We start from the raw sequence: 72,089 nt of genomic DNA, 5'->3' as shown, positions 1-72,089 counted from the left end.
ATCAGAGTCCTTGCATTGCCCTGCCTGCAGTGATGCTCAGGTGCATTACAAGTGGGAACGCAGAGGAGACTTCTAAGAAACCTAAGTCTTTCAGTGAGGTGTGTTTCCTCTGTGCTGAGGTGGAGCAGCACTCTGTTGGCCCCTTCTGTTCTCCCCTCCTACCAGAGCTTATTGTGCACCCCGATGGAGCACTGCTTGGCCCTCCGCTGCAACCCTTAACTCTCCATCTCCAAAATATTTTATTAATGCGCAGGGAAAAGGAGGCTAATAGCTAAAATATGTGGGGATGTACTTGGGAGAGCGATCCCTCTAGCTCTGCTGGCTACGATTTTGCACACTGCTACCAACTAGGCCATAGCAACAGCTAACAACAGGGACTTCTCTCCTTCCCCTCCTGCCTGAATGCTACGTACTAAAAACAGATGCTAATTGCATGCTTCCAAAGAAAAAGAGAAAGAACGAGCTGGGGTGACTCAGGACATATTCCCACTGTTGTGCAAGGAAAAACGGTATTTAGATATGTGGAGATACGCCTGTGGTCGACTGTGGCTTGTTGGGGGCAGGGGACGAGTGTGCATGTGCACACAAAAACTCACAGGCACCACCCTGAACTATTTTAACTCTTGGAGACAAAAGTGGTGATTATCTACTGTCTAAGTTGTTAGCAAATGACTATTCAATGCCACGGGGGGACAAGCTGAACTCAGTTGACAAATAAAGAATGGGATAATAAACAGAATTTTATGTGTTTCTTTTGAAGCATAAAACTTACTACAAATTACATGTCATTAAACAAAGGCATAAAAACTTATTGAAAAACAGAGGGTGGCAACACTAAGACAAAAATGTAAATGTGACTCTGGTGCATATATTTTTACCTGAGGGAAATCAATGCCTGTGAAAACACTCAAGACAAGAATGCCTATGAAAATGAAAACATTCAAGGCAAGAATTTATTACCCTACAATTATTTTTTTTTTATTCTGTTCTCCAACATCCAGTCAAGTGGTAGGAATGCAGTGTTTTGAAAGCAGTCGCTCTTCTTCCAGTGACTGTAAGCATTGACAAGGAACTTGGGGCAGCATTTCGAAACTTACACCTCAAGTCAGACACTTAAGTTTATCATGAGGCATCTAAATAGTTAGCATCATCATCTTAATTAGTAAGAACTGAAAAAATGAATGGGAAACTTCTTTAGAAATGCTAGCTGAAGTTGTTTATACACGATTTCCAAGCACCAAAGCTTGACCTCCTGTCTATAACCTTCTCATGCCGTCAGTTACTTTAGTGGGAGGGATTGTGAAACTTGACTTGTTACATGACATCACATGCCACAGCTATGGTTTTTGTCACCGGGAAACTCTGTATGCTGTAGTCAGGTTATTAATTAAGAAATAGTTTTTCTGCCCTCTGCTGTGACTTACATCCATACTGGGCTTTTAGCAAACATTGTTCCAAGCAGTTAGTTTCTCCAACCTCTCTTATAAGTATTTCCTTGATAGTCTGAGTAACAAAAACCATCATGGAAGGACAAGTCTGGTTTCTTTGGTATGTTCATTCCTTGCCTCATGTGATCTAAGTTCTCTCTTTAGGGCATCCCCTTCACCTTTTAGACAGACATAATTCGTCTTCATTAAGCAGCTAATAAGCTTGTTTATGCGGACTGTAGGTGGCTAGCAAGAAGGAGAGCTATTTTTACAGCCACCAAAAAATGAAAATTATGGCTCTTGACACCCCTTAGTGACAAAAGCCTTCCAGTATGCCCAGAGAAATTGTGGATGCCCCATCCCTGGAGGTGTTCAAGGCCAGGCTGGACAAAGCTATGGGCAACCTGATCTAGTGGGTGGCATCCCTGCCCATGGCAGGGGGGTTGGAATGAGATGATCTTCAAGGCCCTTTCCAACCCAAGCTGTTAAATGATTCTGTGATTCTGTGAGGTCTCATTTGTTGCAGTGGACTGTCAGATTCATTGCTAGATGTTATATTACCCTACAGCTCCAGCCTCCGGGTTACAATATCCTCCAGTAAATCCTCTAGACCATACAGGACTCTACCGCCAGGAAGAAGCCAGGAGGGAAGTAGGAGCAGGAGCTGTAGATTGGAGGCAGCTCTCCGGGCTCTGCAGCTGCAGGAAGAAGCCTGTGGTAGTCAGGGCCAGAAGAGCAGTAGCCAGAAGAGCAGTAGCAAGCAGCTACTTGCCAGTGGTCACCAAAGAGCCCCTGATGAGACTGCAGTTGTGAGACCACAGCTTACTGCTCTGTGGCTCTGCATCACAGGGTGCAACTGTCTGTGGAAGGAAGGAATGACCTTCATGTTGGGCAAAAAAAACCACGCTTATTTTCCTATAATTCACTGTCCTGTTGGGGCTGGGTATGAAGGTGTAATCTGTACAATTACGATAATTGTTATGACAACTGTGCCCTGAATATTTCTAGGCAATGTCTCTGTCAGGCCTAATGAAGGCCTCCAGTTTGTCTGCACGTGTACTTTTGGGGAATGCTGGTGCAGATGGCACATGTGGAGCCTGATGAAGAAACCAGGATAACTTGCTTCCAAACTGCTAGCAAATTCAGGGCAATTGCAGGCACAGTCAACAGGCAAAGAGCTCTCTCTGCTGGTAGGGCTTTGTGGTATTTTGGAGTGTTGTCTGTATTGTCCTGTCTTTTTAAAGCTCTAGATGCTGTTGTCAGGATGTTACCTGTGAATGTGAGCTTTTGTCAAAAAGGAAAACAGTAATTTAAAAGCAACGATCTTCCATATGGTAAAGAGAAGCTTGAAAAAGTAAACCCTACATGTCCCCAAATCATGAAGAAGCAAAAGCAACACATTTATTAATTTATTTATTGAGGTTTACAATTCTAAATCCAGTTTTTGGTGGACACCCAGCAATGGGCTCAGTTTCACTCATTTGTTTGGCTTGCCCTGCGCACGTCCTATCACAGGAGAGCCAAGTCCAACTTTGTTTCTCTTACCAGTACTGCTGGAGCAAGATGGTTTGCCTCTGTGAAGCTCATGTTTACACTGGCTGCATTGTGGCCCCTTTTTGTGGTTCCTTCCCTCCTTCTGGCCAAATACTTAAGTTTCCAGTGCCTGAATGGGTGAGTGAAAGGTGAGATGGCAAAGAGAGGAGTGTTGGGAAAGAGGAGAGAAAATGGAGAGGAAGATGAAGCAGAGAGATCAGGAAGGGGTACAGAAGTCAAACACTTTGTCTGATTGAACCTCCAGCACTTCCAGACAGAGGTCTCTCAGAGCTCTAAACAATTTTATTTTTGTCTGGTTACTATAAACTGATAAACAGGAAATGTGCTAGAGCAATAAACAAAGGACAGGAAAGAGGAAGCACCACTAATCAAACAGGAACACAGCCTGTGAACGCAAAGGAACAAACAACAGTTATGTTTTGCCCCATTATCTCTCAGGATTGAGAATAATAGCAAAGTACACTTTCGGTTACTGTGATAAAACAAAAAGAGACACAGTTCTCGTAAGACAGATGCAAAGATCAATATATCAGAGACATTATAGGGCCTTGTTTATTGCCAGGAAAGAGGATGGAGGCTCTTGGCCTTGTGCAAATTCTAGCTGCTGTTCTGTTTCTTACACAGGAGAGCTTTACAAGCCTGTCTGTGTATGAATCTATAACTTCCCTACCTTATATCTGTCTCCCATCTTTTGCACACGTTTGCATCAAGAGATTGAACCTATATTGGCATGAAAATATATACTGCACTATGCTGTTGTCAAAGCTGGGTGTTGTCAATGCTTGTGCTGGCTGGAAAGCAAAAATACAACTTCTCTCATGTTTATGTACATATATTTTTATATACATACACATATATTTATATACGCTTTATGCATTTTTAAATTCTTCTTCTTATTTTTTTCTGGGAACATCCTATTTCCAGTGTTTTAGTTTTACTCCAGGGCTAGGGAGTATCTTTTAATGTCTCATTTGTTCTTTTTTAGTTTGTGTGTTCTGTGTTGTAGCCACAAAACCCACTTTAGAAAACAGACTGTTTTCAGTACATAATCTTTAGTAAAAAAATAAGTCTTAGTGTTCCTCTAATTGTTGTTGCATGACGTTCATCCTGAAAAACAAAACTGCTTTCTTGGAAATACTCTGTTACAGTTTTCATCAGATTAAGACTCACTTAATAATCCCCTGGCTTTATGTTGCACCTAAAACACAAAGGTGAATAATGGAGAATTGTTTGTCTTTACTATCCACAAACAGGATATTCATAAATAAAATGAGCAAATGAGCAAATGCGCTACTAGTGGATAAAAGCTAGCAGCACCTGAAGTATCTGATTGTTCTGCAGTTAGGTAACTTTGACATTAATGACCTAGATACTGAGGCAGATTGCATCCTCAGCAAGTTTGCAGATGGTACGATACGAGGAGGAATGGTTCATACACCAGATGGGTTTGGTGCCATTCAGAGGGACTTTGACAGGCTGAAGAAATGAGCCAACAGGAACCGTACAAAATTCAAAAAGTGCAATGCACAGTCCTGCCCTGGAGGAAGAATAACCCCACGCGCCAGCGCATGCTGAAGGCTGGCTGGCTGGAAAGCAGGCCCTGAGGACCCCAGCAGACTACAAGTGAGCCAGCAGTGTGGTGGTGCCCACTGAAAGGCCAAGAGGCAATGGGCACACACTGAAACACAAGAAATTCCATTTAAACATAGGAAAAAACTTTTTTAGTGTAAAGGTGATCAAACACTGGCACAGGTTGCCCAGAGAGGTTGTGGAGTCTCCACCTTTGGATATATTCCAAAACTGAGCTGGACAATGTCCTGAGCAACCTGCTTTAGCTGGCACTGTTTGAGCATGGAGGGTTGGACTAGGTGATCTTGAGAGGTCCCATCCAACCTCAGCATTTCTGCGATCGTGTAAAAAAAATCCAAACAAGTAATAATAATAAAAACCAAACAACAAAGAGGCTGAAGATTAAAATCATCGGCAACTCACAGTGAAGGACAAAAAGGGGAATATTCTACAGAGCACCTCTGACTTCCTTGTTTCTGAAGGTACCCAAAAAGCCAGTAGATGCTGCTGAGTGGAGGTGACTGGAGAGCTGACATGACCAAGGACCAAGCAGCTGAGGGAGTGCTCTGAGGTTTCCACCTCCAGACACTGCAGATGGCTGTGCCAGCAGAACCGGGAGGCACTTGGTGAGGAAACCTGTGGGTTCTGGAATGAGAGAAAAGAAGTGCAGGTGGAGTCTCAGCAGGATGTTTGGAGAGGGATTACATGCTGGCACAGTTGCACGTAGGGATGTGGCTGGCTCCCACTGTGTGCCTCAGTCCTCTTAGTGCTCTGACTGAGTACAGGTTTGTGTCCAGCCCACATGGACGCTGAGCTTGGACCTGAGAAGCGGCATGGATCCAGCATGAGTACTTTCTCTTTGAACTCTACTCATCGCCTGCTTCTCTGACTTCTCCCAAATGGCCTTAGATGGTGATCCAGTTCCTACCAATCCTGACAAATTCACTTTGATACTCCTCAAGGAGCCCAGCAAGGATAGCTTTGGAAAGCTCCTACCCGACATAAGGATGGCAGAAGGATGGGCTGAAACAGATCCGTCTCCCTTGCCTGTTTTGTGTCTCCTTGCCAGTAAATAGCCCTGCAGAGGACTGCAGAAAAGGATCTAAACAGGGTTAACACCTGCCACCCACATCACCTTCCCATGCTGCAGCAAAAAGAAAGGTGTCAGATACGGTTTCAGCCAAGACGTAGGTATCTGCAGCTTCCAGCCTAGCCAGCAGTGGACTGTGCCTGAGCTATATTCCTCCAGCTCTGATGGGCTGTGAGCACATTCTCTAGACCTGCATCTTCCCTGCAGATGCCCCAGCTTCTGTCAATAGACGTGCCTGTAACCAGCATCAGGTGACTTCAGGTGTTGGCTGGCTTCAGCACATTTAAGCTGTCAAACACAGACTTTGTTCGTTAGTGTCTCTCCCCACTGCACATTCTGATTGTCATCCTGTTTTGTGTTCCCAGCAAAAGCTGTGGCAGAGTGGCGTGTGTGGAGGAATAACAGGCTCAGAGCGGACAGCTAGTTCCTACGTTACAGATCTTTTCATTAGGCATAGGGCCCAGTCAGTGCAGGCAAATACAAAGTAATTAAGCTAATTAATTTGTGTATTAAAGGACCCGTAATTGCATAATAACCCATCCCTAGTAAAATGACAGCAACGAGGCAAACATCAACTTTTGCCTATATGAAATAACACTGAGGTCATGAACAGCAACATGAAGTGTGGTAAGAAGGGCAGATCTCTCACCCTGGGCATACAAAATGATACACGTGAATAATCTAAATAGCACAAAACAGAATTGGCATGTATAAAAACACCAAATTTGGCTGTGTTTTAGAAAGCTGCTAATTGTCTATGATTGTCAGGCACATAAGCCGGTTCTGCAGCTTTAGTAAAGTGGCACATTTTCCCTCACAGCATGGGTTGAACCCTTGCCTTATCTGCTAAAGCTTCTGATACTTTATTCTTTTTCACACACTAAGTGCGGAACACAAGTATGAATAATTTTGGTAATAATGGTATAGCGTTCACACAGGCCAAGCACACAGCAAGCAAATCCTTTATGCAGCCCATTTCTCCTCACTGTTATGAGTAAAACTATTTAAAGTTTAATCAGTCTTGGCTAGGCTCTTGTTCTGATGTCTAAGTGAAAATAAAATGAGAAATCTTTAATGAAAAATTCCCTAAAGATGTTTTGTGCCACTAAGCTGATACAGGTGCAATGCACCAGCTTGCTAAAGCAAATTGCTCTGGCTTTGAAAACCTGAGACATTTATTCCCAAGTCCAGATTTTAAAACCTTTAAAAATCAAATGTTTGAAGTAAAAACCTGGGAATAAAGCAAACCAAATTCTGCAGAAGTTAGTTTTGGCAAAATTAGTAAAGAAAGCAGAACAAAATAAAATGTGATCAAGGGAAGGGGAAATCCACAAACATAAAGGCACTCACAGTGTGATTTTTTCAAAGTGGGATTTTCACCAAAATCTTTGCATCAACTGAAAACTTGATTAAAACATACATCTTGAAAGGGTTTAGTGGACAGGACTCTTGTTTATTATGTGAGACTGTGATGTCAGTCCAGGTGGAGGCTGTAATGAAAATAGTTATATGATTTCAGTCCAGTTTCTTTGAAGGTTAACCCAACATCACAAAACTGTCACGTAATGTAACACCCATTGGCACTGCCAGGGTTGCTTCCATCTCTAAAGCCCAAAGACTGCATGGAGGGTATGTAAGCTGACCTGCAAATTGTGGGATAGTGGCTCAGTAAATGCAGGTTAAAATCTTTTGATGCTTATTATGGCTACTTTGGAGAAGATGAAAGGCCAGGTTTTCCAGAAACAGCCGTGTGTCTGTCCTGAGCATGAAAAATATTCTCCGGGTGAGAATGGGTTCAGTGTGAGCACAAGCAAATACCTGGGTGCTCCTGGCATTCAGGCCAGTCCTGAGCGCTGTGCATGCTCATATCACACATGAAAAAGGAAAAAGGAAAGCAAACAGCATCTCTTTAGGAAATATGCTAACCCCAGAATGCAGAAGAGGACAGAGGGGAATTCAGGTGAGATTGGAAACTGGCCCACATACCCTCTCAGCTTGGCAAGATCTTTTATGACAAGCTGATGAGAATCTCTGGAAATCCTCTCAGGAGGTCCCAAGATAGATCTGAAGCAGCCTTCAGAATCCAAACACCTCAAAAACTTTCTTCACTTGAGTCTGTTCCTGAAGAAGATATGGGAGGAAGAAAGAAAATCCTAATTTTGCCTTGAAATAGAGTAAAGAGGGTAATTTTTTTTCATGACAGAAGAGCTGTGATATGCTGCCTCTGCCTGTTGCTGCCTGGAAAAACAAGTCTGTTAAACTGTGTTAACGCTGGCTGTTGCAGCTTCACCCAGGCTAGGGGAATTGCAGCAAATGACCTTCCCTGTGGATTTGCCCCTGGTGCTTAGGGAACAGTCACACACGCAGACAGCTGCCTTTACAAGTGCTGGGGTATGCACTACGGCCGTAGCACAGAACTTGCATTAAATGCAGCCCTGCGCTAGGTCTTCATTCCAGTGTCTTCAGGAAGGAAACGTCTCTTGCAAAGCAGGCGTCTCAGATTTCCAGCTCAAGCTGCCAAATGGGCTGGGTGGGTGCGGTGTGCTCTCTCAGCTCTCCCTGTCCGTGTTCCCTCCCGTGTCCTGCAATAACAGCTAGCGGCACAAAGGGGATCGCCCCTCCCAGTTAGTACCTGGGTACCTCATCAGACATGACGTGAGGAGAGCTGTGAGTCTCCTGAAGCTGAAATGCTGATTGCAAGGCCAGTGGATGGTGCTAAGGGGAAGAGCAAAGCTCAGGGGCAGGCGAGGACCTACCTCCATCCAATGCTGGATGGAAGCATTCGCATCCACTATTCACCGCCGCGTGCTTTTGCTGCGGCACCAAAAGCAAGTCAGTCAGTCCCTTTTCACATGAAGAGGGTGCCGTCTTGCTTTTCCCGTCATGAGAAGGGTGTTGGTTATTCTACAGACATTAAATGTCCCTTTTTTGGGGGCAGACTCTCCTGTCTGCAGCAGTAGGCTGCAGTAGTCATGTGGCCGTCGGGTATCAGGAGGAAACACCTTTGCAGGGAGCACTGTGTGCCTGACCCTGTGACAGCAATATGGAAAATGCCTGAAGCAGCGGACCTGCAGGCACCATAGGTCAGCTAAGAGCTTGTTTAAGGACTCAGAGGTATAACAGCACAGGCACACCAGCACTGCAGCAGTTACGGCGTGCTGAGAGGCAGAAGAGCAGGCAGCGGGCAGCTCCAGTGCCTCCTCAGGTGGGTGCATGCCGACAGCAGCCTGGGGGTTTGAGGTCTGAGTTCAGGTAGAGAACAGGGCAGGCCGGGGCCTGAGTCCCTCCAGGGGCTCGATGAGGATTTTCTGGATGAGTGAAAGAGAAATCGTGCTTTTAGTGAAAAAAAAAAAAATAAATAGTTACAAGTCTCTGTGAGTTCTGCAAAGCAGACACAGTCACAGGCCCAGGTAGCATCTCCCGGCTCAGCCCTCAGAGGCAGCTGTACGCACTTCTGCCGCTGCACTCGCCTGTGCCTGAGCTTGCTGGGTGCTCACAGAGCAGCGTTCAGCACATTCAGACCTCAACCAGCCCCAAAATGCACAGCTCTGGATGTGTTTTCCTGCTCCAGTTTTCCCATCACTGGGGCAGTCTGTGGCTCTGGTTTGTAAAACCTTGCATCAGAAGAAACCGTGCATTAGTTCCTTCCTTCTGCTTATGTTTGTTTTTCTCCTTCTGCCAACATGAGCACCCAGCCAGAAAGAACTCCCCTGAATGACCATCTAAACCTGCCTCCACCTAAGTAAGTTACCGCTAAATTCCGCTGAGCGAGCATTTTTGCGTGGCACACAAGGGACACAGGTTTGCCCAAGTGGCTGGAACAATCCAGGACTACAGGCGATTGCTGGTGGCCTTGCCGGTGGCCTGGGGCACAGCATGCTCCAGAGGATCGGGTCAGCCCGAGGCTGACGCAGTCACGAGGCTGCACAAAGGTGCAATGCTTGGTCTTGGGTCCCAACAGACTCTGCAAGTCCAGGGACACACAGCACATGCCCTGCTAACAGACACAGAATAGCGCAAATATCGAGGCTTTCCTTAATTCAGCAGCCTTGTAAATGTATGACTGCTGATACAGATATTCCACAAATGTTATTTATAACTAGAAATTTTCACGGAAGTATAGAAAGGGTTAGATTGGAAGGGACCTTCAAAGACCACCTACTCCAACTTTGAATCATGAATAAAAGGGTTCCCATGTGAAGCCCAAATGCTGTAGACCATATGCTCACTAACCCCCAGATCATCATCTCTATAGAAAAGGTGAAACCAATGTCTTTTTTTTTTTTTTTTTTTTTTTTCTGATGGTGATTTATTAACAGGAACAATGGCAGCGTACCACTTGTGCTATGCCCAGGCCAGGGTGCAAGTAGCAAAGAGAGAGCGCTGGGCACAGGGTATCTCTATCTCAGGAGTTCTCTGAGTCTTCTAGGGCCTCTAAGTTCTCCTTCCCCACAAACATTACTTTGTTGTTGCTTTCATATACTTATTTTTCTTAGCATCTAATAGCGGGTATCCATTTGCTTGACTTCTTGGAACGTGAATAGTTGCTGTCCTTAGAATGAACTATTGCTTTGTTAATCTATGCCAAATAAATTACTTTAAAAATTGAAATCTTTTTTCTCAAGGTAATTCTTTTTTTTATAAAAAATACATTTTTTTAAAATGTTCCTGATGTTTCTAACCTCATTTTTATGTTTCCTTTCCTTGAACTAATTGCTCATTCCTGACCAATTCTGTTTCCCAGCATGCTGCCTGAACATCATTACACTGTGGATGCATTCAGTTTTTGGAGAGTTACGCTATTCCCTTTTTATCGCTGCAGAAGGAGCAGCTAGTAACATACTGCTTTCTCTAACACTCTTATTCATAGAAAAACAGTATATTACTTTGGGGACCAACTCTCCTTTATTCTGGTTATTGATAGTATAGTCTGATATCCATCAACGAAGCATTTTATTCTGCATATCTCCATTTATAAGACAATAGAGTGGAGAATCAATGTGAACTTTAAAAAAGAATTGTTAAAATGTACAACCTCCTTTATATGTGATAGCAAGTAAAAGCCTCATGCAATTAAAGTACCAGTATTGGTTTGGTTTAGTTCCCAGATGTGCGTGTTTCATTTCTCTCTCTGAAGACCTCAGTCTGGCTCCGTATAGCAAGTCTGCTAAACACCTCCCCTGTGACATCCATGTTTCAGCAGAACTGCTTGGCTGCTGGAAGGATTCTGGAGTTTGTATGTTTTGCTGTCTGCATACTAAAAATGCTGCATGCTAGGCACTGACATCACCTTGTCCCAAATCCTATCTCTATGGTTTCAACTCTTCTACTTTCCCATGCTTATCTGAACCCCTCCAGCAGCTTGTTGGTTCAGCGGAGACATTTTTGACTCGTTTATTCTCAGTCTAACAAGCAAACACTGGCAATGTAGCGTGAGTGGATGGCTTTATTTGCTGAAGTCTGCCTTGCAGGGGAAGTTTATTGGCATATTTGAAGAGCTGAGGATGTTTTTGTAGTATAGAAGCCAAGCTGACCGAGATAAGACCCTGTGGGGTGGAACACCAGGGTATTTTCTATGTTTAGTTAAACTCTTGTATCTGTGAGTAATTTAACTGCTGATTATATTTTATTGAATACTTGTGATTCAGTTTTCTCAAGATGCTTATGAACATGGGGTTCTTCTTAGTCTAAGAGCAACCTACAGTCCAATGACAGGGTTTAAACCAAACAAAAAAACTCAAAAATCTCTCCTAAGACAATAGTTGAGATTCAAAAAGCCTATAAATGAATAGGTGTCCCAAAAGGAAGAGAGGGTGAAGTCTAGGAGAGTCACTGGCTTCTCCCAGAAATGGGCTAAGCAAGACAGAGACTGATCCAAAGCTTGTTGAAGACAGTGAAAGGACTCCCTTGCTCCAACAGGAGACTAAGGACTCTGTTACCCCCAATAACACCATGAAATACAGGGAATTGTGACCGAAATATTATGACATATCATGGTCATTTGGGGACAGGACATTTGGAAGGAGTTTCTTCTTTATGGAGAAGAGAGCTGGAATTTTATGTATGTGAGACTGTTTTTGCATAAACCTGTGGAACAGTAGAAGTTACCCACGGCAATCATTAGCTGAATACTAAGAGGATTCCTTGCTTTATTTTGTCTAGTCAAGGAAATGGAAAGAAACCACAAACATACAGTGCAAAATTACTTCCAAATTCCTGTCGTTGCTTGCGGAGCTGATGTTTATACAGTATGTGCAGTAGGCACGGTAGCATGTTGTGCATACAAACCATTGTGCTGTGACTGCTGCTCTGGTAGGACTCACTGCTCGGTTTGTAGCGAGCAGACAGCTAAGAAACATTCGCACTAAGCATTACTTCTGCTAGAAACAACCTTCAGTGTTTATGATGGTTACGAAAAGAATTATAAATACACCACAATTTCGTACAGTCTGAATATGAAATACTCCACAATTTACAAAAATATCAGTTCCATCATTTCCAGGAAATCTGCCCTGCATTTTCCTATTGACTGACACGACTGACTGTCACGACCCAGCTAACCCAGACTGTTTTCTTGTGGCACAGCAACACAGGCAAGCACAGAAACCTCTCCACTTTCTGTAGCAGACATTGTAACCATCCACATATGTGAATTGTGAAAACACAAATTAAATAACCTCCATAATACTGTGCTAGTTGTACACAGGATCTTTTCCTGTTCTAAGCTCTTCTCTTTTCCTAGGACCACAATTTCACGCTTTTTGTGTGCCAGCTTTAAAGTGCTACCTAAATAGAGATCCACTGGGGAAAGGAAGAGGGGAGCATTGCAATTGATGGGATTTTGACCAAGCCATCCACAGAGAACAAACTGAGAGTGGTTATGATGTAACAGGATACATTTGTGTTTGTAGATTGTAGTGTTAGTCTAAAGAACCTTTTCTAACTAAGATTGCTTTAAAAGGCAATCTATTCAAACTCTCAATTTTGCAATATCTCACTCAAAATTTGAAAAACTAAGTGTCTACAGATGCACTTCTGACTTTCATATATCTGCATGTAAATTCATGAGCACCCTTCTGCTACTTTAGAGTATTAACTAGAAGTATGCTACACAATGGTATTAAGAACATACAATTATTTCTCATGTTTTGCCTTTCTTTTCAGAAAATGGAAGTTTTATAATATTTTGGGGTATTTTTTGCCATATGTGCTATGTAAAGAATTGTGAAGAATATAATTCCAAGCACCAATTTTTTAAAAATTTTTTTTTCAGTTCTAGATCTAAGGTGTTTTTTTTTTTGTTTTTTTTTTTTTTTCTTTCAGATCTAAGGGATCGAGCAGCCAGCCAAGAAACACCACAAAGGAATGTGTTGAGGGAACAGTTCAGGTAGATGTTTTGGCGTGTTTCCTTCTTCTGCACCATTAAATTCTGAAGGACTGGGCTTGCCAGGACTCAGTGCAGCCTTCTATGTAAGTTACAGTCCAATGGGGCTCCCAGACTCGCTAGGTCCACACACCAGAAACCTGCCAGCAACACTGCTAAAACGTAACTCTGAAAACCAGGTGCAGTGGCAGAAGGCTGGTGTTCATGTGCTCACAGTATGCCCAGAAAATCCCACCCCAGCAGCCTCTTGGCGTTCACATTTTATCAGACCATTTTGAAGTCCCTTACAAATTAATACGTTCAATAAAAATATGCCTTTCATGGAGGTTCATGAATTTTGTTCTAGAAACATGGACTGCAGAAAGTTTTAATCTTCTTTTAAAATGCTTGAGAAATTCTGTAGTAATTTGTTCATTTTTTGATAGCTCTCTTGGCTTTTTCCCTACTCAGTTTTGCAAAATGCTTTCATAAAGGAAATAATTCATTACTGGTGGTAGCCCTTAGCACAGGCGTAAATGAGGGAGGGAAGTCTGACTTCCCCCTTGCTGGCAATGGCAGCACATAGGAAATCCTTGCCCAGTCCTCCCTCCCAGCAGTTGGCACAGGACACAGATGCAGAGCAAAAGGTCAGCGCCTGGGGAAGCGCTATATCTAAGGTGATTCCTATTTATTAGGGCTATACAAAAACATATCCCCTGAACTAATTAGGGAGACTGGCAGAGAAGGGAGTAAATTGCAGTTGAAAGGGAAGACAGGAAGGTGAGCTGATAGCGAGATCTCCCTGGCCAGAAGCCTGTGGGTGCTGCTGTCAGTGCTGCCTGCTTTCAGTCCCGCAGTGGACTGCAGGCTGAGTTAAAGTCTGTCCTGCCCATTGAGGGCCATGATCTGCACAGGGCCATGATTTCAACTTTAAGAAACTTTATTCAAAAGGAATGATCTTGAGCAAGAGAAAGGGAGAGGAATAACAAAGCGCTCTCCTTAGAGCTATCGAAAAGGTCGTCCAGGGAAGCAAATATAGACCAGGGGGCTCTGAAGTACTTACGGGTTCTCTGTTAAGTCTGCTACAGGGAAGAGCAAATACTTTTCAAAAGAGAAAAAAAAGATCCTTTCTTATAACTCTTTCCTTGACATCTAAGCATGACTTCGTCTTATGTTTGGAGTGACAGAATGAGGTTTTTCCTATTTTCACTGAACCTCCAAATTCTTAGTGATAGAAAACTGTCATGTTTAAGCTTTTCCCAGTGGCTTGTTTGGTCTTTAGCTTTACTGGTTCAGTCCTGATTCTATAGTCTCTGTATGTAAAGCACACGCAGCACAGAGCTGTCTTAAATTTTGCCTGCTGTTCTTGCCATTAGGAGCGTGATTTCAGTGATGAATGTTTATAACACAGCGTGAGGAATTTCATCCTCCCCTGGTAAACTGTGTAGGAGATTGCCTTAATGGACAAAGAAAAACGTCTGTTGGACTGTAGCCAGAAGCTTGAACTTGCTTACAAAGAAGAAAACGCATGTTTAACTTTCTGATATTGTGTACAGAAGACACCTTTAAAAAAAAATATTCACCTCTCTTCTCACAACCTAAAATGGAACCAGTGAAAGATGAATGTGTTTTTCACTGTTTTATGGCAGATCACTTAGTTGTGACAAGTTCAATGCTGCCTCTTGACCAGATGTCTTACAAGGCTGTCCTGCTTCTACAAATACCTCTAGCTGGGAAAATAAATTACAGATGACTGAAAACTTAATGAGAACTAAAAGGTATGAAAAGGGAAAGTGATAATAGGCCTTATTTGCAGGTGTAAGGCTTCTGATATGAATGACAGATCAAAAGCTGCAGCCCGGTTTTAACTTCCTTGAATCCTTTGCTTGAGTTAGCCTTGGGACCTAAATTCAGCGAGCCATGATGTTAGTTAGACTTATGCTTGTGCAGCTTGTTTAAACAGGGCCTGAGTAAAGACTTCAGGATCTGCGCTGTTCTGAAGTCTGCGTGACACAGTGTTCTGGGCTTGAGTTAAATTCACTGTCAAGCAGTTTCTCCTCTACAGGGAAAAGAAGCAGAATTGCCATGTGTTGTCTGGGTAATCTATTATGTTGCATTTACTGCAAAGGAAATACACGGGCTCAGAGCTATATTGAAGTACAGCTGCTTGCAGGTAGGAAGCCTAAAAATATTCAGGTTGAACAGTTGCTTAGCTTTTCACTACTTGCTTAAAAACTGTAGATGCCCAGTGAAGGAGAGTTTCAAACAGGATCCAAGCATCACTGATGGAGCAGGGTGTGCTAGCGTCTTTATCAGTCTGAAAACTGGAGTTGAGAACAACTAATTGCCCTGTGTTTACTGCCCTCACTCACTGATCTGTGCTAAATATCCAGCACCTGTATCTCCATGGAAGACAGTATGTGCCAGGAATAGAAAAGCCCAGCAGCCACAGCCCCCTGGAGCTGATGGGTCCCTTCCACCTCTGTATCTCGAAAAGGGAAGAGGGGATGCCTCTGTTTCCTTGGATCACCTTACCCCTGCTGCTGCTTCTGGGCTAGAGAAGGATGGTTGCTCCTTCTGCTGTTGGCATTGCCTCTGGTGCTCTGGGAAAGGAGACCATCTGCTTGGTCATCAGAGTGCTGGAGAACCAGATTTTATCCTCCACATTTCTGGAAAAGACTATCTGTCCAAAGTTGGATCATACTGGAAATGTGGGCTTGATCCTGGTTCCACCCCGCAGGTTTGCAGGCCACTTGACCAATGGTAGTTTCCTTATAGCACTGTCAAGGAGCCCAGAAAGCACGCAAGCTGCTGACATAGGAAGCCAAGTATGCCTTGCAGGGGAAGCAGGCAGCTTGGGATCCTGCCTGGCTTCTGTCAGAGCCAACGCACTACTCAGAAATCTGTCAATTACAATTTGTTTTTGCTTTTTTCCCCAATGGAGAAATGTACTGTCAGAATTTTCCAGCGAGCTCTGCCCTGTGTTGTCACCGTCTTTCCAGAAGAAAATGGCAAAAAGGCCAGAGAGCCTTGCAGAGTGAAGGCACAGGGCCCTGGGAAACCTAGCATTACAACTGGTCTGTAATGCTGGCTTCTGCAACGCAGCTACGAATACACTTCTGAAATGTCAGATATTCCCTCCAGAATTAAATATGTCTGTTCACTCACGTGTGACCGCCAAAACAATGCAGGTGCCTTGCCCAGGACTTTAAATAATGGCTTTATTGCAACACTGTAATCATCTGATAGAAAGTTCTGCTTCTTAGAATTCTAGAATTAGTTGATGTTCTTTGAGCTGAAAAGGAAAGTAAATTCTCCCGATATTTTTTTCCCAGGAAGAAGAATATGCCTCTTTTATTAAACATCCAGTTGTTTAATAACTCACGCTTGTTACCTCCTCTGACTGAGACGCATTTATAGCTTACATGAACAATGGCATCTATCTGAAGTATGCAAAGCTACCAAAATTACTGGGCCCAAGAGTACTAGCACTGAAGCTGAGCTTTTGAAATGAATCCGAATGTTGCTCCTGATAAGTAGTATTGTTAAAGTGTAATTGTGACTTAAGCTTTCTCAGCTTAAGCAACAAATCAATTCTCATGCTATTTCTTTACATGGCAACCCTCCATGTACTACTCTTTTCCATGTATTAGAAAGTGAAACACAATGGAAATAGGAAGCTCGTGCTTAGTGCACGTTTTTCAGCTCCTTGTGGTACTTAGAAGTAGATATTACAAAGAATACCAACTAGGACCTAAGTACCAACTTGACTTTTTAAACGTAAGTGTCTAAAACCATGCTGTTTTGCAGCTTGTCTTGAGCTTACTTCTATGCTTTACCGTTAAACACTGATTATGGTCTTAGTGCCATCACAGATAAAGACTTCCATTGCCTCAAAGGGATTAAAGTATAAAAAGAGACATAGATAAGAAAAAATGCACAGAGAAATCCATGTTTGTTTAGAAATAATGGTCAAGTTTCTTTGCTGCACCAAACTGCTGTTCGGCACAACTTTTTGGGAGAAGGCAGCCAAGATAAGCAGGGAAGCTGTCACAGCGTTGTGATTTTCTGCTCATCCTCCTGTTTCAGTTCAAAATAGATTGCAGGACATCTTGCCAAAGGTTGAAACTAAAGTCACCTTTTTTAAGACCAAAGAGAAAATGATGGCCACATGGGCTAACCTCAAATATATTACAATCCAAATATCTTTCTCCAGTAATTTCCATGACAAGGATTGTCTTGCAATAGGCAGAGGTCAGTATAGACTAGGTATATAAGAGCAAGCGTCAGAGTCACCTAGAGCCTGAAGCAGATGGATGCTGCTGTCCTACTTAAGGATCTGTTGCCCTTTGAAGGTGCCTTTCTCTACGCAGAAGTTAGAGAAAGCCCATACCTATGTACCCTAGTTACACACTTAAATTCAGGAGGAAGGAATCCAGGTCACGGTCACCTTTGATGCAGAGACAAGCTCTCCAAGCCTTTAAAATTTTACAGACTTTTTCTACCTTCCTTTATTTCTTGCTTCTTTGGTTTTACCTTAGGTTTTTACTTTTGATGATTCTGCTTTTATTTGGTGCTTCTGTTCTACTGTTTCCCTTTCTCTTTGATATTTTTTTCTAAGACTCGAAGGACAAAATACTCAGAGCTGAATCTTTGTCAAGGGCCAGCCTACACAGAGCCACACCATGAGAATTAACTCGTTTCAGATCTGCGCTTGAAACAAGAGCAAACGCCACTGAGAGCTCTGCTGCTCTTTTAACTAATGTATGAGATACCAGTTACTCTCCTGATGCAGGTGTTTTCAGGATACAAGCAGTTTAGTGCTGTTGTTCCTTTGTCCATGTGTATGGTACCCTTTTCCCACTACAAGAGTCCCAATCAGTGGTGTACCCTCAAGGTGCACTTCCACGAGATGGGTCAAGTCAGTCCAACTGCTTTTTCCTTCAGCTCTTGGTCATGTGCTCCTGCTTTCACCACCAATCTGGCAGAAAAGTAACTCAGCAAAAAACGGTTTTCAGACAAGTTGGTGAGTTGAGAGTCCCAGTGAACACTGATTTCAGGGCAGGGTAAGGTGGAAAATCAGTGGAAAAACAGGACTTCTGCTTGGCGTAGCAGCAAGCTGTTGTCCAAGCAGCTTTGTTTTCCACCATTCTTCTTTCCACCCTCATCCTTTTTTTTCCTCTTTTCCACACCTGAGATCCCCTGTCTCCTGTTGCCTTACCTCTCATCCCTTATCTAGAGTTTTATCTCTTTACCAAAGATAAAACTAGTGAAAACCAAATACTGACATCTCTGTTTGTTCAGTGCCTCGCCAAACCACCCGAATCTCTTGAGGTCGACCTTTGTGAGGGCATGCCTGAGGCGCCCACCTAGCAGCACCCACCCCTTAGCGGGATGCTTATGCGTGGAGAGACTTCGCAGCCCGCTGTCCCGGCCCAGCTCCGTTTCCCCGAGGATTTCACACAAAGGGACTCTGGCACGAGGTTTCCTGTTTATTGCCGGGCTGGAAATCCCACACCAGCCTTACACCGCTGAACCGGGTGCCGGCGAAAGCCTCCAGGCAGCGCCCAGGCCTCAGGGCCCCGCCGGAGCCATCGGGCGGCGGCCCTCGGGCGCCCCCGCGCGGGCCCCTCGGGGCGCCATGTCAGGGCGGGCCGCGGCCGTGGCAGGGCGGGCCGGGGGGGCGGCGTGCGTTGCTTCTGGTAAAAAATGCTGCAAAATCCTCCGTGGTCAGAGAGACCAGGTCTCTGCGCCACGCTGGAGACCGGTTCCCTGCGTGACCCGCTGTTTTAGTCACAGTCGTACGTCTTGGCTGCAATATTTCTAAATTTGGAGCAAAACTATAGCGACGGAAACACGCAGACACAATGCTCCCGTTGACAGCTATCTTAATGCGCTCTTTGCACATTTTTTTCCCCCACAAGGTGGCAGCAGGAGAACGACGAATGAGGAGGCAGTCCCAGTTACTTGCTGTTCGGCCTCCAGGGGGCTCTAGCTCAGATCCAGGTAGAAAAAGCTCCTTAAACGCCACGACCAGGTGCAAACTGCAATTAAAATACATTCTGCACTTAGGTTTTATTTTAACAGACCTGCTGAAAATGCAAAACAAGGGACTTGAAACAATCTGCAAAGTCGAATGCTCTGTGTGTGTATGTACTCATGTGAGTGTAAATATGTGCGTGCATTGACTGTAGAAGAAATCCTTTTCTTCATGTTGTGTATAGCATAATTTTTATATATACAAGTACTTATATAGCGATAACTTTAACATTTTCTGGTACTGCTGAAAGGGAAATGCAAATGCTAAATGGTGAAATGATTTTCCGAAGGACACATACATGTCTGCAATAGAGCCAGGAACAGGTAGCAAGCTCTGTGTTACCAGTCTCTCATCAACAACATAAAAGGCGGTCAAAGAGTGGTGAATGTTGACAAGTTTCATGTTTACTGAAATTATTAGTAGTAAAATATTCACTATTTTCAACTTCATTTCAATGAAAGGAAGAGAAGTCTGTCATTTATTAAAATACTCAAAAGTAGTCAAAGGTTGGACCTGATGCTTAGGGACATGGTTTAGTGGGTGACATTGGTAGCAGGGGGATGGTTGGACCAGATGATCTTGAAGGTCTTTTCCAACCTTAATGATTCTATGATTCTATTCTAGTCTTTGCAATGGTATCAGCTGAAAACTTTGATATGTAAATGATTCACTCTTTAGAGATAAAGAAAAATGTCCACTGAGCAGCTTTTAGTTAGGCAGGGATTTGACTTCATGGGTTTGTCTTGTCGTGTCTGAGTTTTATGATGTCTTCCTTTCATACTACAAGCCACAGCTAATTCTGGGGCTTATGGGAGATGCAGTTATGCTTGGCAGTGTAAATGTGTATTTACAGAGTAATGATTTGGGTTGGGTTAGGTGTGCACTGCTGAGGCAAATCTCCCAGTTGTCCCAGCTTGGCAAGCTTTGCTTCATCCCGTGGAACAGGCCTGGGACACTGGAACCACACTTTGGGAAGATCCATTGCAGAAGCATTGGGTATGCACGGAGCCCCTGAGAGCAGGCCACAGCTTATCAAAAGTTAACCTGGGGCATGGCAAGGATGTCATGGCCTTAGCACAGCTTCTTTGCCTCCAGATGCACGCCTGTAGGTCCCAACCACTTGATGATGTACACATAGCTGTGCTGGCCTAGACGAAAACTTGAAATCAGAAGGGAAATTTTTGACAAACTCAGAAAGGCTGGTACAAAAATGAGGCAGAAATGATGGAGGAACACACCACATCCCCTGAACAAAGTTAGTGTGTTTATGTGAAACTGCAGACATCGTACGGACATATATTAGCCATACTGGAGGGACAGGTCTGTGGAGTTCAGTAAGGGGCACTACCATTTGCAGGTAGAAACTGTAAAACTCTTTAAAATACTTTTTAATGCTCTGAAATAGTATAGGGAAGCAGAAGAAAAGGACATTTCTTATTAAATAGAAGAAAATAGATTGGGTGATGTGGCATACACCTACACATACGCATGTGTATTTGTAAAGTTTTGATGGACTGCTGAGGAAAATATAGATGTAAAATATATGTTTGTACACACAGTTTTCTTATGTTTTCATGACTATTCATATCTTTTTTTCTCTTTGATGTATACTCTGGCATTCCCATGACAACTTCTCTTTGTGACGGCATCAGGCAGCCCTGTGGAGTTACAGCTAATGTAACCTTGCATATGTATTCCTATTGATGTCTCCACAACATACACAAATTGTTTTGGGCTGCCAATTCTCATTTCTTGTACCAAGGAAGTTGAATAATGTACCTCAGCCTAAAAAATTAACATAGCTTTCATAAATACATCTTGATAACGTCCTTGAGCTTTCTAGTGAGATGAAGACGAACACAAAGAAGCAGGAGCAGCACTTTTTTTTTTTTTTTTTTAACGACATGGCATTAGTAACTGTTTTTGCTTAGCTGAAATTGCAGCACTGGATCACATCAACACAATAAATAAATGAACAGATGGTTCTGTTGAACTAATTCATTGAACTAATGAAGCCAGGTTTCCTATCAGGTTGTATTTTGTAATTCGGTTCCCCCTGCAAAATGCATTTCTCCTGTGTGAATTCTCAGTTGTGTAACAAAGAGTGAGCAATATTCCTCAAAGTTGGGGAACAAGTTCAGAGTTTTCCCCTTTAAAACACCAAGTAATTCAAAGAAACTTTTCATTACTTAATTTCTCTGTTAATTCTGACTGTGATCAGTGAGAGATTGAAAAGTACTGGAGAGGAGGCAGAGGTACAGTTACATCTGCACACACAGAGGCATAAAATCAGTGCAGTTATAGTAATTCATCTCCTCTGAGAACTATGCTAAGCAGTATACCTTTATTTGAAAAAAATATATATATCAGTGCGCTATTATTGATCCCCTGTTACTCCAATTTATTATTTTTTCATTAAGGGCACTGGACAATTGTCCAGGGCAAGAGCAACAGAGAATATTGATAAGATTGATCAAGATATATTTATGCAAGTCTGACAGTGAATGCTTTCCTTCCTTTTGAGATAAGTTATAATTTTATTTTATTTTATTTTATAGCATATGACTTGGGAGAATTCAATAAAACTTGACAAAACAGTAGGATTTCTGACAGGCTGGTAGCAAGTCTGGTCAAAGGTACTTAAACTTTCGCAATATTTGGTGATTTATTAACAGGGTTTGATTATATGCTTACAACTGCTGAAATAATAAGTATGAAGTGTTACTAACAGATGAAAAAGTTTCAGTATTTGTTACAAACAGCAGATTAATATCTAGGTGGGGGCCATTTCCAGAAAGAAAAAAAGGAAAAAAAAATTACAGCTAAAGAATTTTATGTCGATTGTAAAATGCGAATGGCTTTCATACAGAAATTAGAACACCAGTAAGTTAATATACATCTTGGCTGGAAATAGCATACATTGGTTACTTATAATGCAATGGTGCTTTCATCCTTTGAACACAATTGCTCAATAATAAGCTAACTTTTCTAGTCTGACACTAAGCTACTGTCCAAGCTCAAAATATCCCAATAGACCAGTTAAACGACATGGCCTGGTTTTACACGAACAGTGCTGTGAGCAGGCAGGTGTGTCTGCGGTGCAGCTCGGGTGTGCTGAGCTCATCTGGCAACATCTGCCTGGGGCAGGTGCAGAGGAAGGCAGGACGTTAACAGGGTCTCATCACATCAGAGCTGCTGACCGTCATGAAAACTGCTGGAAATTCAGTATATTGACTTCTTTCTTTTTCTGTCAAAATTGGCTGAAGTTAATTTACAGATGCAGGACCTCCTGGGTGAAGCAAGTTTTATGGTATTAGGGGACAGAAGGACAGTGCACAGACAAGCTGGGAGCATAAGCTCTGTCTCCTTAGGAAGTAAAGCTAAAAGTACACTGTCTAGCAATGGGCCTGACGTTTTCTAAGAGATGGTGGTCTGGACTTGGACGTTTATTAGGACTTCAGGTACAGAGTCTGGTTTGAACTAGAAAAAAAATCCACATGCAGAACAGCACTTTTCTAAAAACAGTTCCTCTCAGTTTGCTTAGAATAGTTATCAGATTTAGGCCATTTTAATGTGCCAAATCTAGGTAAATCAGTGTTTAGGTCCCAGCACAGGGAGCTGTTGTCCTCTGGCAGGTGACATGCATGCAGTGACTTCGACACTTCTGCATTGCAATGCCTGTGTAAGGTGGCTGCAGGTGCAAAGCAAGTTAGGAGTTTGGATCCAGACCTGTGACCTGATTTTCAGAGTTGCAATGTATCCACAGAAACTAATGGCAGATTTAGAAAGCAGTTCTCACAGACCATTATATCTGAAAGCAAGTCGCCTAGTCTAAGGCTGCAGGCCTGTTTCAAAGTGTTTGTCCTCAGATTAATTATATTTTTAATAACCTTTCCTGTTTTATTTGGCTTATAGAAAGATTTTTGGCAAATGGTGTTAGAAAGAGAAAATACAAATAAAGATTATCCAACAAAAATTTATTGCCACTCCTAAACATTCGAAATGTGATCAGCATGAGGGTTCATGTAATCCAGTTTCGTTTTTAAACACTAATGGATTATGTAATTTAAAATAACTATTTCTACTATAGTAAAAATTATTCTTTGGAAATTATTTTAGTAAAGTTTCTATAAAATTGAAGGGCTTACAAATTTCAGATTGTGAACTTAAGAACAGGCCATACTTTTTTTTTTTTTTTTTTTTTTTTTTTATCTCGGAGAAATGTAGAATATTGAAACAGGATTAATTTTTCTATCTTAATAGACTACCCTTCCTCTCAGGTTGTAATTTAGGCTCCTTTCGTCTTCAGGTTCTTAATGGAGAATTAGTTAGCAGTTACTGTTATTATAAAGGAAATCTTTGTTTAAAGATAAAGAGATATTAGTCTATTAGACTAAAAGATAGATTTACATTTGCTTATTTGTATTAAGACTGAAATTCTGTTTGGGAACACAATTTATGTTCTTGGTACCTGTTTAAGGTACCTTTTTTTTTTTTTTACAGTAGTTTGTTTTATGAGCTTTTTTGAAGGTATTATGGTATTACTTTCACTTTTATGAAGGTATTATGGTATTAATTTTATTATTATTATTATTATTATTTTTAAGAACTACTTGCATTTCTTTGTTCCTGAGTGATATGGCTGGGGAAAGCTCCAACTGTTGAAGAACAATCTCTTTTGTCCTGCAGTCGTAATAATTTCCTTAAATGTCTTTTGTGTGGGCCCTCACGCAGGAGAACATGAGTTTGTTTTGCAATTCTGGCAGGGCATGTTGTGCACGGGCACCCACCAGAAGCCTTCAGGATGATGACTGGGCACAGCAGGTTGCCTCTGATGGTCCTTTTTCCTAAGCCAGAAACAGGAGGAAATACTGCCGTAACGGAGAAAGTATGGTCTTGTGCCACGGGTACAAGTTTGGGGCTGTCGGAGCAACGCACCCCACACCCTGTCAGACTCAAGTCCCTCTTTGACTTTGGGCAGACTGCAAGAGACTTTGGAGAAACAGGGTCAGCTTCGGGCTGTCAGATGGCTGAGGTACTATTAAGCTTTCGTGCCGTGCCTGGCAGCCGGTCAGGGCTTCTCGGTGATTTTGCAGCACCAGGCCTCCTCCGATGCAACGTACACACACCCTCTGACTCCTACAAGTAGCAGCAAAGGTCAAGCTAGTAGAAACGAGCAGCCAGCAGCCCGAAGGCAGAGCCATAAACAGGAAAACTCGCCCCTGAACCGCCAAGCCGCGCGCTGTCTGCGGCAGGTGCGGCTCTCGGGGAGCCGAGGCCCCCTCGCAGCGGGACCCCCGGGCCGGACCCGCACCCACAGCCGGACCCGGGCAGGCCGGAGGGCTGCCTCCCGCCCCGGGGCTGCCGCAGGGCGGGCCCCGGCAGCCGTGCCCCGGAGGCCCGGCCGGCCGCCGCCTCGCAGGCCCGGCCCCCTGGATCCGGGTCTCGCCGCCCCCTGCGCCGCGGCGGGGCCGGGAGTGGCGGCGGGCCCCGGGCCGGGCCCGGTAGGTAGCGGGGCGGCGGCGGCGGGCCCGGGGTGGGCGCCCTGTGGGGAGGCGGCCGCGGGGCTCCGGGGCAGCGGTGGGACCCCCCTGCTGGGCTGCGGCCTGACAGCCGGGCGCTGCGGCAAGCCGAGGACAGCAGGTTTGGGCGTTTAAAAAAAGAAAAATATCAGCTAAAGCAGCTGGAAGGTCAGAAGTGAAGGCTGCGGTGCTGTGCGGATAGGGCAGCGTGCTCCCCTGCTGCCCCCCCTCCAGCCAAACAAGCCACTGCTGTCTCGGTTTTGCTGTCATTGCACATAGGCTGTTGTTGCAGAATCTGCTGGAGTTGCACTGTGGCTTCCTATCTGCAGCACGCACCGGTTATCCTAGCCTTCAGCTTTTGCGATTGAAAAGCAAAGTCAGTCGTTCGGGTAGAGCGTCTTTAACTCTGTTACTGTTGTCTCCCAATTTTAGGAGGGTGCAGAAATGTCTCGCTTTGAAAATAAAGGACTAATACTGGGCATAATGGCAGGGACTGCTGGAATAAGCTTGGTTGTGATTTGGTACCGCAAGGTCCGAAAACCTGGTGCAGCTGTGCGTATACCTGACTTTGCAGATGTAGGTAACAAGCTTAATTCTGTAGGCATGCAACTTGAAACTCATAACGAGCAAGGGGCGGTAATGGTTTTACACAGGAGGCAACTGCAGATACTAGAAAAACTGAATGACTTGCTAGTAAGTGTGGATGAACTGAAGAGAGAGGTGAAATTTCTGAAAGAAGCTATTCCAAAGCTTGAAGAGCTTGTTCGAGACGAGCTCCAAGGGAAGGGGGATGCTCAGAGAGTTAGCCCATCACACAGAGCAGCAAGGCGGAGAAAAGCTGAGACAACTCCTGCAAAAGAAACTACCAGCTCTGAGGAGGCAGAAAGTGAAGGAGGGTGAGTTGATAATATTTTGTTTATGCTACATACGCATTGCAAATTGCATCAATATGTATGTGAAACTTTGTATTATAAACAGTAGCCCTTTAAAAGTTTTAAGTATATTTTAAATTTCTCTCTAATCAGGGAAAAAAAATCAGATTAGTTGTTTTTAAATCAGAGAGAACTCTGGATGACCATCTGTAAGTCTGCACTACATGTGAAGTTGGTTTAATACGAAGCACATTACAGATTTCTACCAGCGTGTTTGGCAACCATCTGATGCAGTATTGCTACATAGCTAGGTAATGAGAGGCAAAGTTCATGATAATGCTGTGATTTTTAAGAGTGCTTTCAGTAAGACAGTAGTCTTGCCTGAAGTCTCTGACAGAACTTGTTCAAACTGTAGGAGTGCTCTTGTGCTTTTCATGATAATTGTTTCCTTTGGGCCTTAAAGATGAGTTATTACAGTGTTCCGCGAAAAGGTATTACACGCTATGGAAGTTATGTCTGAATGCAAAGCTTGTACAAATGGCAGTTTGTTTATATACATTTGCTATTGTGTATGTTTCCGGCTGGCTTAAAATTAAGCATGAGGGATTTCAGGTACTGACTAAGGTATAAAGTTCCTGGTTTTGATCATGGCGTTTAGTCCCATTGTGGTTATTAGGGCTTCAGTAGAGGAACATGCTGAAGGATGAGATGTACCAGGAGTTCAGGAGAGGGACTATATTTTTCTATTTTCATATGTTGCCTAATACACCCTACAGTAGTAATGTGAAAATGGTGATGACATTACTTTCTTGTAATTACATCTTTCTTTTGATATAATCAGATTAGATACTTGCATGCAATTTAATCAGGGCATGTTTATAGCAAACGTGTTTTTTTTTGGTACCACCTCCTCAATGTGGTATACAGACATAATGCTGCCTACGCTAGTATGTAAATTGTCCATTTTAAGTCACTTTTTTTCTTTTCTTTAAGGAGGCTTTAATGAACTATAATATTATGAAGAGAGCAGAATACTGCACATAATAATTAATGAAATTCTACTTTTGAAGAGTTTCTTCATATTCATTTTAAGTTCCTGTGGGCCGAATTTCTTGTGTTATATCCCAGCTCACATGCTTTGTGAGTCTTTTATTTTGAGACCATATTTTGAGATTTTGCAATTATGTTGCACATTAGTTGTTCATTTTTTCTTTACTTTAAATATTCAGTACTGGCAACGGTCATCAGAAACATTTCCCCTTCATGTGGTATATAAATGTTTCAGTTCTATAGTTCCTCAAATTATTTCATTTTTTGGGGGTAGGTTTGCAGAGGCCTTTGTACTGAACGTAAAATACTTGGAGATGTAGGTAAGGCTAAAGCATGGGTTTACAAATAATCAGGTTCCCAAACACAGAATAGTTGTTATCCCACACCTAGCAATTGGGATCGCCACCTTTTCTCATCAGGAGAGATGCACTGCTGTTTGAGAACTAACCAAGGAAACTTGTCTGTTCAGGTTCTTCTCTGTGATGAAGAAACTGATGAGGTGATCCGACACAAGTGATTATAGTGTGCAAGAGCTTTGAATGTGTCCTTAAGAGAGGTCTTCTCTGACGAATATTTGCGTAGAGTTGGAAGGAAGGACGATAATTCAAGGTTATAGATACCCAAGTGACTAATGCCATGTGCTTTATCAATGCTATTTTTTAATCTCCTTTGAAAAGAGTTTTTTTTGCGTGCGTTTTTTTCATAACGCCTTGTACTTGATTTGTTTGTTTTGTATATCTTCTCTTTTTAAGATAGTTTTATTTCATTTATGTAATTTTCTTTTTGTATTTTTTCTTCATCTTCTAAACGACATAGGTTATTAAGCCTAGTGTGCATACATTTAAGTTTTATATAGGTTTTTTTGAGGTCATATGTAACGTCGGTGGCAGTTGTGCTTATTCTTTGAGAGGCTATAGCAACGCATTTTTTTTCTGGTTAACACGCATCACAAATTCATGTGTTCTAAGTATAAACACCATGTGCCCTGCTTTTACTGTTCAGTGGTGAATCCAAACACGGTAATGCAGTCAGTTTACTGGCTTGTGAATGAGAGAAGTAATTTTGTTCTTTGTTACAGATTAAACTTTTAAACGTTGTTTTTTTCAGTTTTTGTACTCTATCTGAGATAAAGTACCTGCAAGGTGTTTCGCTGCCCCAGCAATATTTTCATGATCCAGATTGTATTTGTGTTAAGCAATTCTGGTTTTAAATGACACACGGATAGATGCTGGGAATTGGAAGATGAAGTAATCATAAGAGTCTTATGTGGTTGTGCTGAATGACTACATCAGTTCCAGATTTGCAGAATTCTCCCAGCTTTTAATACTACCTTTTTTTTTTTTTTTTTATATAAACTATTTGATTCTGGCAGTCCTTGTTATGGACCTCACTGCTTTGGTCTGTGTTGGTCATATTCCCAATGCCACTGTTGATATTTAACGCCTTGGAGAGAGAAGCTTTGTATTTTGCCTTTCAAAAGTTATGTGAGAATTCTAAGTGGAAAAATATCCCTCCTTCCCCTTTGAAAAATAAATTTAGATATATCTTTACGTAATAAAAGCTATCTTGTAGGAAGGTATGCTGGATGCATGAGACACTGACTGAATGCTGAAGAGTTCTGGTTTCCATCATTCACTTCCATTGTTTACTCAGTCTTTTTAAGATTTGAGGATATGTAACAATCACACATTCATTTACAGATAGAATAAATGGTGTCTGGATGATCACCTGGCTTGCAGAGTTTCACCTAATTCTGCCCTACTTGTCATTTTAAAGCTGCTTCCTCCCTGGTGCAGCAGTGATGAACCGTTGACATCAGTGTCATGTTTGGCCTCAGTCTTCACCCAGGCTTTTCAAAATGCTTTTGGCATCAGTCACCAGAAAGGTTCACAGCAGTAAATAGTTTTCCTTCCGATGTTTTATTTATAATTTTTTCTTAACATTTCCCTTCCCTGTTTCTAAGAACTTATTTGCTTACCATTTCTTCATTTATTTTTGCTGCCCATTTGTTTTCAGTGCAATCTTCGGCTGACCTGACTCTGGTTTGGCAAACTTTTCCTCAAAGGCTGTTTATCATTACTGTTGGATGTGTCTGCTTTATTGGGTCATCCATGCCAATTTGATCCAGATCAGTCTGTGACATATAATCTTGTTTCTACTGAATTAGCTGGAGCAGATGAGACAGTGTTTGTGTCAGCTTACGATTTTTTAAGTCGCCGGGAAAACAACAGATGATGTTTGATTTGTCTCAATGTTGGAGTGTTATGAGCGGCCAATACCTGGTTAGGCCCCGTGCCTGCCAGTTAAAAGGCAGTCCAACAATTTTTGAACCAGCAGAGCAAGTTTACACCCCAGCAGTGTTTTATACCAGGTAGCTCAGCTGTTTTTTGTTTGTTTGTTGTGGTTTTTTGTTTGCTTTTGTTTTTAATGCAGTACTACGTGTCTGGATTTTGGAACAGCTTAACCACAGTGTGGCGAGTCACTAGGGTGGTTTCCATTTGTTCTTTGGACTTTGAACGGTCCGTTGTGATCCAACAGAGTCATGTTGGTTGATCATTGCTCCTCATGTTCTTATCACTGTTTTCTCTTTTAAATAAAATCTATTGGTAATAAAGGTGAAAACAGTTCACACTGAGTATAGACGGTTTTCAAGTTCTTTGAATTTCTCAGTTATTGGTTTGTCACATATAAATATTCACTTTTCATAGAATCATCTAGGTTGGAAAAGACCTTCAAGATCGTACAACCATGGAATCGTAGAATGGTTTGGGTTGGAAGGGACCTTAAAGACCACCTGGTTCCACCCCCCTGCCATGGGCAGGGACACCTCCCACGAGACCAGGTTGCCCAAAGCCCCATCCAGCCTGGCCTTGGGCACTTCCAGGGATGGGGCATCCACAGCTTCTCTGGGCAGCCTGTGCCAGTGCCTCACCACCCTCACAGTGAAGGATTTCTTCCTTATATCCAGTTTAAACCTGCCTTCTTTTAGTTTAAAGCCATTCACCCTTGTCCTATCACAACACTCCCTGTAGGCCCCCTTAGGCACTGGAAGGCCGCTGTAAGGTCTCCCTGGAGCTTTCTCTTCTCAGGGCTAACAACCCCAACTCCCTCAGCCTGTCCTCACAGGAGAGGTGCTCCTCTGGACTTGTTCTGATAGGTCCTTCTTGTGCTGGGGCCCCAGAGCTGAATGCAGTACCCCAGGTGGGGTCTCACAAATCCCCTCCCTTGCCCTGCTGGCTGCTCCGCTGGTGATGCAGCCCAGGGTAAGGTTGGCTTTCTGGGCTGCAAGCGCACCTTGCCAGATCATGTTGAGTTTCTCACCAACCATCACACCCAGGTTCTTCTCTTCAGGGCTGCTCTTGATCCAATCACATTCAAACATTTTCTATTTATCATCTGATTAAACTTCTTGCAGGAAAACACCAGGTGAAATAGCAGATATCAGTGTTATTATGTCTTGCTTTACAAATGTTCTACGTAATGACTCTTCATCCTTTTTTTTGTTGATTTCCATTTTGGATTACTTCCATCATCTGTTGGACTAGCAGTTTTTGGACTGTGTTGAAACGCTTCACTTTGCTTCAGTTTAGTACTGATATATATATATATATATATATTATAGCTCTTTGTAACATGTAGCTTACAATTCTATAATGAGCAGATACGTAAGCCTGCTAGCAGGTTTGTTGAAATCAGTTATCAAGCTCTTTGGATTGTAGTTTTATATCGATAGTGTCTGTTATGCTCTTATTTTGTCTATAAGTAGCTGGAAAGTCTTCCTGTCTTGAAATAAAACTTGCTTCAGTTCAAATTGGCAAAGTACAGCTTACCCCATTGTTAGGAAAAATCCTAGCTATTTATTTTTTTAAAGTCTGTGTTGCCTTCTTAACATGTTATGTTTTCACGCTTAAAAAGTTTCAACCACGATATGGAATGAACAGACAGCTAGTAAGAAAATTAATGTCATCAGAAAGAAAACAGAAAAAAGTCCGTTATGCCTCATTTGCCAAAATGGTTGAAGTGGTATTTAATGTTTGATACTTGATTAAATTACCTTGCTGTTATTTTACCCCCGTGACTCCTGAGCAATGTGGGAGTTTGCCTGGGTTGCCTGACTAGTGAGGTGGGAACTCATCACGAGTAAGTCACGGAGGCCAGGTCTGTCACCTTTCTGGTCTCCCTAGAAGAAATGCCAGGAGGCAGCAATGCCAGCTCTGGAACTGTAGGAGTAGAGACGAGGAAGGAAGGGCTCTCTGAAAGCACTGTTTTTATTTTTCTTAGGAATTAAGGGAGAAACTTAGAGGAATGCTGATGCATCTCAGGTGGTAACCAGCATGCCCAAGCTTAACCACTTGGTGTTATTTACACTCCCTTGAACGTTTTGGTATCTGGACAATTAATTTCTGTCCTTCTCTTGAAAAAACTCTGTTCACTTCAAACCAAGCTTAGAGAGGATTTTAAACATTTTGATTCTTTCATTTGCAAATGGAAATGAACGTTGCTTAGAAGTGCAACATAGAAGCTCCAGTGCCTTAGCTTAGCTCAGTGTCTGACTGACGTGAGCAGGCACAGGGCAGTACAGTCTGTTGTAGTTCCTAGAAATTACTGGCACTGTCTTACACTGAAAAAAAAAATATATTTACTGTTGTGTTTTTCATTCCCCACAGGTTGTTTGATAGGTATTGGTTTGCCACCATTGAAACATGCAAATAAACAAGCGAATTGAAATTGTTCCCTCTGCTGTTTCTCAGCACAGCCATGGCCCAGAGGTCATGTTTCTCTAGGAGAGGTGGAATGAGAAGGGTTGTTGCAGTATGGTCTGATCTGAGGACCTCATTCTTCCATGGTTAGCTCCTTAGTGCTCCTACAAATTCACCTTGAATATTTTGGGATTCTGCATCCACTTCAATATAACTATGGAAGAACAATATGCTCTGGTTTTAAAGGTGTTTCAGAAAAGCAAAATAAATGTTCACTGACTTATGAATACAGACTCTGAGGCTGTAATATAGGTTTTATTACCAACTTCAGCATTATCAAGATTTGGTGTTATATAAAGCAAAAATCTATAAAGCGAAATCTATGTTGTGGTTTTTTTTTTTTGGTTTATTTGTTTGAACATGTATGTACATTTTAAATATATTTTTTAGTAGACTCCTCTTTCCCATAGTACTTTGTTAATTTGGCAGAGAAATCATCATGCCACATCTTGCAGTTCTGTGACTTCGTAAGTAGTTGTAAATGGTCATTTACAAGTTGCAAGTGGATCTGCTGATGTTTTAGGTCTGGTCACTTCCTAAAGCAACTTGTTAAATAGAAGATTTAAAAAGCCATAATTATTAACCTTCATTCATATTGCTAACATTCTGTACTGGTTATATATATGCAAAAAAACACTTTTTATATATTTTGGCTGTCCCGCTCTAGTCAGATTATTCAGTTGCTTAATGTATATAGCGTGTTGCAAGCTTTTTCTGCTAGTAGTTACCGTTTAAAAATCTCTGATCTTAGCAGCTAATACTTCTAAATTATTATTTTTCATTAGAACAAGATTATCAAAAGTTAGATGCAAAAGATTAGGCTTTTCTGCCCATATTAGGACATAAGCAAATGGTTACTTTTTAAAAGTAAATGCTGTTCAGCTGCTCTAATGCGAAATTGGAGGGCTCTAATATGTGCTCAGCACTTCGGACAGTAAGGCCACCTACTTATCTCTGTGTGGTATTTATGGCTTTTGTAAACATTTCTTTGTCCTTGCCTGCCTTGTGCTGAGTACTTCTGCGCTGAGCACAATGAATTAATATAAGCTCTTTCCCAATTTCAGATATTCTGACCTTCAGAATGTACAAAAGCTAGGTAAACAAATTGATAACAATGATATTATCACTTATATTTAGATCTTTAAAGTGTTTAACAGAACGTTGTGTAAGTGATTCTTATAGCACTTCTGGTTTGGTTAGTAAGCTCATTCTCACTTCAAAAAATACAGAAACTGGGGCCAAGAGTTCAAGAGGCCTATTCAGGGTTGCAAAGCATGTCATAATACACACTAATGATTTAAAGTGTTCTGCATTTGAAACACAAGGACACATGTGTTTCTAATATGTATCTAAATTTTTTCAATGTAGTATTAGGCAGGACAATATAATTACTTGCTTGTTGTATTTGGAATTATGGTTATCCTTTTGAAGATAAAGGTTCTGTAATAACAATAAGCTTGATTCCATGTATTAAAAATTCTTTTCAGGTTGGACAAATTGAATAAATTACACTGATTTTTTTTTTTTTTTGCATTTTAATTTCATAGTGATTTGCCAATATTTGTAGAAAAGATGGTTATTATTGTCTGTGATTTTTAGTTACCTCACAGCTCATACTGATACTGAAGGAGATTCTGAGGAAGAAAAGGGGTGTAAGAAATCATCTGATGTCACTGTGCAATCAGAAGAAGAAGAGTTACTTACTCTTCTACAGCAGGTGGACAGTTTGCACAAGGGTTCAGAAGATGATAAAAAGGAGAGCTTCAGGCTGCTACTTGAGAAAGATGACAAGGTATTAAAGGGTAAACTTAGTATTATGTTGCTATTAACTTATGGTTAGCTCTACCTCTGAGAACTTCCCTAATGTAAGCATAAAAATGCACACAGGAATGGAAGATGCAATTTCATGCTCACTTTAAAAATATGGTGAAAAATAAATATTTCAAGGTGGTGCCAATATTCATGTTGGGTGGGCATGGAAGTTGTATTATTTTATGTACCATCCAGGCTCGGTAATTTGGAGGCTTTGTTTGATGTGTGTATTCTTACATGCAACAAAGAAATCTATCATGGGCTTTTCTTCTAGATACATGAAACTTTCTTTGCTGGTTTTAGAATTGCTCATGTGAGAAAGTCCTCTGGAATAAGATAGTAACCAGACCAAGTGTCCTGAAGAAATGACATTATGAGCCTGTAGTCTGCTTATACCTTTATGGTAATCTTAGTGTGAATTTTTCCTTCAATGACTGTACTACACACTTGTGTAACTCTTGATAAAATTTCAAAGTGTTTATGGTTAGTGCTTTATTCAATGTATCATTTTCTTCTGATTTGACAAACATAAGTAGTTCTGATTATATTTTTATTTACGTATTGAAATACCCAAGCAAATAGATGAGATACTACTTGAAAGTGAATGTTGTGCACATTTCATACCTGAATACAGTACCCGTCACATCAGTCAGGGATCTGCTGTGCTTTACTGGGTTACCTTTATATTTTTAATTAAAAAACAACTTCAAAACTGTTTTTTGAAATAAAATGTATTTAGACCGTCTAGGGTATTTCCAAAAGCTGCCTTCTCCTTTGGCAACTGAAAATTGATATTTGTTTCTCACATAAATTAGAAGTTCTATAGAAGGATACGAACTGTCCGAAGATTTATGTCATGTTCCTCTAACCTACTCTAAGTATTATTATTAAAGGAAGCTGCGTAAATCCCATTCTGATCAGTTTAATTACTCAGCTGTCCTCTACTTTCAGTATGAAAACTGTGTGGACTTTCTTTGGAGAGTTGCACGTGCGTATGGAGATATGTTTGAGATGACTGCTGATACTGAGGAGAAGAAGAAATATGTTTCTGATGGTAAATACATAAAAAATGTTTGTGTAGAATGTCATGTGAATGTGGTGAAACATGCTTTGAGCTTCAGTAATTTTTTCCGATCCAGTAAATGTGAGCATTTTTACTGTATTAAAAATGTTTTGCACAAAAAACTGCAACCTTGCGCAGCTTCAGTCCATTCTTTCCTCATCGGAGAGATCTGAAATTGGTGTGGGAGAAGTATTGGTGGTCACGACTGAAGGCTGTTGGCTCTGGATGGTGCCTTAAAATCCTTTATTTTGATGAGAATCAGATGGAAAGAGAATGTGCTGACATCTGTCTTCTTAAAAGGAAGGTTTGTTTTTCTGCTTTTCAGAGGCAAAGGAGCACTCCTGCAAATCAGCAGCCTCTTTTATGGTGGTGGTAGGGGTAAAACTGTGAATCTGGAAACACTGTCCACAAGAAACATAAGTCAGGTGTGACAATTGAAGATGGTGCTTCCAGGCTTCTCTCCCCATCTATCCTGTTTGACAACTTAGCCTTAACAGGGTTCTGATTTTCTTCTTCATAGCTCTTTTTTTTGTTGTTGCTGTTGTTGCCTTTAAAAGCGTTCCCCCCCCCCCCCTTTTTTCTGTCTAGTTGTGTTTTACATTTACAGTAAAAAGTTTACCGTTTGCATTTCCCTTTTTATTTTCGACCTTCTCTTGATTGCAGTAAAGCCTACTTCTTTTCTACCTGTGTCACCCTACTCAAGTCTGTTTGACACATTGTTCTTATGGTAATCCTTTTTTGCCTGTATCTGGGAATATGTCTCTCTCTCCTTTGTTTATGCATTTCCTCTCCCTTTTTTGCTGCACCAGATTAAGGTTATGTAAGTATATTCACAACATTCAGGTTGCTTTATCTTTTGTGACTCTTTTCACTTATTTATTTATGTATTTATTTATTTTTCTGTCAACAGTGACACCATCACTAAAAAAGCAATTTTGACTGCCCTTTGTCATCCTTGAAGGCAGTGTAATGCTTGTGGGCTATCATTACATATTCTATAACTAACCTTAGCTTGTCCAAGTTCCCCATCCCTATCCTTTTATCATCTAAATGCTCATGAAGACTTGTGCTATCTTAACTGCTTAATTGATACTCTCTTTGCTTTAGTAGCAGCTTAGCTTCTTTGTATGTAAGTTGCATATTGCTGTGAAGATTATGACACAAACTGTTACAACAGTAAACTCTGTTGTTGTATCCTTTGCCTTTACCAGTAACCACATGTCACCTCTGATGCAGGAAGATAATGGCATAGCAAAAGACAGGGAGAGAAGGAATGATGTTTAGACTTAGGTGTTGGGTAATCAGCCTTGTCTGTCTTATTCTCACGAAGTGCTGGGTGGCGGCAGCCTTCTTTCTCTGTTTTTGGAAGTAGAGCAGAGGGATTGAGGCTGCAGGGGAGCTGGCAGTAGTTTCATGTTTTTTTTTCATTCCACTAGGTTGGAGGACTGTGTATGCTGCTCTTTGTTTTTATGAAGTTAACTTGTAATACAGAAATGTCAGTGTGGTTTAATTGGTTGCAGCTGAGATTTTGCAAACAGCAAGCATCTCCTCTGAACTTCTTACTGTGTGTGTGGGTTTGATCAAGCCACCTACTGTCATCTTTATTCAGTTAAAAGTGGAACCTAATGAAGGTCTTTGTACTGGAAAGGAAATTTAACTAGTTCATTCTGTACCCAAGGCAGAAAACAGCTCTGCCTTTTTTTTCTTTTTTCTTTTTTTTTTTTCCCGACAGGTGCTTCTCTAACCTGCTTTTAAGGGAATTCTATCTTACAAACACAGCCACCTTCAACAGTCTGGTCTAATCCTTCCCTGATTTAGTTGCATCTGAATTAATGAAATGAACTAAGAGAAAATGCAAAATAGCAACAATTTTATATATTTATATATACATACACACATATATATATATATATATATATATAAGATGGGGGGAGCACACATATATACATACATATGCAAATGATGTTAAGCCATGATTGTCAATCTATATGTTTGTAAGGGGAAGAAACAATTTATTTGCAGCTAGAGTATATCTGATTTCTTGGTTCTTGAGAGTTGCCTAAAATGTGGAAGAGTACAATGAATCCTTTAATATATTGTATTCCTTTTACAGGAAAGGATAAAGCTGAAAAGGCTGTCCAGCTGGATGCCAGCAGTGCTGAGAGTCACCAGTGGTAAGTTTGAGAAAGTGAATTTTTGTTGTAGTTATATAAATTTTCAAATCCAGCAAAAAGACAGCTGTCTTTTGGCTATAAATAGTGCCCACAGCAAGTTATATTTATCATGCTGGAGTTGGACACCAATTTGATAAAATATTCATTAATAGTTTTATGGAAGTCAATTACTATCAGTTGTAGCTAAAAAATTACATTGAAGTATTCTGTGAAGCAGTTGTTATAGCATGTGAAACATCTTACTAACCATACTTTAGTAAGTACCATGAAATCGAGATGTAAGTATTTTGCTTAAGTCAACGTACGACTACTCAGAGAAACCATAGTTTTCTATCAATTTTCCTCTCTCAACAGTTCTCAAAATAACGTCATTGTCTCATATTTTGTCTTTACATTTATGAAAAGTAAGCACCCTCCCAGCATTTTGATAGTCTAAACTGCAATAATTAAACAAGTGACAGCATTGTGGAAGTTTCAAATAATTTGTCAGTTTTTGTTCTATCATGCCATCTTCCTCTACGCCTTGCACTTGGATTAATTTCATAGACCTTGCCAGAAATTAACAAACTTTTTGCAAATTGAATATTTTTTATCCAATCAACATTATCAGGTAGAAGGTAATGCTGCTGAGTTCTAACCGGTAATTCTTCACATTGCTCTTTTGCTAGTCAATTTTATTGAACTTCTGATTTCTTTTCTAATGCTCTTAGCTTTTCCTTTCCATTTTGATTTCTATGTTCTTAATTAATTTTATCATTGCACATATCGGTTGGGAATTTGCTTATCTTTCAGATATCTAAACCCTATCCTAGGCTTTCTTTGCTGTCTAAAAAGAAGTAGCCACTTCCGAAGTGCAACCCATCTGAGTTAGGGTGAGATTAATTTTTCCTCAGGTTCAGTTGACTACTTCTCCATTGCCAATAAAGGGAGCACATGTCGGCTAGCTCAGGTTTAGATATGTGATTAGATACAGATGGTTTCATTTAATTAGGTGACTCTCAGGTTTGGTCTGTCACTCCTCCTGATCTTCAAGGATGGCTATGTTATTCTTCCCTTCTGCGTTCCTGTGAGCATTGCCATATTTCTGTGATTTTTGTTTCCCTTTTAGTTTATAGCAATTAGGGATCAAAACACCCACTTTGTAATAATGGAGTGCTGGAAGTGGTGTGCTGTGGAAATCTTGGTGAAGCTTCACCATCACAGAAATTTGCATTTACTCTTTCCAGTCTCTTGGAAGTAATGATGACACCTGTCTGGAGGTGAAACCTAGGCCCCAGGTGTTTGTAATGTGGCAGTTTAAGGTAAAAACCCTTGCTTTTGGCCTTACCCAGCTGCCTCTTAATGCCAATCAGCTGGAGGTTGCTACTCTGATGGCAAAACTAACAGAAAAGAGGATCATCTGAACATCACTCCTCAGTTCAAGGTGATTTGAAGCCCCTGCAGCTAGGACACCTGCTGAAAGCAATTTGCAGCCATTTCTGCTGTTTGCCTGATCGCAGTCATAGTCACTTCTTCAGATAATGCTGGTATACCCCTCTCAGCCGAAGCTGGGCCTATAAACAATCACAAATCACAGGCATGCATGACCACCCATTCCCCTCCACTAGCCTGTAAAACTGACAGAATCTTCTAGTGTAAATTCTAGTGGCAGAAACTATGCTGACAAAAGCTTGCATGCTATTTGGGCAGATGTAGGCGGTCTGCTGGACTTCAGATGTGAGATCCTGTACTGGCAGGCACGTCCAGCAAGGGAAGAGTTATGAGCATAAGGAGATGTATTAGAGGGGTTAGTTGAGAAAGCCTATTTGAGAGTTTTAAGTAGAGAATCTCATGTTTTGTAAGCTACTGCTTCTTGTTACAGGCAATGGATTTTTGTATTGTTTGCAGTTGCCATACTTCTTGTATGTGGGTTGTAAATAAATGTGAGGGTTTTATCACTTACTGAACTGGTGGCTTTCTAGAGATACAGATGGACATAACAGATTTGATTAGCTTGATATAATTATATTTTTCCACATTATTTTATCAATTTTTCTTTTCTGAAGTCTTTCTGATTTGATGCATAACTTCTTAAAGTGTAGTGCAACATACTGCTCCAGCTGAAGCACTGAATGTAGTGAACTTCCCTCCAGAAAGACAGTCGGATGTTGCTTTCTAGCCTGGCAACTCTTAGGCTGGGGTCCCTGTACATCCTCTTCTGCTGTGCTGCTACTTAACCAGCAGTGGGCTTGTTTTGTGACTGTGAATTTCTTTTTTTCTTCCTTGGTGTAGTACTTTCCACAAGTTGCATAGATTTCATGTGGATTTTAGATCATTTCTCTGGTTTATTGAGGATGATTTGCCATTTGGGATGCGAATACTTGTGTCCACTTTGCAGTCTTATTTTGAAGGATTTCTTTCTGTTGTTTTTTCCTATTTTTTATAAAGCGTTGATTTCATTAATGCAATAACTGGAAGATAATTCACCCAGGACAAAACTCTATGGAACACCTTCAATAATGCTCAGGTTCACATGAACCTTGTTCTGCAATTGTCTGCAGGTGATTTAATCTAAACAGTATTTTCATAATTAGATTGAGAGATGTAATACGGGACAAACTCAGTGGGTGTAGTGAGGTCTATATTCCCTGTATTGCATTCCTTTAATATACTGAGCTGGTTTATCTTTTCAGGAAAAAAACAAGGTGGCTTTCTTTGATAATGTGTGTTTCAGGACAAACTTGTGTTAACTGCTTTGTGTACCTCTGCACTTAAGGAAAAAAACATCCAAGAATGTTTTCAGATTAGGCTGGCTCATCTGTAACCTCTGTCCTGTCTTTCTCTTTCACTTTCGAAATAGCAACTATTCTTCCCTCTTCTTTCTTCTGGGACTTTCCCCATTACCCGGAAGAACTTGGTTGTCAGCTGTATGTCAGATCTGCTTTGGTTGGGTCTGGCAGATGCAAATTTATGCAGTTTATTTTAACAGTATTTTACATGTTAATTGCTATGAACAGGAAAGAAGAGTTCAGGGAATCTTTCCTGTATAAACTCGACTCTCAAAGTTGTATGCAAATAGAATTTTGCTTAAAATCATAAATAGCCAAGACAGTGTGTGAACAGAAAAGCAAAATACAATTAAGGCATGAAGAAATAACATGTGAGAGTAATATGAAATCTGTAATTAAAAATGATAAGAGAAAAGCATAATGAAAAATCTTTATACAAAAATATTAGGATTGCTAACAGGTGGTCAGTTAGGGAAGAAGTGTGTACCAGTTTTACCCAAGTTTACAGTTGAAGTGCACTACCCAATTCCAGGTTGGCATGTAAATGTATTCCTTATGCATGTCTACATTTGAGTAAGGGACTCCTCCTACCCTTTCGGGGGATGGAGAATTATCATCTGATAGACCACTTGCCATGTGACAATGCCAGGATATTTGTGTGACATGACATACATCACATGTGACCTTTTGGGGCCTGTACCCTTCTGGGCCGGCAGCTGGGAGTGATGGGACACCCTAGGGCATCTCCAGCAGCAGTAGGCAGAGCAGTCCAGGCAGGGATTCTGCAAATCGAACAGGGGCTCTATTGACTCTACCTGGAGATCAGATACACAGCGAGAACTTGGGCTGGCTGCAGATGAGTAGCTCAGCATGAGGGAAAACAACACTGTCTCAGACCAAAATCCTTCCTTTTCATCTCACTGCCGATGTAAAAGTTTGTTAAGTTATATAAGGTAACTGAAGAACCTACTAAATAATCTTAGCCTGTGTAAGGTAAGTCCATTGCTTTGTCAGACAGAATTTTTTCACTTTTCATGTAAGATTACCTGTTTCGGTATTAGCTGCTGCTGCTGAAGCTGGCTTTCTGACCTTGCCTATGGAAAGATTTGGTTGATTTCTTCCTAATCTGCACTTTATCTTTCCGTAGGGGTTTTGTTATTTCCTATCAGCATGGCTAAGGTTTTAATGCATGTTTGGTATAGCTGCTGTCTACATTGTTCACTCATGCATTATTTCTAATGTTGTCTTAAACTGTTTAATAAATGAGTAAGGATTAAATGATACGCCTGTTCTGCTCCTGGTCATATTCCCTGCTCTCCACTTACAGTTAACCCCTGAGGGGGCAGGGATATAAGCAAGGAGGAGGAAATTGATTTCAACCATGTTGGTTTCATCTCTTTTTGTTTTGTTTTGTTTTCTGGTTATGAATTGTTAAATACTTTTCTTTGTGGTTCTTTTCCTTCTGCTATATTTATAGAACCTCTTCTTATTACTTCATATTTCTCTTGCAAGTTGCAATTCAGTTTGTATTGAAGATTTCTGATGTAGATCTTTAGTTAATTGTTTGCTGTTCTTTAATATCCATCCAATGAGGGTAATGCTAGCTTAGATGTGTGTGTATATTTCCAATTTTAGGGCCAATTCCTTTTTGATTTTCAATGGAGAACACTTCACTGGAACTGAATTAGTCTTTACAACTACTTCTTGCCTTTCCTCTGCATCAGAAAGGGTCACTTGCAGCTGCACTGTTGAATATTGTCTCACAATAACACTTCCATAGAACTTTATATAATCTGGCACTCTTTTTACAGTTTAGCAAAGAGCAGGGCAATAGGCCTCTCAAAGTTTCTTTTGGAAGCTTATCCCTGTTGCTTGAAAGCTCTGTTTACAGCATAAATAAAATATGTTTTGGTCACACCCTGACTGACATAACTGTTCAGTAAAGCCCTAGTGCAGATGAGAGTTACGCTGGCAAAAACATCCCTTTTCCAGAGCAGGGTTTTACTTGTGCTGTGCAACTGCTATAAGCTGTCTGGGAAGTAAAATGTAATTTTTTATCTGCAGCAGGAGAACTTTGTGGAATGATTTTGTCGGCAGACTCTTGTTCATGTAGGCCTAGAGTTCAGTTGTTGTGTCTTACATACAATGTGATCACACTTCATACTGTGGTTGCCAGTCAGATCACTAAACCTTTTTTGAATGGTCAATTCTAAAAAACTTTAGTAAATAGAAACACTGGAAAATAAAAACATAGCTGTAACCTTTTATTATTTGTTTGATTACCCCCAAAGAGATGAGGAATGGCTAATGTGCATGGCTTGCTGATTTGTGCAGCCTGCGTTGATTATTCAAGCTGTGAAAGAACCTGCGTGCAGAAGTTGGCATAGGCCAGTTGCAGGTCATGGTATTTTCCCCACGTCTCAAAAAAAGTGGGTCAGTGATTCCTAAATGATACTTGTGAACCCTCGCGGTTAGTCTTGGACCATGAACCATCTTTATAATCAAGTTTTTAATTGGAAGTACAACAAGGATGATTCAGTACTGTGGTTACTTCAGATGGCTTCAGAGTGCTTTACGATTTTACAGTTACAGAAAACACAAAATATAGACACATGTTAATAGCACACAAATCTTTAAGTTCTTTTGCAAAACCAGTGGGTTTTATGTTTGTGAGGTTTTTTTTTGATTGTTTTGTTCAAGATTTTGGTCCAGAAAGCTCCTCTGCTGTTACCCAGGGCCCTGCACCTCCTTTTTTTTGCTGAAGAGGTGCTGTTACAGGTTTTGCAAAGAACAGAGAGGTTCCTAGATGCAGACAGTTTTCATACCATTTACTTAGAAAAACCATTTGGTGCGCTACTTTTTGGTTTGTTTGCCACAAACAAACTTAGTGCTGCAGTTAAGTTCAGGCTACTCTGTAGATCTTACCTGCTGATAGCACCTTGTATACCTTGTATAGCATATGTTTTTCATTTAGACCAGAAATTATCAAGTGAAAACCTAGTAATTTTAAGTGAAGGCTCCTCCTGAACCACGGTTGCCCCCAAGATTTTTTATGCCACGTACTATTAGTAATAGAATTATAACAGGTAATTTGTAGGGCTCAATGACAGAAAAGTATTTTTCTAGTGAAATAAAACTCGTAAAAGAACATTTTGTAGGTTATTGTCATACTACTGACTTAAAATGAAATCTATACCAGGTATCTAACTAAACACTTGTAACCTTCTCTCCTGAGTTATCCCTTATTTAAAGTGACTTTTGAACTGTAGCAGAGACACACAAATTACAAGCTACAAGTGTCTGTTTCTATTGTACAGTCTTACTTTTCAGGAGTTGATACCTGGACCAGAAATACTGCTCTCAGTCAAACTTTCTGTAACAAGGTTTCAGGTTAGTAGTATTGTCTTGTTGTAGCTTTATGAGAAGACCAAAAATGAGTTTTACAGTAATCTTTGTTCTTAATTACGCTTAATCTTAATCAATTATCCTTAAATTACTTATTATTAAGGAAAAAAAAAATCAAATACAGAAGGACAAATTTAGAAGCCATTTCTGCAAATGTGTAACTTGTTCTATAGTAAGTGGATCAGAGAGGTGTGTATTCCTGGTTAAAGAGCACTTAAATGAGATAATGGTGGAAGGTCACCTATAAGGACTATGTGGTTGCTGGGGTTAGTGATTAGGTAAGTCATTTTTTGAGGAAAAAAAAAACACAACCTAGTGAGGAATTTATTTTTATTTTTTCATTTCCATAGAACGGGTCACTGCAATGTTTCTGTTCAGAAATGTTGCAGTGCCTCAGGATGTTTGTGGTTCTTCCTCCCAAGTTCTCTGTCTGCTCATGTTTTTATCTTTTGTGGTGTGGATTTTCCTGATTGTGGAGGGGAGGTAGCAGATGTTGACACTTGCATGACAGAAGCACAGAGGGCTTCAGATAGTCCTGTTGTGATGCATCCCCTGGGATAAGGTTCTTGAAACAGCAATGCAGCAAGTTCAAAGGAGGTAGGTTTGAATTGTGAAAACATCTATTTACTAGAAGCTTTTTGCCAGAATGGTCACAGGGAAAATAATACTGGCAACCAAGTGGTCCCTTATTACCTTCCTGTCAAGGGCAGGTGTTGTGTTGCTCTCTGTGAAAGCTATCGTTTCGCTCTGTTTCCAGGTTTGTCAGGACTATACCTGGATAATTTTTTGAAGGTCATATTTGCAGCTGTAAGGACCACTAATGTCTGTTACAAAAATAAAATTTAAGTTTTTGGAACACAATTCAGTTGTGGGTTCCACAGTCTCAGAAATAGAACTATGGCACACATTTTCTACTGATGAACTTCTGTGAATGTTACTTAGCAGCAGCATGTTTTCTTGTTTTGATTTATTGCGTTAGAATTTTTTAAGCCACAATTCTTCAATGTTCTTACTTTCATATTTTTTTAACTTTTTTTTTTTTAACCAAAATATGTCTGTGTTTTTCATGGAAGTGCCATCTATGCAAGTGTATGCTACATGTGATGTCTTCCTGGAGCTCAGCTTCAGTGCTCTGGTAATTTTTTAATATGAAAACTATTTTTCTGCCAATTTCTACAGTGTAGACTTAGATGCATTCCAAGTTGTAAAAACAAAACAAACTAGATAAAATAAAAAAGCCGACACCCAACAACCCAAATCCTAAACACTTCACTTTGCACCTTGGCCTTTGACAGGCACTTTGTCCTTTGGCAGTCTGTCTTTCACATTCTTAGCCACTAAGTGAGGTGTACCCTCACCCCCATAAGGGAGGTGATAGCAAACTCATGCTTTATTTTTCCTTTGAATCTTAATAGCTATACTTTTATAAGGATGCATCATTGTATCAAAGTGATACAACTTGAAGAATTCAAAAACTCTGATCTCTAAAAGAGCAATGTAACAGGAGTCATAAGCAGCAATATAAGTTGCAAAAATCTCCCTGCAATTCAATAGGAATTGATATCTCATTGACATCAGATTAAAAAGAAAGCTTTGGGGTCTGGCTGCATTGCAGAGACTGTCAGAATATATGAGTCCGTGAAATATGTGTGCGAGGGGATCGAAGGCCAAGTAGTAAAATGGGATTTGGAGTGTCCTAATGTGGCTTAATTTTGACTGGAGGCTTTAAATCTTTTCTGTATATCCATCTCATATGGGATGGATAAGCTGTGGTTGCCAGAGCCTAGCTGTTGGTATCATCTCTCTGAATTCGTGGTTATAAAATTCATGTTGCTTGCGAGCATTCTTGATGTAAAAACTTGCTGGATCCACCTGCTGCTCTTCCTTTTGAAGCAGGTATGCCCCTCCCAGTCTTATTTTGTCAGAATATGTATAGAAATTCTGGAACACCAGAAGGGATAACATGAATTCTCCTTGATCTGGGGAAAAAATAATAATAGAGTTTTAATTGTGAATGATTAATCTGCATAGAAGTATTTTATCCGTATCAATGAAGTTACATGACCATCTAAGTTACACTTATTTTGATGAATTTCTGTGGCCATTTGTTGACATTAAGCAGGGGTAACATTAGCTGTTAGCTCACTTCTTTTCAGTGCTAGTATTGCATAGCTTTTTATTTTTCTCTGAGAAGATAGCATAGGAGTATTTTAATTCTGATTTTCACAGAGCATAACTAAGCAGCGGTTGTGAGGAAAAACAGGAAAACTTGCTTGCAAAAGATATATTTCTCTCATTTCTTAAGGTATTTAATCATTATTATGTGATTTTTTTTTTATTTTTTTCCCTGTTGTTTTTATAATAGCGGACAAAATGCTGATGTATTTTTTTTTTTTTTAAAAAAAAAAAAGTTAATACCCCTAGGGCCTTCAGTTGTTGGATGTTTCCGCGTGTGGCCACTAGATGGGGCAGGGCGCTGAGGAAGACCGAGGAGCTCAGCTGCGGGGTGAGGATCTGGGCAGCAGCAGCACTTCTGCTTTGCCTTGCGAAGAGCTGTGCCATGGACCTGGCAAGACGATTTCTGGATTTAATTAAAAAAAAAAAAAAAAACAAAACAGATGGAACCGTATTTAGCTAGGTCCTCCCGAGTTTGCACTGATCATTTTCTTAATACTACTGTCTGGATCAGTGAGAATAAAGTTTGCTTTCTTATGCTTCTTTTTTAAAAATTTAAAATCATTTCAAACGTCTAAGAATTCTTTATAGGCAAAACCAAATATAATAATAAAAAAACAACAACAACCAAAAAAAAAACACTTTTTTTTCTCTCCCAGAAATGAGCATCTGAAATGCCATCAAATTTTAAATCAAATTAACAGATTTATGCCAATGTCTTTTTTGTATAGCCCAGTTCAAAAGTGTAAAATAGAGACAAAAAGGAAGTTAATACAGAAAGATGTTCTCATTTTTTCCTTGGAGGGGAAAAAAAAAAAAGCTTTCAAGTTAGTAGGTCAGCTTATTTTTTCATTCATTGAAAATTTTACTGGGATTTCCCTTCCCGGCCATTTTAGCTGTAAGTAGAAGTTTTTCTTTGAACTGGTTTAGACTAAGGCCCTCTTTCTTGTCACGCACAGACAGGGAAATACTGCAAGGTGCTGGATTAGCTTGTTCGCTTTTCATTGTTTTCTTTTGTAGCAGCAATCCGTTTAGCTATGGTATGCTGAGTTTATCAGATTAGCACTTAATGAGTAAAGGGAATATGGGAAACGTTGCCTGAGTTACTGAAGCCTAATAAAGGTTTCCGTGCCTACCCCCTCTTTCTAAATACCTGAACTTTCCTGACCCACCACCCTTGCTTTTTCTCTCCCTCCCAGCTCTTTCCCATACGAAATACACTTCCCTTGCAGATTTAACCGTCAGAAGTAGTGCTGCCATTAGCTGGGTTTTGTTCTGTGCTTGTTGGTCACAACTTACATCGTGCTCAGCAGCGTTTGGCAGGCTGTATGGAGCTCTTACAACTTCAGCTACTCATTATTCTGACTTTCATGCCTTACCTGGAAACACTTGCAGACTGAAAATACGATAACCTGTAGCGTGGGTATTCCTAAATTAAAAACATTAGGTATGACTGTAAGTAATACAATTATTTAATTAGTTATGATAACAGTGACATTTTAATGAGAATTCATTGGAGCTTGAATAATTACATTATATAAAGAAATTCAAGAAAGCTGAGGTTTAGTAATGCTTATAAACTGTGTGCACCATATGGATTGTGGCTCTGTTAGCATCATTAACTTAACAAGCTTCTTGCACAACTCTCCTGTTTTTCTCTGTGCTTCAACTTTTTCCCCCTTTTTTAAGATTGTTCTTTGTTTTAATTCAATATTACATTGTGAAATTTTTAATACAAAAGTAAAATTCTGAAAAAAAAGAAAACATCTTTATTGGTTTATACTGCCTAAATATATCTTAGGTGGTTCTTTTAGTTTTGTACATTGTACATTTGTAGAAATGTAAAATTGTCGTAATAGCAATGAATATAGGCCTAAGAAATGTGGGACTGACATACGTGGGAGAGCTGCCTTATGAACAGTAGCTTCTGTAGCTATTGAAGTAATAAGGACAAAGCAATAAAAGTTGAAATGAAGCATCAATAAGTCAACAGTGTTGCTTAGAAAATAACTTTCTACAGAGAGGCATCTCTGAAAATATTTCCAATTTTACCTGTTTAACAATTAGACAATTTTTTAACAGAAACGACCTTGCATTTCTTTTATCTCTGCTCACAGTACACAATTTCTGAGATTAAAAAAAAAAAAAACAACTTAGCAATATACAGCTAGTAAGGGCAGAAGGGATTTTCTAAGAGCAAAATGTTTTGTATGCTTTTTAAATAATTTTAACACTGTTAAAAGAATGCTAGAGGCTCAGAAATGCACAGAAATGCTTGAGAAAGGTAGAAGATGACTGTATGATTTTTGAGGCTTGTGTGGCTTGCTGCTGAGCCTGCCTCAAGAATTTGCCTTCCCAGGTGAGGTACCGTGGCTGATGGTGTTCCCATTCCCAGAGTGTCACAGTCTGGAGCACAACATGTCCAGTTAAGCTTTTGTCAACGCTGGTGCTGTCTGGAAATTTTGGCGGAAAAATCCCTGTTTTTTCAGTTCATTGACAGTGTCATTTAAGCTTCTTGTTTCCATTATTTGTTTTGTATTATTTTGTTGTCTGCTCCTGAATATGTACAGTTCATGCCAAACTTCTATCCAGCTGTCAAGATGGAAGAAAAACAGTTGTTAATCTGTGAACTAGGTATTGAAATATTTTGTAATTTGAATCAAAGGTTTATTTAAATCACAAAAAGTATGTGTGTGTGTTTTTCTTTTCCCCTCTCAGGTTTGCAATTATGTGTGGCTATATGTCTCAGTTTGAAAGTGTTCAAAACAAAATCAGGAATGGTTATCTCTTTAAGGTATGTTTTTGTAGGCTTTTGGTGTTTTGTTTAAGCTATTCCTTTAAATTATTTCCTTATACAGTGTCAAAGAATTTTTTCCAACACAGTAATTCAGACTCACAGGTTTATTTTGGTGTCGATGTTAAAATGAAGTTATTTTTATGTATGCAAACAGATTATATGCTTTCAAAAAATAAAAAAAATTGATGTAGGATTCTGGGAGGAACATCAAGATTTCTGTTATAGTTTGTAGTGAAAGGGAAGAGGAAAAGGGAGTAACAATTCTGTTCAGAAAATCAAAACATACAAATTGTTAAGTGATGAACTAACATAGTCCTGCAATCATGCTTCATGCCTCCTTTAATAAGTTATGTTTGTTTTAACACTGTCCTTTCAGAGGTAAATGTGTATTCTAGTTAGCAGTTTTTGTTGCACGTGCTCCCTACCTCTTGTCCTCAGTATTGCTCTGGCGCTTTCTCCCCACTGCCCACCAAGCCAGTGTCCTCCCGTTCTGGGTATCAGTGAGAGGCAGCAGATGTGTGACAGGTCCCCGTCACATCCAGCCCGTGGTAGGGCTTGGAGTGTCGCATTAACTACATCCAGGCTGTGCCAAGTTAGCTAAGCCCCAACTGCTGCAGCTAGCTAGGTAAGAAAGGGAAAACGACAAAGATAAAACCAACCAACCAAATGAACAACAACAAAACAAAACAAAAAAAGAAGAAACAAAAAAAAAAAAGAAGAGAAGTGCTGCAGTTGTTTAAGGATGGGATTTAAAAAGAAACCACGTTGTTAGTTGCCTTTTCAGTGAGGTTTTGCTCTTCAGAAGTAATTTCTGAAATCCAAGTGGATCATTTGGCAATGCTAAGGCTTTGGGAAAAATAATAGCATGAAAACATAGCTCCTATGTGATTAGTTTGTGGACAAAATGATAGAATAATAGGCTCTCATATCTGTATAACTCAGATATTTTAGTGACTGACTTAGAAAAGAAAAGAGATCTGAAAAAAATGAAGCTTTAGAAGAGAGATTTGAGACAAATAGTACTTAGGGGTGAAGTAATGTATTTCTTTTTTCTTTAAACTCAGGTTGAGCAGTAAGAGCTTTCTTCATTAAATTAAAGAGAGAAATAAAGATATTTATGACCTGTAATGACAGTGGTTTTGGAAGAATCACTATATTGGATGCTTTCTAACTGTTACTGTTTCACTGCAGCAGAACCCTTTTATTTCCTGAATTTTACATTATAATAACGATTTGTTGTGTCCTGTACCATTTCATTAGAGCAGTAGTATTACAGGGTGGAAAAGACTTCAATGATGGGTGCTGGCATATAAGAACTATCAAAGACAGTGGTTGCTTTCTCACTGATTGGGTGTGTGACGGTTCCCTAGTACTAACTGTAAATAAAAAGAATGTAATTTAAGTTGTTGCCTTTTTTCAGGCAAAAGTTTTCGAGCTCTTTGATTGAAGTTTTGAGCAGTTTATTTGTGGTCTTGTTGCATTGTGTGCAAAGTTGTTAAGTAATTTTTTTTGTGGTTTTCCTCCATAAGGAAGAGTTTTGCTAGTTAAAATATATTTAGGATGTTAGAAAATAATTGCAGCAGAAGAAAACTTCTGAATTTGTATATGATTTGCAGCAAATCTCTTAGAAAGTAAACACCCTTGCCAAGCAAACATCTAAAGTGACACTGATTTTCTTTTTAATAGGAGCACCTAGACAAAGCAATTGAACTTAAACCTCAAGATCCTTTTTTATATTACCTAAATGGAAGATGGTGCTATTCAGTAAGTTTTTTTTTATATCTTACATATTGAATATACAGAAAAATTATAATGCATTTGAAATGAAGTAATGGGACTTAACACAAAGTAGGAGTTTATTGGAGTAGATGTTTTGAGCTAAATGAAGCAGTGCATATACATTTCCTGAATTAATTTCCACGTGTGCGATGTTATTGGACTACCATACTGGCTTGGTAAAATTTCAAGAGAACATCACAACAAAGATACAGGTATAAAATTTGTTGTTTACCGAAGTTTTGCAAGAAATACCAATTTTGTTATGCCAACTCAACAAGAGCTTTTAAATATTTTATTAATGACGTAGTGATAAGTACTCATATGAAAAAAAAATAGACTGGTTTTCCAGTTTAGCAGCTGTTTTTCTTTTTTTTAGCAAAAATGATGCTTTGTGCTTGTAATATGAGAGTTGCTCTATTCTGAAGCCCACATCTTTGATGGCTCATATGACTATCCTTATCACTTTATCTTTTACGCTATGAAGAATCTCTTGTCAGAAGAAAATGTTCTTGCATAGTCTAGGTTGTAAAAGATTGTTGGGAGGCCTCTCAGAGTAGTAAGGGCTGATGTACAGCGAATTCCAGCCCTGCCTTTTTCCTCCAGCTACTTCCAGTGCTAGTCATTACGAAGTGCATGCAAACTGGAAAGAAGGAGTTGCCGTGTTATTTAGAACGTTGCAGCCTCTGACTTTGTTTGTCTTTATCTGCAACAAGCCTTAATGCCAGGTAATCTTTCAGCAGTTATTTCAGATCATATATATAACTTTCAAAAAGCTTTCAGCAAGTACATTTTTTCTCAGTTGATCCGAACGAAGAATGACACCAACTTTTTCAAAGAGCTTATTTTGCTTTTCATCACAGTGTATTCTTCAATGTCAGCATTAGCAATGCAAAAGTGAGTTGCCAAAGATTGTCCTATGTTATGCATGCTGTCCTGCCTTTGAAGAGCATCTCTCTCACCAGTGATTCCTTAAGCATTTTCATATGATGTCCAACAACTGACTGCAGCTTCCATTTATGTCAAACACTCCCAGATGTTTCTCATGGCTTATTTAACGCTGGAGCTATTGCATTTGGAAGCTTTAGATGTAATCTCAGCATACCTCATTTTGTTAATATTGTACTATCTTTTAATCGTATTTCACGTTAGTGACAGTCACCACTTACTAGCTGACTACATGTGGTTTGTTGCACTGTATCATTATGAATTCATGTTCCACATCTTGCAGCATCAGAACTTCCTTGGTGAACAATAAAGCAACAGATAAGCATTTGCCTTAGGCAGTGACCTGACCTGCATTGTGTTAAGTGAAACTACGTCTGATGCAGCCGCTGAAAAACAGATGTAGCCACTGAAATACTTCAGACTGATTTTTTTTTATTTTTATTTTTTTCTTATTTTCAGTTCTTGCTTTCTATGACTTTCTTGCTGGCCTTGATAAAATAGTAGCCTGAAGAACTAAGCGCAGACTTGTGTAGTACAGATAAATGCAAGTATAGGACTGACTAACATTTTGTTTTAACTTCTAGGGTGGTCAGCTCTTTTGTCACTTGTACGCTTTCAGTAGCAGGATGAGGTAATTATTCGGGACCATTGTTTGGGTTTAGACACCTTGCTCAAGTACGGACGTTAGATCTTAATCCTAGCCCAGTGAGGTTCATGATATTTCCGTTAGTTTTAGCAGACTGAGTGAGTAAATTTCTGTGCTGATCTATTAATAGAGGTTTTGTCATGCATGTAATATAGTTAGTCTAGGAGCTTGTGGAAGATGCAGCAAATTTCGTGATCTTTTTCTGCAGACTACGGTGTTTCATACTGTGGTAATTATCCCTACATTAGGCTGTTAGCTGTAGCATTGGTTCCAAATCCTCGGGGTGGGAAGTATGATAGGGTGTTTAAAGAATATGTATATTACACGTCCTTTGTATCGCTACCTGTAGATGGAGCGATTATGCTCCTCTTAGACCCTCCTTTTTTTTTTCTGTTTAGTCTAGCTGAGGTTGAGGCTGGGAAGGCTGTGTTATCCACTGCAAGGAAAACAAAGGGAAAAAAGGGGTGACTGAGGAAAAAAGCTTAGTTTGTACTTTAACCTTTAGCTCACTTTTGGGTCAAGCTAAGATTGGCCTTAACATTTGTTCTTCCTTAAGTGTTGCTTATTTGATTTGTGCAGTTTTGCTAGAATTTGGCCTTGCCTACTTTTCTCTGTGCAACGCAGCCCTTTGTGAAGAGCAGCGGTGTGGCAATGTCACGTTTCTTACACGGTGGCTGTTCTTGCTGGGCCCAATCTGAAGCTGGTGCAAAGTGACACAGCGCCTTCTAGCAGGACAACGAGCTGGATTGCCACTGCCTTACAGCACTGAGCGGGCTGATGCAGAGCTAGTGACTTCTGTGTGCCATGTTGTCTAAAAATCAGTTGTTGTTGGTTTTTTTTTTTTTTTTTTTTTCTGGTTCTGATTTCTTTTACCATTATAAAACCAGCAGAGCTGTACAAAAGAGGTAGATGCTGGTTTGATAGGAGTATCATCACTGCTTTGTTAGAGAATTAATTCTGGTATCAAGATCAGGTAGGCAAGATTTTCATAGATCACTTTATAGATGTCATAATGGGCAAAGTACTGTCTGTAAGAGCTGCTGTGTATACAATAAGGCATGTGTAGCTCCCATACAGAGCATGTTTTTTATTTTGTTATGACGAAGGGAAAAAACAACAACTATTTATGCATTGAGCAAACATAATAGAACGCCACAGTAGTAGGCAACTGTGGAACCCTATCAAGTGTTACTTAAGTATTCCTTTTTCTAGAGCTGATGCACACTGCTAAATGGTGGAGTTGTTTTTTGGTGTTTTTTTTTTTCCCAGCTTATCTTTATAATGTGTAGGAAAAGTTAAATACCATATAATTGTTATTAAAATACTTTGAAATATCTGTTAAGCAAACTGAACCAGTATTTAGTATGTGTAAGAGATACTAGTATTGCAAGGAAAAACAACTGCCTCAAAATAGTTTTCATTTAAAATGTCTTTAATGATGGTGAACTAAACTTTTTCTCCTCAGTCTTCCATGACATAACCAAGATGTGTCAAGATGTGCATGTGACTTAAAATAAGTAGTGTTTAGAGCCTTTTAAGTTGCAGCTTTTTGTTGTTAAGAGACAGTGAAAGTTACCTTTGCTGTCCAGATCGGCAAGAAATATTTATTAGAAGTGAAATGATCTATGGTGCGTAGCGTACAGTAATTATTTCTTTCTTTAAAATTTTGTGAGCGATTGTCTAATAATCCTTAAGAACTTAGTATTTGTTTTTATTTATTGCTTTAGTGTTTAGAGTAGCTTTTAAAAACCGGGTCCATATCTAGTTAAGACTTATGGCTACTTGCCATTATAGGACTGACACGAGATGGTAAGCGTATACTTGTGAAACTGGATCAGAGCCTCTGGTAAATGTTAGTGGGGTGTTAAAAATTAGATTTCTTGGAATTTTCGTTTTGTAGGTTACATGCCATGTGTTGAATTAATCTCTGGTGTATCCCAATTTAATCTATTTGGGTTACATCGGGGAACAAATTGACCCAGTTCCTTTGTCTGTGTGCTCTGTAAGTTTGCTTCTCTTACTGGAAAGTGAAAAGCCCAGGGAATTCAAGTTGGATAAATGGCTAAATGCCCGTGCAGACTGTAGGTTCGTCAGCTGGCAAGAAAGAGAATATTTATGTTGGAAGTCAGTGTTTTAAAACTGCTCTCTAGTTATTTAATCTCTTCCAGAAGTCAAAATATTGTAAAATTGTATTAAATAATTTCACATTAATATATTGTAATTAAAAAAAAAAAAAGAAATCTCTGGAGATAATGAAGTAGGTACCATTAATATTTTACTGAAGCTGGATCAATGGAATCATTCTCCTTTATGGAAGATAATTGTGTTATGTGTCACTAGAGAGCTATTAGCAAGGAAACATTGGAGGAGGATATCTTTTAGAGGCGCAGGTCCCTCCTGGCTGAATTTTCAGTCCAAATGGCTTAGTTTCCTTGGTGCCAACATCCTGGAATTTGATAAGCTGTGAATGGGCAGGGTTTGCATCTCGTCAAAACCAAGTGGGAGGCAAAACTGAAAAACAGTCTCCAGTCACTAAATGATCTAGTCGATGTGAATTTTGTTGATGCCTATGGAGGAGAAATGCATATTAGGTTATCTCTTTTCCCAGTGTTTAGGAGAGAACCACATTTTCTGCCTTAATCTTTGGTGGAAGGAGTGGTCTGATTGGAGAGTACTGCAGTCAGCTGCAGTTTAACTCTGTGGGTGCCTTTCTTCTCTCTCGTCTTAGTAGGGATTTGGGTAGAATAAGCTGATGAGAACTTGCTCTTTTGACAGATCATGAGGAGATCTTTCGAGCCAGCCATCTCGTTAGCTTTGGGACACTGAAGAGTGGCCTCCCCTCCTTGCCAGCAGCCAGGCTGTTGTGGTGACCCACACTGCTGCAACTCTAGGGAAGTTCAGGAGTTGGTTGATGGTCCCTCAGGCCCTTGTTTTTTACCTCTTCTAGAGCAAGTGAGACTAGCTGTCCTCAGTATGGCAGCTGGGGAGCAGTGTTCCTCTTCAGAGTGACCCAGTACATTCAAGGGAGATCTTTGGGAACAGTGTTCTTGCAGTGCTTTTGTGGATTTTCAGGCTGCTTGGGAGGGACTCGCGTCAGGAAACCTGAAAAAAATGCTTGGGGAACCTGAAAAAAAAACAGAGCTCACTTAAGGTTTGGAAATCTGTAGGGCAAGGACAGTCTTCCTTCTATGATTTTTTTCTTGAGTTATACTAGCAATTACTTGATGCATTAGCTGTCTCCTTATTACTTTCTGCTGTCCTGTACCAGTCCTGGACACGCATTAAGTGAAGCTCAAGCTGATGACAGTTACAATCTCACCCCAAACAATCTCTTCGTACTTTATTTTCTATGGACCTTCAGATATGCTTTGCACTGTTTGAGGTAAGCTTGACTGTAAAAGTTAAATTTTCACTACATTAGAGCATGCAACACCAGGGTTTCTGCTGCCTGGGCTTGTTCTCTGCGTGTGAACACTTAATATAGTTAGTTGGTGTGCTAGGAATAACGTTTCCATTTTGCTAAACATGGCATAAAAGATCTACTGTAATAAAGTTATTTCAAATTAAAAACAGTGCTTTTGTGTGTTTAGGGGCAGGGTATCATTTCCTGTTCATCATTATTGCTCCAGGGCACGATTTTGTGTCTTGCATAAAACAGCTCTATTCCCACCTCAGTCGTATGGGGGTGCAGGCTGACACAGGAGGGGTGTGGTTAGGCTGTTGTGATGGGATTCATCTCACTTGTCTTTAGCCATCCACAAGGTACAATTGTCTATGCTCCTTTTGTAGGGAAGGGAAAGAGAGGAGTGTTCATCCAGGACCGTCATAGGTGAAATAAGAGCAATGGCCCACTAGAAGTGCCACTGTCCCTATGGTCTGTGCAAGGAACCTGGACCATTTACAGATGGCGATAGCTGCAATGAGTTCATCAAGCCAGTGGATTACAAGTTGGAATACTTTAAGTATGGAAGACAAGTTGGAAGCATTACAGAACCATCAGTCTATCTGTGTAATAGTTATAAAGTATAGGATTGAATCCACTGTGCATTGAAGATAAATCGCTATTATCCATATGTGTGTTCTGTTTTTAAACATTGCTTTAGATTGGTTGGGTTTGTAATATAAAAACGGCCGAGTGTATTTTCTTTTAAAAAGTTTGAATAGTGCAAAGCAGCACCCAAGCCAGACAAAATAAGGACTAAAACCTCAGTAAATCAGTTCTGATTAAATCTTGCAAGAAAATAAAACAACTGCCAGGAAGGACTTGTGTTTTCAATAGGTAATTATAACTCTACATGGAAAAACTGCAGTTTCGTTCCTTCATTATTGCAGAACAGCAGACACGTGTGTGGTAATTGTATCTGTGCACTGTATGTATACCCTCGGGGTGCTGAGTGGTCTTGCAGAGAACAGTGTAAGCCTATGGATTCCCTTTATTATTTCCTTCTTATCATTCTCCTGTAAGCTTACTCTATGATGAGATGGACCTAGAAATAAAGAAACCCCCTTCCTCTTCGAAGAGAATAAAGAACGCTGCAGCAGAAGAAAATGATATGTTTGCACGAATCCTTTTGACATCTTTCACAGCATATGTCTTAGAAACTAGAGAGCTGCTAGGAAAGTGAAGTATGTGAGGGAGCTGTATGCATACCTCCAATTTGAAGTTTTAACCAGGATGCTGCAGTTTATAACAGAGTGTTAAAGCAGTGCAGGGCAGGGGGGAAACATCTTCTTGTTTCTGTGAACAAGAACTTGAAGATTACCAGAGAGCTTTTCAAAAATAAATAAATAAAATTCTGCACTTCATTCTCTTAGAAGGTGCTTCAAGAGTGGGAGATGAGAGAGAGAATGAAGAACGCTTTTTATTACTCTCTCTGGAAGATCATTTTTAATGGTTTTGCATGAAAAACTTACTGATGGCATTTAATGAATAAGGTGTTGAACCCTAGCAAACAACCAGCAAAACTTGGCCGTGGTGCCTTCTGTCTCCAAGCAGAGTTGCTCTTATGTACCTTGGGTCATTGAGGCCAGCAAGAAAACCTGGTCCTGTGCATTTTTCTGTTGCTTGCTGGCCTGTATTTGTACTCTTTGCAGTGGTATTTTTAGGGCACTTTGCAACAAGAAATGCATAGAGATTGATGCCTGTTCAAAAGATAAGCGTTCTGGCTGATGGCTGTGGATAGCTTTGTGTTATGGTGCCAATGGATTCTGATAGTTTACCATAATTAACTGTAACCTAATACATTATTGCTGAGTTCAGCACAAGAGGGTAGGGGGAAGCAGCAACAGCCCTAAATAGAGACTGGGAAGCCAGAGAATGAGGCAGGAATAGTCCGAAGCTATCCAAAACCGTTTTGGTTTTAACAGCAGTAGAACAGACATGAGCTCAATGCTCAACTGTGTTATTTGAATCACCTCTGCCTCTGAAACAGAGATGTCTGTAGATGTGATGACTCTTATTTCACCTCTTGGCTCTCCAGAGAGAGGCTCTCTTTCTTGGCTACGTCTCCCTTCTCTGTGTTGCACAAATCATGCTGGAAGTTGCTGGTAAAACACAGAACATTCATGTTTTTACTGTTTTTTAACTCACACATACTTGGTGACAGGAGCCATCAGGGCCATGGTTCAAACAAATACTGACATGAAGAAATCAAGTTCTGGGTTTTCTTTACAGATGTAGTAGATGTGGCCAAATGAGTGTGGCTTCTCCATTTCAACAGGCTCCAGTCTCGCACTGCATTCCTTCCCAGCTCTGTCCTTCATTAGAGACATGAGGTGTGTTCTGCTGTGTTAGGTGATGGAGCCAAGTATTCTGTGGCAATAACCAGAGCAATTTCTATTAGCTGTCAATATATGTAAGGGAAGAAGTCATGTACATTATGCGGCAATGTGACAGTACCTTAAAGTCCTTTTCATAGCAGCCTGTCTTCCTGAAAAGAGATGAAGCCTTCGGCAAATGTTACTTGTTAGGCAAAAATGAAACCTTTTTCTTTACAATGATTGTGACCAGCTTCTGCATAGTAAGTGAATTTGTTTTATGAGGGCCAAAAGCACTGACATTTTGACTGTAGCAGCAACTTTTCATAATGTTGAAAAGCAGTCAGTACATGGACTACCATGCTAAGCTGTCTGCCGTGAAAACCTTAACAGGTTTAAAGCACTATTTCTAGCCTTAGAAAAATAGCATGGTCTTATGATACCTAAACTGTACTTTAAGATTCATACATTGGAATACTCTCATATCAGTGATGTTGATGTTTTGTATATCTTGAAGTGTACATTTCTGAGTTAATGGAATTTAATATCCAAAAGGCTATGCTTTGAGTTGGCAAATCAACAGCATAAAGCATTCCTTTACAAGCTTGTTTGCAAAATAAGTTGTGTAAGTAGTACAGCAGCACAGGACAGTATTCACTCCAAAACTGAGAAGCAATCATGAGGGCTTTTGATTTATGTTTTTATATTTTTATTATAGGTAGCTCAGTTGTCTTGGCTTGAAAAGAAAGTAGCTGCTGCTCTCTTTGGGACTCCACCAACTTCAACAGTAGAAGAAGCATTGCAGAATTTTCTTAAGGTAGGTGCTAGCCAAGAGTTTTCCTGTGCGACTGTTTACCAGCTGCTGTGTGTGACTGTTGTCAAGATGTCTGCTCAACAGATTATGTTCTGTAGCTATAAATCAAGGGTTCTCCTAAACACCGCAGAGCTCTATAATAAAATATTTTTTCTTCTCTATTTTAAAAAGCGTTTGGAGATGAGTGGCTAGCACTTCTCTTCCTTTAGTTTTACAGAAATCTTCAATGGCTTGCTATGTTAATAGTTACTGAATTTAATGCAAAATAGATACAGATTAGTTACATATGCCATTGAAACAAGTTAGCAATAACTACTTATTTGCCCACTTTTGCAACAGTGTTAACATAGGCAAGGAAAACTTTGGCATTGTGACACTTAGGCTTTTCTGATCTGGGGCTCTTCTTTGAATTTCAGTAGAAGCCGTTGTTTGTGGCGTTGAAATGATACAGAGGAAAGACCTTTACAGTGAAGTAGAAAAGAATGTTACATAAGTCCTTGTTCTATCTGTGTGCACAGTTGTGAGAAAACACTACGTGCCTAAAACGAAGCTGTCTTTCAGTGTCTTTCGTGTGAGCCATTTCAAATTCTGGGCCTGCTACATACAAGTTTTTCACTTGACTGAACTGAAAGCATAAACTTCCATCATTAAAATTAACTTCAGACAGTTTCTCCAAGGACAAACATGTTTTTCCCCACTATGAAAACTGTTTATTTTCTATGTTCTTTCTGTGTCTATTTAAAGATAGCACGATTTTCTGAATTTTGGAGAATACAATACATTGCCATCTTCCCAGTGTAGAGATCTTATCTGTAAGATCAAAATCCAAAGATGGTAGAAATAATTTGAAATATATACTTTAGCTTCAGGGTGTTTCATGGGGGGCTGCAGAGTGGCTGTGGTTTTAAGTCAACTTCTGCAACAGAAATTGAATTACCTTCCAAAAGACAATTGTGTGGTATTACACACTTTGAGTGAAAGCAGCATTTTTTTTGGTTCAAGAATTGCAGCTACAGTAAGTTTCACTGATGTAGTTTTTCTCTCCCCAAAACTATTTGCTGATTTAAAGCTGCTTCTTGGTTAGTAGGTAATTGGTAATATTGGTACTCATCGATCAAGGTTTTACATCCTTGATGTGTTTTAAAAGGAAGATGATCTTGAACTTTTCAAACTACCTGAATTTTTCAGAAGATGTTAATGTAAAAAGAAGGGTGAACCCAGAGCTAGAAGATACAGAGTCTGTGCAGAAAAACAATTAAAACATTGATGAATACAGTTCAGTATCAGTTATTCAACATGTGGATGGTTGGTTGCACGTTAATTTCTTTGATGAGGGAATAATTACTAATAATCTAGTGACAGCAGTGTCTTTTAGCCCATTGTGTAAATGAATGAATCCAATAATGTTCTACAGAATGTTCCAGTATCTTTACTAAGCATTTAGAGAAAGACTACCAAGGAATACAGAATGTTCTTGTGTACAATATCAACAACTTGTGTGCCTGGTTTAGTGTTTGTTTTTTTTTTTTAATTTTCTTGGGATTTTTTTTTGTTGGAGGTGCTAAACATTGTGGTGCACAGTAGGGGTGATTCACTCTGATGTTTGAGGAAGTTTAGTGCATTACAGAAAATGTTACATGGACCATGTAAATCTCCTCATGCAATTTTTATGTCTGTTTTGTTTCCTGTTTTTTCTTCTTCAGGCAGAAGAAATGCATCCAGGATATTCCAAATATAATTATGTGTATTTGGCAAAGGTAACCAAGTTCTGTTAAAACTAATAGCTTGTAGACTCTGGTATTCTTACAGTGGTCTGATTGGAAACAAAATGTTTTTTCTTCTCAGTGCTATAAAGATCTTGGCCAGAAAAACAATGCACTGAAGTACTGTGATTCTGCACTGTCAGTTCTCTCAGTTACTAATGAGGTGGGTATTGAGAGTGATAAGTTGTTCTCTTGTGACCACTGTCCTGCTTTGGTTCAAATTATTATACTGTCAGTAATAATGTTTCACTTTTTCCTCTGAACACAGAACCTTTCTTTTTCCTTCTCTCTAGGTTGGATTATTGCAGTTGTTCGTATCTACAGCTGTAAAGAAAAAAATAATCTTTGTTTGAGGGAGAGACTGTGTCAGGGACTAGTCTGTGTCAGAGGCTGTCAGAAATTGAATTGCAGTCTTTGTAATTCAACCCATAGCCATTGAGCATGTTACTGTTCTGAAATTTTGCCGCAGACCTACTTTTTCTCAGTTGAAATTACTTGGGATTTTTGTCCCACAATATCTACTTCTGTGATCTGTGTTGAGGCCTGTGGGGTACTGTGTGTTGTTAGCTGCAGCAGAAGTGTATGAATTTTTCAAACTTGGCTTTGTCTTCGACCACAATGTGATTAAAGTGGCACAGTTCTTTCAGTTATATCTGCTGCAACATAATTTATTCTGAGATTATTAGATTCCCTTTCAGACCCTTTAGAGTATTTTGGTATATGGGAGCAAAATTTCTAGAGATATTTGTGAGATTTTAAGTGATTGAATTTCTCGAATGTAAACCAAGTCATGGCAAGAAGGTTCACTCTTGCTGTCTCATCTCATGTAGAAGCAAGTTCCATAATTATCGACCTATGACTGAAAAAGTGTTACCATCCTAGAGCGTGACAAGTTCAAACCTGAGCTTTGTCAGCCTAAGGGACCCCCTTTGAGCACAGCAGATGTGGTAGGGAGAGAGAGAGAGGTGATTCCAGAGATGAATTGGCCCTATCCCATTTAGTCCTTTGAAGTGAAGGAAAAAGACCATTAAATAGCTCTGTGTTTTGATTGACAATAAGCGCTGCGTGTGGAGCACTAACATGTTTATGTCAAATGTTCCCACTCAGAAGAAAGACCACTGCATGCCTCACCAGCAGCTGCTCCTGGGTGGCATTTATTTTTGGTCCAAATGAGAGTATATACCAATCATAAATTAAGTAATCATTGCTTAGGTTCATTGTTTCTTTAAATATATACTGATGTAGATATGATATAATAATATCTTAACTCTTTATTCTTTACCTATTGTTGAAATGTACCGTCGGCTTGCCTATTTTTACACAATGTTTTAACAGAATTATCAGTTATTTTCTACTTTTGCTGCGTAAAACGTAGGAGAAGTGGTTTGAGAGAGCGCATGCAACTGCAATTGCTTGAACTCAGCCTGTTTTGTATATATCTGCTTTGACTGTGTTCGTGCATTTTAATTTTTTTTTCTGTATTTAACCTACTACACTCCAGGTCTTACTGCAATGGACTCTGTAGCTATCCAGTGCAATTTCAAACAAACATATGTATCGCAGAAACTTCTGGTAGGCAGAAGGTTGTGTGTGTTTAGTCATTCAGCATGTTCATCAGACTCCTTGGAAAAGTACAGAGATAGCATAGAGATTCATCTCTGGTAACAGCAGTTGGACAAAATTTTGGTGTCTAGTGACACGTAGCTGCTAAGGCTCCCCATACACTCAGTGGAGGAAAGAGAGAGGCTTCCAGGTACCTCATCCCGACTCTCTCTGTCCCCTAACGGCTGACAGAGACCAGGTGTGAAGACATGTAAGATGCGTACCTGAGACACCTGATTTCCAGACTTCGTAGTTAATGGGAGGTGAATCCTACCTCTAAAAGCCAATGCCATCAGTCTAAACACGAGCTCGGTTCAGTCCTCAGAGTTCAGTGTGTCGTGGGCCACCCTGTGGACAGGGGTTAGTCCCTGCAAAAAGGATCACCCCATCACGTTTCTGAAGTGGCAGCAGGCCAGAGGTGAGAGCAGGAATTTGGGTGCAATTTGAGGTGCGTGTGTATTCTGGTGAGCAGAATGGTGATGAAATAAGAATTATATTGGTTTGTGAACTGAAGAAGAAGCAGCAAGCAGCACCCAAAATCTTTTGTCCACCTGAAGAAGACAGGAAGACAATGTTCTCTTCTGTTTTGACTAATTCTATAGATATCACAGATTTGTCTGCTTTGGCTCATTTGCTTGTTCTGTTTTGAGTTAAGTTTAGAAAAAAGGGTCTAAGAAAACTCAGTATTGGAGCAACCATGTGTAATTTTTTTTTTTTTTTTTTAAAGCAGCACAAGGTAACACCAAGCTCACACATGGGAATTACTATAAAATGGAGATCTGGAACACAAACTCTGCGAATGCTAACTGTTACCGTGAATCCCACTTGAATTAGAATATTGTCTCATTTGTTTAGAGAAAAACTGTTAATTCTGGGGGAAACACTGGAACTGAAATGATTCAGAGCTTGGAGCTGTATGTAGGAATAACATTTAGTCAGGCTAGTTTAAGGGAGGGAAGAGACTAATGACTGGAGACTGAATTGCCTACAGCCCTGTAAAAGACAGGGTTTGTGGTCTGAAATAGAAAACAGAGTTCAGCAGCAGTTTGACAATTTCTTTCAGTTTGCCACAGCACAGGATCTCAAGGTTGTCAGCAGCATAGGATGTTGTCACAGTCATGTGAAACCCATCATTCCTAAGTATAATCATAGTTTCTCATGTGAGTTTTAAAACATCTCTTTCTTCAGGCAGGGGAATTCCTTTATTGTTTCTAAATGTTGACTTTTTCTGAGAAACATATATGTATAAAGGCATAAAATCAGTTGTAGACTGAGAGACATACTTGCTGGAATGGTGCCACATTGAGGAAATATGTAGTATTTCATGATACAAATCACCCTGCAGCATAGCTATGAAAAATAATAGTAGATAATGGTTTATTTTTTTCTTTTTTTTTTCTTTTTTGCTTCTGAGCATCCACAGTTTCCGTTGACTTCGGTGGGAACTAGAGGTACTCGGCATCAGTAAAATAGCCCATAGCTCATTTTAAACCTCAGGTCAAATTCTCAGCTGGTCTAACTCAGGGTACTTCTTTGACACTTTGTCTAGGATTCATTTCATGTAACATTTCAAGCTAAGTGAGATGGCTTTGGTCTTGAATGTTGTATCACATCCAAATAGCCTTTCTGTGTGTATTTTCTACCACTTACAGAATATCTTTTCCATTCAAGTGGCTTCCAAACAGAATTAATTCGTAAAAGAAAAAAAACAACCAAACAAAAAACTTGAGAAAGGATACCAAAGAAGTAATCAAGGTAGAGACAGCTTCTGATTGAATGGCTGACTCCTGTAAATCCTAATATTAGTGTGATTTTTTTCTTAGTTTGGCACATTTTCAGCCAACCATTCTATGATTTTTTTTTCTTTTGAAAGGGAATACGAGAGATTTGGTAGAAATTAGATCTGTGAAACAAAACTCCTGTTCCAGTACTACATTAGAGACCTTTCTCCATCCTCTCTACTCTAAACAGAAACCTCTGATGAATCATACGGTTCTTCCTTGGCCATAAATACCGTCACACTGTAGAGTGGTATTACATAGCTGGAGGTGCATGGGACATGAAATTGTCCTGTTTTTCTCTGGTTGCTGTCCAGGTGGATAACCCCTGGGTCCTGGGAAACATTTACCCCTTCAAAAATAGACATCCTAATGCTTAGCACTGCTGTGAGTTATTGCAAAGTGTCTAACAGCTGCTCTGTTTATCTCATCGAACTCGCACTACCCTTACTGAGACTCATTATTTTGTTATGTGCTCAGAGCCTCGTTGAGTGTGGCTACATAAAGGGCTGTCAAAACCAGATGTGGTGGACTACTGTGATGGGAAAATATCTTTTTTTGAATTTGGAGAAAAAATAAAATTTAAATTTGAAAACATCAGTGTTCTTATATTCAGAAAGAAAATCAGTGTGTGGGTGTCTGTGCTTGATTAAACACAGTGCTTTTCACGTAAGTGGAATAAGGTGATTTGACGGAGCTAGGTAGATGACACCAATTTCTTGTTTATAAAAGATTGCTTGGCATTTTCAGGGGAGGAACTTGTAGAAAATGTACATATAAATTTAGAATTATGAAGTATAAATGTGAAGAAATTACTATATTTTCTTGTGTCTGGAGGTGAGCTTGGGGGTTGGGAAAGAACTCTGCTTTTAGGGCCAGTGAGCTCACCACAGAGGTATTAGCAGCCTAACAGAGAAAAAGATATAGTGGATTAATTCATTAAAAGCTCAAAGTTCAGGTCTCTCCAACATTTTTTGAAAACAAATCTAAAAAGCAGTAGTTCCATTACAATAAATTTCTTCTTCCTGATTTTTCTGTTTTCAGCTCTTCTAAGACTACAGAATAAATATTTTCACTGAGAGCTAAAAAATATTAATTTAAAAATCACTCCCTCCTTCCGAACAAAAATAAAGGCAATTCAGAGTTAAAAGTAACAAGGAAGAGAGATTTAGGTATTACTGAACTTTATCATTCTGACATTCACTTCTTACAGCTGGAGCATGGCAGGAAGTGTAGGGGTTGGTAAGGAATCTGCCTCCAGCCGCAGTGACATTTGAAAAGCTGGGGAAACCAGTGTGGAGGAGAAAGAAGTAAATGTAATAATGGTAAGGAATGGTGGCTGAATGTTTAAATAAGAATGCAGCCGCTGAGAAGAAATAATGCAAGTAAGATTTTCTTACTTTTTTTTTTCTTCTTACATTATCATAATTAACTTCCCAGGTTATTAATTTACATTTTGAATTTTGTTTGTAAGGAAAAGAATGGGAGTTTAAAAGGGATTGAAGTGAGGGCGGATTATTATTTCAGCTTCTATCAGTTGTTCCCATCACAACAGACCTTTTGAATATCTTGAATTTTCCAGAACAAATTCACCAAGAAATGCCTCTTCTAGCCACCACTGACTGGTTCTGTGTAGCAGACCTTGCTGTGATATTTCCAATAGATCTCATTTGAAGCTGCTGCAGTTCTTTTGAGTGAGATTTTAAGGAGGAAAAATTTAATTTGGTTTTAAAAGAAGGGTAAAAATTATGAACTTTCTCTTCATCTTCCTGATTTTCCCGTTAGAAGATATATCAAACTACACATGTTGCTCAGTGCAAAATGTTATTGTCTTCAGAGGATATTAATTCCTTTAGATTTTACGTGCATTGTTATCCAAAAGCAGAAGTCCATAATGCTTCATTTACACAATAATGGAAGTATTCATATTTGTGTTCATGTTGAATTTTGGATTATTGTTTTCCTGCTAATACTGTTTGTGAAGTTAAACAAGAACTTTCTAACAGCTACCATCAACCCCAAATTAAAGGTTCTTGTGAATATACTGTTTGTCAAAAATTATGCTAACTGCTTAAAAAAAAAAAAAGATTATTAAAAACTATTCCTTAAATTGTGGTTCAGTTTACACAGAATATGAGTGCTTCGAGCTCAGGGAATAGTCCTTTTAAAAACTCATTGCAAAGAGATCACATTTCAGACTGTAAAATGCTGTTAAAAATGAGACATTTGTAAAAGATCAGCCTAAAGAAGTTGAGACCTCCTTTACTGTAAATTATTTTATCAGTCTATCTTTCTCTTAGTGATCAGACTGATTTGCAATCCGCATCTTTTTGAAGTTCTTGCTAAAAGGTTTGTTTGCGTTGTCTGCTTATACTTTATCCCCCCTCCAAAAACAATCTCCCAAAATGCTGAAGATATTTTTTTTGTGGTGTAGTATTTTCGTACATAGGAAGAAAGCCTGCATTGATAAATACCGAGGGTATTATAATTTGTGGTTAAATTGACTAGTTTATCACACAGTATTGGAGGCAAAATCCTGACAAAGGCAGCGCAGTTTTAGCACAGCTGTTAGAGCAGCAGCAGTGCTCGGCAGTCAGCTCCTCAGAGCACGGAGCGTGTCTCGTGCTGGCAGTGCAGGAGGAGTACTTGCAGAGGAGGATTCTCGGGGGCATTGCGGGATGAAGAGGTGTGCAGTTACTTTCCTGGTTTTGAAGAGTGGCTGAGGGACGTCAAGCTTCCAGGAGTTTAAAATATGTTGTCTCGGAGCCAATAGACAGGGTGGAGGGAGAGCCTCAACAGGCATCCCTCTGAAAGGGCTGTAACTGGGCCTGAGTGTGTCCCAGCCATTTCAGCGATGACTGCTCAGGAGGAAGGGCTGTAGGTCCCACGGTGGTGGGGCGGCAGCTGGAGAGAAAGGGGGAACGTCTTGAACACCAAAAGCTCCATACAATAATTAAAGGAAACCAGAGTATGGGTGCAACCTGGTCTTGTAAATTAAAAAAGAATCTGCTGGTGGATAAAATTTTTACGCAGTTAACAATTATTCTGAATTGAAATTTGCCATTTTGTAATTTTTCAACAGCAGTCCTAGAACTAGCTGAACTATTCAGGCCCAGTCATCTGGGTGTGAAAGGGTGTTTTCCTGTCTGCTCGAAGTATAATCAGAACATGTTGAATTATTGTCAACTACATATTTTAAAGCTGTGCTTACCTTGATCCTAGGAGCCTTGAGAAGTTACAGTTCATTCCCAGAGGAAGATACTAAAAATATGAAAGAACATAAAGCACCCTGACTTGTGATGTACGGCAGTCATACAGAAAGTTGCAAGTGAATGATTGTATTGGTTTATTGAAATATCTAAGGGAAAAAACAGCATTATGCCTTGGTGTGCAAACAAACACCTACTACAGTCACACCATATGTGAGAATCTTATCATGACATTGGGAATGGATAGCATATAGCTTTATACGAGTTATATAGTCCACAAGAGCTATTGCTCTCTAACAATCCTTGTGCATGTTTGGGAGCCTTTTTTGTTAGAGCCCAGGGTTTTTCCTGGAGCTGTGAAAGAATGATACAGCTGTACCCGAAAGCAGGGGTGGCTCTCAGCACCTCCTTTCTTTTACCACATATCAGAGCACAGCTTTGGACCACCCTCGCAGCCCTCACATTTAACATACCATGCAGCCACACTGACTTCAGTGAAACCCTATGAGGATGCATGTCAGCTCGGGATTTGGCTCTGGTTGCGCAGTTATATTGTAGTTGGCTGGAGTTACCATTTTGTCGGTGGTCATGGGGGTCTATCTGTTCTCCGTTGACAGTTGGGACTTTGTCGACAAGTGCACACATGTGTAGTGCCTGGGTTGAGTGTGCTTAGTGCATAAGGAAATAATTAGCTGAGATGGAAGGTAAAATTGTTATCTTTCTGTCTCAGTTCTAATTGCTTTTTAAGTTTTATATGCACATTTATGTCTGTGTATGCTTATTCATATATTTTTTAATTTTTAGCAGAAATTAACTGTAAAAATGTGGGCTATATCCAGTTAAGCCAACATTCCCTTCTTCCCGCCAGCTCTCTCTTCTGTCTTGCTCATGTTTTCAACTCCCTCTCTTCCCTTGTTCAGCCCCTGGCCTCCCAGGTCTTTTTTTCTTGTGCATATCCCCTGTGAATGATGAAACTCAAAAGGATGGCAACTGAAGAGGAAAGGGGGAAAATGCAGTCACTGACCCCGTAACTCCAAATACCCTTCATGTAGCAGTTAGCAAAACATTTGAACTCATGTTCAACTCTGAAAATGATATGAGAAGTGTTTAATAAATGTAAGCCTTGACAGTAAAAAGTCAAGGTTGAAAATGGCTGGGTATTCAGTGAACGCTGAACTAAGCCTCAGGGGGAACAAATGGGACTAACGCAAAATACATTGCATTCCTCATGCCTTGCACCTCTTTCTTTTCCTGCTGCACTCTAGAGGGAGATCAAAGCTTGTCTTTGGAAAAAAATAAAAATAAAAACAAACAAAAATTGTTCATTTTTAGAAAGCCACAGACCCGGAAATCAACGAGAAAAAACATTGTCCGAATATAGGACTTAAGGCGTTGTTCCAATTAACAGTAAAGGCTTGGACATTAATGAAGTTTTCATCCTTAAGACTGGAGACAGGCTCAATGAACAGCGTTCTGGGCTTCTCTCTCCTTCTGGTGTGACATAACCCTTGGTCTGCAAGGACCCTCTCCAAGTGTGACAATATTGTTCCCTTCACTGACCATTCTCTGCTTTGCTTTTAACGCCATTACTGATTTTTAAAATGCTTTTGCCATCTGGATTATTATTATTGACTGGAAGCCATTGGCTCGATTAACACAGTCCATTAAATAGTTTGTAACGATTATACTTCTTGTTCCTGATACAGTCTTGTTTAGAACTGGCAACCCAGAGTAGAGAGTTTTGCACGTTTGCAGTTTCTTCTCCAATTAGTTCTTAGAACAGTCACGGTTTTGCTTCATTCTTTGTCCTAAGCTCAGAGGAAGATTCAGGAAGGATTGCTCAATGGTTTTGGGACCTTGCAACTCAATAGAGTTCCTTGTTTCTCTCCTTAGAAGCAAAGGACTATATTGGGCAACTATACGTGATTGCTTGGAGCTGTATTTTAAAAAGCTATATCATGAAAAATGAGTAAAGAAATCTGTCAACCCATGAAATGCTGGACACCGTTCAGATATGAGAAAACCTGCGTCGTCATTATTTTTGGCTTAGGAAAGTGTAAAAAAGGGTAGGACCAGATACAATTAAACCGTTTTCTTAATAACATGGGACAGTATCTGGCATTTTACTTTTTTGTTTAATGGAGTTTGGCATAATTTTCACGAGTTGACTATGGTGAGTACAGAAGAGAGTGTATTTTCCTTAAATTAATGAACGTATTGGTACAGATCTTGAGTTTCCCAGCTTTTATTGAAAGCCATGGGCTGGTGCTCCAGGCAGCCTGTAGTGATGTGGAATTTAAGGGGTGCTGAATTCAGCATGATGTTTCCTTCTGTTAGAGTATTTTGGCAAGAGCTTACTGGCTTTGCAGTGTGTGCCTTCTAAGGCCTCTGATAAATGATTAGGCAGATAGTTTAGCCTATTGTTGCCAGTGGGAGCAAGGCAATGACTCCAAGAGAAGCATCCAGCTAATGTATTAATGCCTTAATCCAGACCAATAATATAATGTATTTTGACGTGTCTGGCATATGGTTTTTATCATCTCAATATTCTTCTCTGTTCCTCCATGACATTATGGACAACTAACCAAAATAAAGAGAAGCAGGGATTTCTTCACCCGTAAAATGTATTTTAAAATGTCCAGTATTTTGTTCCAGCTCTTTGGTTGATTGGATAATGAAGTGATCCTGAAATTCAGTGATTACTTTGCTGTCTGTCAGAAGTATTTTCTTTCAGAATTGCCTGTGGCGTTATCTGGGGAAGGAATACTGGTCTCTGTCATTAGAAATACTTGCACAAAATTTGTGATGTGCGTGTGCTTTTGGCTTTGCACTTCTGAATGCACATGGGTGCATATATTGGGTGGTTGCACCCTTACCAGTCTGGAGGTATGAGGTGCTGAATTTTTAGAAACGTGGACTTAAACCAAGGTGCATTTTGCAAGTTTTGCAGCAGCAAACAGAGCAAGTGGATTATACCCAGGGGACACTTCAAAAATGAGTAGAATAATGGAGTTTTACATACTGCATGTGCTCCTTTCCTAACTGGTTATATATGGAATAGCCAAAATGTATGTTACTGGTTACCTTTGAAAGAGTTCTGTGGGCCGGGCTTGGTTTACAGCCCTGTGCAAACTGTGCATTTACTCGTCAGGCTAAAAGCAGCCTTTCCCTTCTGTCATAGGAGATATAATATAGTATTGGCTCTGACCACAGCAGATTATTTGCCTCTTGCTCACTGACTGGCTCCACTCCTCTGTGAGACCAGTAGCATAGGTAGAGCCCACCAACACCAGTCTGGATGGTACTGAGGCTGTAGTCAATCCATGGTGGTGAGTACAGGTAGGTATGGCTTTATACACTGAAGCCACTATCTAACCTTTGTTGTTAATTGCATTTCCTGGTGTTTCCTTGTTAATTGGATATTAAATCATTAGCAAACATCACAGAAGTACCCTTAGAAAAACTGCACAGCCAGGTTGCAAGCTTGCATAAAATGTAAGGCAAGGTGGTACTTTATGCAAGGTACACCAATAAAAGTTATGGCCTAGGCTGAAAGGCTTACTTGTCTGCTGAGAAGGATATTTGGGGCTAACATTTTAAGTGCTTTAACAGAGCTGTAAAAGGAGGGCTGCCATCTGGCTCTTGTTTTTACTTCATGCTTTATTTTTGCAATCACTGACAAATTAACTTACTATGCCGTCTTGTACATTCTGTGGCTATTATGGTTGTGTGTTATGTCTGTTGTTAGTAAAGAAATGTGGATAGGCACGTATTAGCAAATCAAGGGATTTATCCTATTTAAGTTGATGCATGATTATCTGTTTGTTTCAGGACAAAGAGGCCCAGAAAGACTTAGAGGCTTTACTTCTCACACTGAAGCTGTGATACGATGCACTTTTTAACTCTTCACATTGTGATAAAACTGAAGAACTAAAACGAGAGTCTGTAGTGATTCACTACAGGTGAATTCCAGCTAAGTCAATGGGAAGACTGTCACTGATTTTTGTTGGCTTGGATCTTGGCCTTTGAGCATCTGGCAATTATGACATGAAAACGACGCGTTCATTTTTGATTATTTATAATCTTGTATTGAAGTTTAATTTTAGATTGCTGACACTGTGAATTCGATTCTCTAAACATGAGGTCCACTGCTGGCAATGGACATACTGGGGATAGAATGCAAAATGCATACGTCTTACTCTTTGAAAGATTATTCAACAAATATATGATGCCAGCATAGAACTGCATGTAGCAAAATCAAAAACAAAAATGTTTCTATAATAAATTATATTTGTATCAACTAATCTACACAGTTGTGTACAAAAGGAAATTATGTATGTGTATGTTTACACATTATTCTTATAAAATTAGAATCTTATTAAAGAAAAAGCTGTTGCTTCCACAAAGCTCTTTTTACTTTAAACCTACTGCTGGTTTTACATGGAAATGTGAAAAATTTATAAGTAAAGTATTTAAGTTGTATTTTATTTGTAACATCAACAAGTACAATATTAAAAATCTGACTGATGAAATTCAGTGATTTGGATGAGTATATTACATCTGTGATGTTTAGTGGTTTTGTTACGAGATCTCCATCAAGTTTGTGAATCCTGGATCTTTCTGTTTAAGCAGTTGTCTAGTGGGATGGTGTTAATATGTTTTATGAGAACTTAGTTCAGCAGGTGACTATCCCTAATCTTATGTATCATTTGTATAACGTAACCTGTGCATAAAAATACATGCTCTGTCAGACCATGCGGGATGGGAGTGTTTTCAATAAAATGTGGTGGGCAGGGAGATAACTCTGTTCTGATCCAGAATTCACCCAAGTGTAATGAAAAACAAAGGTCTATTTTCATTGTTTTTTAATTCAGGGTCTTAATCTAGATGTAGGGTGTTTATCTGGAAGAAGAAAGTGTTTCTGTTAAAGGAGTCAAAGGAAGTATAATTGGATAAGGACAACTGCACAGTCCCTTGGCTTGTTTGATGTGTAAGATAACATGGACCAGTTTATAGCTAAGATGAGGAGGACTCATATGGCACCAATATATTGAACTAATAATTGGGCCTTTAATTTAGGATAGTTATATTAGCTTATAGGCACCTAGGAGCTACTGTGGTCTCAGCAAAGATCTAAAAATTGAGCTGGTGTGAAGGAGTATGTGAAGGAGTCATATGGATGTATGACTGAAGCATTTCTTAGTAAGAGTGAGCTTTTAACTATTAACAACAGAAAGCAATAGCTGCAGTAGACTGGAGGAAGACGTGGAGTTGTATTAAGTTTAACCTGAATCTATGATGCCTTATAAAGTACAGAGATTTCTCAAGCTTTTCATAAAATAAGTCTGTCCTTCTTAAAACATTTTTGTTAAAAATGTATTTTCAGAAGTGCAAGCATTACTGTGACATAACTGAACAAACTCTGAAAGTTCAGAACTGGTTTGAAGTTGTTGCTGTTGTCTTCATAGTTTTTTATTATACCGAAGATTTTCACAAATAAAAATAATCATTTTAGTTATTTTTACTGCTTATTCTGAGGGAAAATAGTTCCTATACCTGTTTACCTGTTTTTCAGTCCCAGAGTTCTCCTTTTTTCACACACAATTTCAGAGAAAAAGGGAAATATCATGTGAGAGAAATCCTATCAGATAGCTCCTTCTGCGACAGAACAACTGGCGTGTGAACAGAAAAGCTGCAAAGGTGACATGTCTTGATTTTGGTAAGGGGCTTTTGGGAAAGGTTGTTTTTTACGTTTTCATACCCAATTCAGGAAGCATATCCTAAATGGATATATGAGTGTGATTGGTGCTTAGGGTTGTTGTTAGCAATTCACTGTCGCCTAGGAGGATGCAGTAAGTAGGGCTTTTACTTAGACAATTTGATGTTGTTTGATAAATAAAATAGTTTGGAATATCCATCTGAGGTAACAGGGTTGGGGAGATCTGGAAGTGGAGGTAACTCTGAGGAAGAAGTTGTGTAGATTCCAGCGAGTGGCAGGCTAGTCATGGGTCAATAATGTCATGTTTTGGTGAGAAAGCAGATTTCATACTAGAGTGAATAAATAAGAGTTCCCCATTAAATGCACATGAAATAACCTTTTCCTCTAATTAGGCCTAATAAGCTCTGAGCTGGAATACTATATCCAGTTTCAGGCATCACACTTCAAGCAGGCTGGGGGCTAAATGGAAAGAATCCAGTGGAGAGAGACAAGTAAGATGAGAGGGCTAGACAACATCATTTTGTGTGTTAAAAAATGAAAGTATTTGGTTTGTTTAGTCTGTAGAAGCAACGAGCAAAGGAATACTCACATTTGTAAAAAAAAAAAAAAAAAAAGAAAAAGCTATTGAAGAAAAGA

At 39.8% G+C, this 72,089-nt stretch overlaps 1 protein-coding gene across 8 annotated transcripts; it reads left to right on the top strand.

Annotated features, from left to right (window-relative positions):
* Nucleotides 1-23,598: 23,598 nt before the first annotated feature.
* Nucleotides 23,599-70,286, top strand: RMDN2 (regulator of microtubule dynamics 2). 8 transcript variants are annotated; one of them, XM_083831406.1, is made up of 11 exons: nucleotides 23,599-24,298; nucleotides 24,998-25,461; nucleotides 32,847-33,039; nucleotides 34,011-34,113; nucleotides 36,236-36,296; nucleotides 47,363-47,438; nucleotides 49,128-49,205; nucleotides 57,287-57,385; nucleotides 59,086-59,139; nucleotides 59,228-59,308; nucleotides 59,439-62,459. In XM_083831406.1, exons 2-11 carry the CDS (start codon nucleotides 25,010-25,012, stop codon nucleotides 59,496-59,498), a joined length of 1,257 nt encoding a protein of 418 aa, XP_083687532.1. In that variant the 5' UTR covers nucleotides 23,599-24,298; nucleotides 24,998-25,009; the 3' UTR covers nucleotides 59,499-62,459. The 8 variants fall into 8 exon arrangements, with proteins under 8 accessions (XP_083687532.1, XP_083687534.1, XP_083687533.1 ...); XM_083831408.1 differs by lacking the exon at nucleotides 59,439-62,459 and adding an exon at nucleotides 69,566-70,286 and having other exon boundaries at nucleotides 23,614-24,298; XM_083831407.1 differs by lacking the exons at nucleotides 23,599-24,298; nucleotides 59,439-62,459 and adding exons at nucleotides 24,419-24,547; nucleotides 69,566-70,286.
* Nucleotides 70,287-72,089: the final 1,803 nt, after the last annotated feature.

Source organism: Anser anser, assembly GCF_964211835.1.
Source record: "Anser anser genome assembly, chromosome: 3".
NCBI lineage: Eukaryota > Metazoa > Chordata > Aves > Anseriformes > Anatidae > Anser > Anser anser.
Note: the sequence above shows the minus strand (reverse complement) of the source record. Positions and strands in the feature narration are given on the sequence as shown.

What these genes read in the sequence shown, in the direction of transcription:
- RMDN2 (XM_083831406.1), top strand. Translation starts at nt 25,010, where the DNA reads ATGTCTCGCTTTGAAAATAAAGGACTAATACTGGGCATAATGGCAGGG. An exon ending in GAAGAAATATGTTTCTGATG is followed by an intron (nt 34,114 to 36,235) that starts GTAAATACATAA and finishes TTCCTTTTACAG; the next exon opens with GAAAGGATAAAGCTGAAAAG. An exon ending in CATTGCAGAATTTTCTTAAG is followed by an intron (nt 57,386 to 59,085) that starts GTAGGTGCTAGC and finishes TTTCTTCTTCAG; the next exon opens with GCAGAAGAAATGCATCCAGG.